This window comes from Gallinula chloropus, assembly GCF_964237585.1.
Source record: "Gallinula chloropus genome assembly, chromosome: 8".
NCBI lineage: Eukaryota > Metazoa > Chordata > Aves > Gruiformes > Rallidae > Gallinula > Gallinula chloropus.
The window spans coordinates 8,610,237-8,682,325 of NC_140093.1; the positions used below are offsets into that span (position 1 = coordinate 8,610,237).

The 72,089-nt window shown below is 40.6% G+C and overlaps 2 protein-coding genes across 3 annotated transcripts; both read right to left on the reverse strand.

Annotated features, from left to right (window-relative positions):
* Nucleotides 1–13,283: 13,283 nt before the first annotated feature.
* On the reverse strand, nucleotides 13,284–21,597 carry LOC311194211 (phospholipid scramblase 1-like; the record flags this gene model as incomplete). Of its 2 annotated transcripts, XM_084267243.1 has the most annotated exons (7): nucleotides 13,284–13,682; nucleotides 14,870–15,031; nucleotides 16,079–16,240; nucleotides 17,035–17,255; nucleotides 18,285–18,327; nucleotides 19,398–19,570; nucleotides 21,569–21,597. In XM_084267243.1, 6 exons carry the CDS (start codon nucleotides 19,524–19,526, stop codon nucleotides 13,623–13,625), a joined length of 777 nt encoding a protein of 258 aa, XP_084123369.1. In that variant the 3' UTR covers nucleotides 13,284–13,622. The 2 variants fall into 2 exon arrangements, with proteins under 2 accessions (XP_084123369.1, XP_084123370.1); XM_084267244.1 differs by lacking the exon at nucleotides 21,569–21,597 and having other exon boundaries at nucleotides 17,035–17,183; nucleotides 19,398–19,454.
* A 21,145-nt stretch (nucleotides 21,598–42,742) lies between these two features.
* On the reverse strand, nucleotides 42,743–54,548 carry LOC311194159 (phospholipid scramblase family member 5-like; the record flags this gene model as incomplete). The annotated part of the gene is made up of 7 exons (XM_084267180.1): nucleotides 42,743–42,781; nucleotides 43,764–43,925; nucleotides 44,952–45,113; nucleotides 46,454–46,674; nucleotides 47,521–47,563; nucleotides 51,907–52,058; nucleotides 54,536–54,548. 7 exons carry the CDS (start codon nucleotides 54,546–54,548, stop codon nucleotides 42,743–42,745), a joined length of 792 nt encoding a protein of 263 aa, XP_084123306.1.
* Between the last annotated feature and the right edge of the window lie 17,541 nt (nucleotides 54,549–72,089).

Genomic DNA, 72,089 nt, shown 5'->3' on the forward strand with positions numbered 1-72,089 from the left:
AAGAAAGCAAGAAAATCTCATGACTGAATCAGCAGGAGACTGCGCTTTCAACCTTAGAAACAAGAGCTAAACACTACCTCTGAGAGGTTTTTTTCCTCAACCTCTCCTCCATCTTGCGTTGCATGTGCACACAGTTTTATTTGGTAGAAAGGGGTTGTAAAGGGGAGTGATGTTCAGATCACTACTGGAAAACTTTCTCTGCAAAGCAGGGTCAGGACTGTTAACTCACACTGATGTACTTATTCGCTTAATTCAGTGATTGGCAGGGTAGGTGTGAGTGCAGAATGGATTCAGACCTTTAACACTAAAATGTTCAGGAGTTACCAAAGCAATAAAAACGTTTTAGGTTTCGGGCTGTGTACTGTGAAAGTGAAATGCATTCAGTGTTGATGCTTCTTCTCAATTGTACTTCTTAGGCCAGTGAGCAAAAGCACACATCCCTTTTTTTGTGGCTGGGAGCTTGACTGTTCTCAGCTTACACGGGAAGGGGCACAGAGAAGGCAAGCTTTGAATAGCAGCATAGTTTTGATAAATGCGATCCACTCTGCATTCAAGGCAACTCACCTATCTGCTGTTTGGGGAATGACTGGAATAAATTGAGAACTTCCAATACATCCTCAAGAGGGCTCTTTTCATGAGATTTGGAAATTTAATTATTTTTTAGCACATCTCTCAGCAGAAGCAGGAATGATGGCTACTTTGCATCTTTGAAATAATTTCTCAGAGACTGCCATTTGTGCTTCCTTAGTTCGAATGCTCAGGAAGATGAAGTCTCTAGCTAAGATAATTCTGATGACTTGTCAAAGTTGGCAAAACCTGACGTTGGCAGTACACCTTGCTCCTGTTGTCTGGGTTTTAGGAGGGCAGTTTTAAAGGTGACCTGGCGGCTTCACTTCCAGATAATCCGAAGCCTGTACTGTTCAAGGCAACATACAGATTGATTCTACATTAGGGAATGTGATGGAATGAAATTCCTTCCTATTTAAAGAAAACTAAACAAACTTACTTTATGCGTCGGAAGAAGGCAGCAACCTCCTCCAGAATACAGAGGAACACCATGAGGAATAAATAGTAGGAGTCCTGGGTGGGTCAGCAGTGCTCCAGCACTGTGAATGGCTGTTCACAGAATCCCAAGCAGAATTAAGAAAGTGGACAAAATTGCACATAGCCTGAGCATCACGTGCTGACAAGCCTGGATCACTGTCTTCAGCTCTTCCCTGTTCCTCAGTCTTTCTTCTCTCCATCAAGAGGGTATGCATAATATATAAACCTGTAGCCTGTCCATAGGGTTTAGAAGAGTAGAAATCTCGATACTCAGGCTAATAGTGTCCTCAGGTGAACTGTGCAGGCAGCCTCTATTCCAGGGTATTTAAAAGAGGAGGGAAACTTGGTAGACACAGGCACACACGCCCAGGATGCTCCCAGTAAACGGCTAGGTAAGCACCATCCTGTTGTCATAGCAAAGAAAAGGGGCAGATATAAGTTGCCTTTCATTGTATCCCCATACCCTTGTAAGGATATTCTTGTCATTGAGGTATTTACACACTAATAATATTCTTTTATGGAGCCAGAGAGAAATAATTAAAACCTTGAAGCCTCTCTCTCTGACTGTGGCAGGCAGCTACCTAGAAAATTATCACTTCTGCAAAACTGTTACTTACAGGAAAATCTTATTAACTGCCTCATTGTGCTTATATTCTGCCAGCTAGAATTCAGAATTCTGCTGAAATAAGGCCTGCAGAGATCACTGTGGCTCAGCTGTAATGCTCTCCACATATAGTGGGGAATATCAATATTATTTACTCTTGTATCCAGGTTCCCAGAGTGAGATTTGTACATCTGATTCAGGAAAAAAAAAATAAAAATTAGTAACCCTATTCTTCTTACTCTGCTTGGAAAGGCTATGTAACTTACATTGAGCCACTAAATTGTCTCTAACCAGACAGAATTGCTACAAACAAAAAATATCCTTTATGCCAATCATTTTCATAGCATTTCCCTTTCATGTGCTCTCAGTTTCAAGATACTATTTATTTACTTTTGCTATCAAAATATGTTGATGCGATGTAGCCAGAGCTGTATTAGTACTGTGTTAGCCTAGTCTCACTGTAAAAGCTCTGCAGGTCCATACGCACTGCATTCTCTGTGTTTCATGACAGGGATATGTGACTATCTTTAGCTCAGTACCCTTTTTTTGTGTATAATCTTTTGTTCTGCCAGCTCTGTGTGGAGATGACTCAACTGTCTTTAAGTCAGTCAGTCTGCTCCAACCTGGAACAGTGCTCAGAAACATCAACACAACTTTCCAGCCCTTTGGTAAACGCATTCAGCCATGAGTGTGGCATTTCCAGTCACGTGGCCTACATCTTTTTTTCAAGAGCCTTCTGAAGCTGTTGGTTCTTGAAATGCAAGAATCAGATCCCAAGACTGTGGATCACTTATTCTGCTCGCATTGCATGGATTTTTACGCTAGCCAGTTGGAGTGTTTGTACATAAACTGAACGCAGATCAAGGGAGTTGTTGGATCAAGGCCGAGGAGGTTAGTTCTATCTAAAGTTCTCAAAATAGTGTCCATGAAAATAATTTTGAAAATGTAATGGATGCAAGAAACTGGGAGCTGCCACAAACATTACTAGTTCCTCATCCCACAACAAAGCTTTTGCTTTTCCCAACTTCCTAAATAGCGCATCCATATTATAAACACCTTGGGAAGTTTTTCGAGATAAAAAGTGTTTAGTGAACATCTTTTCTCAGGCAGGAACATTAAGTAATCCCAGTAGACTATTATTAATTTGATTTTATTACTGCTATCATTTTGGTAAATTTGGTATTGTTTGGCTCCAGAGGAGCGTCAAACACATTGTGCACAGCATAGTAGCGACAGTCTGTAAAAGCCTACCAGGCACCACTGGGCTATCAGGAGACTGAATGAATCTGATGAGGCTATGATTAAATATTTACTGAGCCATCAGGACTCCTCAAATCACTATATAAAGCTCTTGTAAAGTATTAGTATTGCCACAGGCTATTCGTGTTACCCAATTTTAAGGTTCAACCCCTTAGAGATAATAGTGATAACATCTCCAGCTTTCCAATCCAAAGAACAGAAATCACTTGCTCCCAAAACAAAAATATAATCTTTAAATTGGACCATGCTTGAAGTAGCTACCAAAGCCAGAGAGAGCACTATGATGCAATTCCCCCCCAAATAAATGAAGACAAGGAAAAAAAAAATTCCCCTCCACAGAAATTTGAGAAAACTCATACACCACTACAGCCTGGCTTCTGCAAAATCTCAACTACAGCTCCTTTCTTTTCCTGGTACCTCCTGTGTATTTTCCCAAATCAGTGTCAGAAAGGATGAGGATACTTCTTGTTTTAGCGAGAGTAGGCTCCCTGCTTTTCTTATCTTCCTGCTGTTGTTCACAAGCAGCCCAGCTTGCTGTATATCAATATGCATTTGTTCTGTTGAACTATCACAAGTAATTCTCTTGTTCTCAAACATAATTTTAGTGTTTTTTTCCCCCTACGCTCTAGGACTATAATTGAGACAGCTGATGGTGCTGCTGAAAATAAGCTTCCATAAACAAAGGCTGTGCGTTTGAACTCAACGGCACGTAGGCCATCCACACACTTTTTCCACTCTGGCTGTTTCTTCCTTCAGCCAATTGGGGAAGATGTTTTGGCTATGACTCCACTGTAGATTACGCCACATCAGACCAAAAACTGACTGGAGTGAGAAAGCAACTGGTTAAATGTCCATAGTTTTCAGCCAGTGTGCCAAGAGCCTCAGCTGAGAAGCACTCCCTCTCCCTTTCGAAAAGGATCACCGCTCCCAGGCTGACCTTTAAAGCTGAGCGCAGCTTCTAGGAGCCTGGACTCTTCACCTCTCAAAAACGGGGAACTTACTGCAGCACTTAAAATATTACTGGCTGTGTTTGCTTTTCATATAGTGCAGACAGGGGATATTAGGCAGGGATTTGCTTTACAATCACCGTTTATATCATTTACTCTTTCTCTTTTCATCCCAGAGAAAGCCTAACCTTTTTCTCATGGAATTTCTCTTAAGTGACTCACAGAAGTCAACTGTTGCCCAGGCACTTACAGGAAGGATGGATTTACATTTTATGTGCACTTTTAGGAACACTCTTCTGTCACACCATACATCTCAATGACTAAATTAGGTCATTCCTTTGCTTTTTCCCTTTTTGCATTGTAGAGGAAAACAGACATGATTTATCAGTCTGTCATTATGGAGGGGGCGTGATTCTGAGTTCATGCATCCACTTCTAGCTCCACACAAACCTCAGTCTGATTCCCATCATTTTGGGGCTTCATACCAGAGAGCATGACTGGGCAAGAGAAAGGTTTTGATGCTTCGGTGATTAAACATTTGAAAAACACCTAATTTAGATGACAGGTTGATGACAGCAAGGAAGCAGCATCTCTCTGTGATGCGATATCCCATAACCCACTGAAAAATATTTGGCAGTGAACAAAGATTCAGAAAACAGGTACTAGAAAATATGCTTTGTTGCCCCGTGTATGCTGTGTCTGAGATGGCTCATCGTGACAGGTCACTGGGGAACAGCATACATCACTGGCAACAGGACCTACAGCCACCCTGCACCTCTGTCCTCCCTGGCTGCCTTAAGACTGCACCCTATAGCGGTGCTATAGTGAACCCTCTGCCTTCTCCATGGTGACAGAGCAAGCACACACAGCTTTTGAGGAGATACAAATGCTTCTCAGCCTTATGCAATGTGAATGCTTTTCAGCCTTCCACAGATTTTAAACCTATGGAATAAATTTGTAATCTTGCACTAAAATTCATGCAAGAGTTGCATACATAGATTTTTAAATCAAAGAAACATTTTGCACTAGTCAGCTGCTACATCGTTAGCAAGGAACTGATGGGACTTAGAAGAAGCTTAGTTACTGCTCCACAGGCACAGGAATCTCAAATAAATAGGGCACTGTCTAACTGAATCTAATCAAATCATTAGTTTAACTATAATTATTTAGACAATTGCATCATATATGAAAATATCACAGAATGAATGAATTGTAGGAGTTGGAAGGGACCTCCAGAGATCATCAGGTCCAACCCCCCTGCCAAAGCAGGTTCCCCCTAGGACAGGTGACACAGGTAGGTGTCCAGAGAGGTCTTGAATATCTCCAGAGATGGAGACTCCACAACCCACCTGGGCAGCCAGTCCAATTTGAAGCCATTGCCCCTTGTCCTGTCTCCACAGACCATAGAAAAGGCCATTTCCCCGTCTCCCACACTTGAGATATTTATAAACATTAATAAGATCCCCTCTTAAACTTCTTTTCTCAGGGCTGAACAGCCCCAGTTCTTTCAGCCTATCCTCGTAGGGGAGATGTTCCAGTCCTTTAATCATTTTTGTAGCCCTCCACTGGACTCTCTCTAGTACATCCCTGTCTTTTTTATACCAGGGAGCCCAGAACTGGATAGAATACTCCAGGTGGTGCCTGACCAGCACAGAGTAGATAAAAACCTTAAGCACAACACTGCTAGTTTAACAGAGACTTCTTAATTCTACCTGGCTGCTTTTTTCCTTCTCCTAGGAGAAAAAAAAAAGAATAGTTTTTATATTTTAACATGAGAAGAGATACTTGATCAGCTGTTCTGACTAGCATATCACACTGATTGCATTCCTCTTACGTACCCTCATATTACAGCCAAGAACATGAGTTAGATTAAAACATTTTAGTCCTCAGCAGAGTAAACCGTTGACGCCATGCTGACAGCCTGTTAACAGCAACCAGCTATTAGTGGAATTGCTGTGGGAGTTTGTAGGAAGGCATTTGCAAAATCCTTTATCAGTACAGATTTACCTCAGCAGCAAAAAGGACAGACATCATCAGTCGTGGCCTGGGTGGAAATGCCATATTCTTCCTTCTAGCTGAAGAAAAAGTGCTTGAATCAGTATGAATTGCGGGTAGATAGCTCAGGTGGAGTGGAAAGTGATGGTCTCCGGGAAGGAATGAAGCTTCAGGAATTGCAACAGTTTTCCATGTATCTGTAATCAGGGAGGACCAAAGCACATCTCCGAGGAACACACTCATCACGCTCTCTTATCCAGTCACTTCAGGCTGCAGCATGATTATGCTGAGATTTCAAGCCCTGATATTTTTAGCACCATTCTCTTGCCTTCCCCCCCACACACACATTGTTAGCAGATATATTTGTATTTCTAAATGGTCAAGTTCTAATTTTAAATGTACATTAACCGAAAGTCCCCTAATCTGTACCTGGATAGAAGTACTGGGATGGCTGGATATGAGCTGAGATGCAGAGATTTATCAGTGGTGCTAGGTGCCCTCTGGACCAGGCAACTAATTGCCTTTGACTGTGCTGAGCTTTGGCTCAATACAGATTTTGAAGTCAAACATATTTCATAGATGTTTACACCTCATTACATCTTTTTTGAAAGATAAAATCTTGACTAGTGCATATTTCTGTTTGCAAATTTGGCTTAACTTTATCTGATAGTGAAAGCTTTTGCTAAACTCCACCACATAATTACTAAAGTGCAAATCCCCAGGAAAAACAATTTGCTCTAAAGATTTTGCATTTACAGCTTAAGAGGCCTTGATTAGTTTGTGTTTTACTCCGGCACAGTGCTGTAGTAGCTCCTTTAAAGCATATAGAACCACCAACATTTTACAACTTATTTTTCATTACTGTTCTTTAATATCCACTTTGCACAAATATTTCCTTCAGCTAAAGTCACTGCTTAGAAAGTTGAACACTGTAAATGATACATTAGTGTAGTTGATTTATTCAGCATAGATTTTACCTTCCTCTCATGCTCTCTTCACTACCACTGAAATAGTAACTATTTGTTCTTTTCTTTTCCTTTTTTTTTTTCTTTTTTTTTTCCCTATGGAAAAATGCATGCAGCAATGCACAGGTAAGTTCTTGTCCATTTCAATGGCTGGCTTTGATACTTGGTGCATTTTAACATTAGCTCACTACCTCTCACAGCCTTTCAAAAGTTTGTTCAGTGGAAAAAGAGGACAGGGCACAGAGAGTCCTTGTCTGTGTTGAACAACTTTGCTTGTATTTCTTTTCTATCTGGCAACAAGCAGAATATGGACATAAACAGAGTGCCTGCAAGCTCAGCCTCAGCCCACTGAAAGACCTGCATTTTCCAGGAGCCACAAATTCTGCTTCCTAAAAAATGAGAAATTTGCTGACACAATGAAGCAGTGTGCCTTGGATCTGTTGTACAGCCATACTGAGCAGGATAAAAAATAGTTTTGCACAAGTTTTATACCAGTTAAAAAGCAGGACTGGCTGCAGGAGTAAAGGAAGACAGGCTGGAAACATGTAGACGTCTGTCTAATGTACACAACCCTTGCACTATTAAGATTCCTTTTGTTCCAATTTCCTGGGCCAAATGTTGCTCTGTATACGGTATAGCTGAAGAGAGCCACAGTATCACCAGGACACAGAGCCTGAGTTCAAATATCAGCTGGGAGAATTGGGAAAGATCCTAAAACCCCAAAATTTACAGAATGTAAAGACTGTTGTAGCAAGCTCACCAGTGATGAAACACAACAGCCCAGCTGTATAGCAGGGTAGAACGAAATAGAAAGCAGATCGACACAAAGCAAGGCTTGTGCAAGTTCAGATGCTTTGGAGGTTGTGCTGTCCAAATTGTGCCAAAAATATCCCAATGCTCTGGAGGAACTGTACACATAGACAAGAGGGACTGTACTTTGGAGCAGGAACATGCGACCAGGATCTCAATTACAAACCACTGTTGCACTGACATGCTGCTTATACATAATAGCAGCAGAATGTTGCTGTAAGCCATAACGTCAAGGTAGCCCCAAGGTCTTTAGTGACTTTAGGGTCAAACCCTATGACTGAGTCATTTAAATCAGCAGGCTACCTTTGTTTATAATTTTCTTTTTATGAATAGCTGTAATTACAGCCTTCACCACAAACTCCAGTTTCCCCAGTTTAAATAGGTGTTTCCATGCAGCATTTGCCACCCACCATTTGCTGTGGGGGCTCAGAGCCAGCACACAGCATCACCACAGTGCCAACACCACCTCCCAGCTTCGTATGCAGTGCTACAGCAGTGTTGCAGCATTTGACCACTTACCTTTGAAACAGGTCTTTGTCCAGGCTCCTTGCAGTCACGTTTTAGGGTTGCCCAGGAATTTTCCTGTTGTTCACTGTTCTTCACCACTCCCTCTCTGCAGCGCACACAACATAAGAAACAGGCAGCTCCTGGCCAGAAGGCCAGGCCAGCAGTCCCTCTGTCGCACTAGCCCACTCCCCAGTTAATTTTTTGCATGCATCTGTAATCAGGGACCGAGGCTGGTTGTGCAGCAGGGCCAGGGACAGCAGGAGCTGCTGAGGTCCTGGTGTGTACAGCACCTGTGTGGGCTCTCCTCTGCAAGTGCTGCCCATCCTCGTACCACTTTCTGTTTGCTCCTCAGTAAATGGCATTCAGCAAAGGAGAAACATTGACTTCAGCTGCTGCCAGCTGCCCTGGTTCAGTAACTAGGTCAGGTAAAGGTTAAACCAGTCGAAGCATGAGCAGTAAGTGTCAACTAGAAAAACAAAACAAAATAAAAAAACCCCAAACAAAACAAAATAAAAACCCCAAACAAAAAAACACTACCAAAGCCTAGGGGGGAGCCTGGAGCAGATTGCAAGGCCCCCAGTCACAGCTCATCCACCCCTTTCCCTCCCCTCAGTCGCTCCACAGTGCTCAAAGTCATTGCTCCATGTCACTGGGTACTGAGGCAATCTCATGCTGTAAACTAGTCACATTAAACCAGCAATGAAATTAGGCTGTTTGCTTTGGCATACCCTGCTGTGATATATTAATTAACTACATAATGAAAAAAGTTATGTCAGAAATCACAGCCCAATTCGTTTCCCAAGCCTAATACAACTTTAAGGACATTACACACCATTCGTCCAGGGTGTTTTAAAAATCAAGCATGGTTTAACATACTTTCACAAACATTATTTAATTTTCCTAGTGGCACATAATTGCAATTGAAGCTTAAGATTCTGCAGCTTTGGTGGGAAAGGCACATCTAACTTTCCACACATATGTAGGGAATACATAGCTTGGAGATAGTGTAATCTGAAATTCTTCCACTGAGAGAATCAGAATGACCAGCAACACTGCCTGTGAATCTGAGTGAGGTTTTGAGCAGTGAAAACATTAATTCCTGTGCCAACACTGACATCTACTGCCACCCATTGAAAATCAGTGAGACACACTACCTCGCCAATCTCTTTGGGGTTTTTGTTGCAATGCTTTCCTGTATATTTTCTCCTCACTGCTGTACTTTAATAACATAATGTTATCAGGGAGGAAATGCAAATAAACCAAAACCAAGAGATATGTCAAATATTTCTACAGAACAGAGGATAAAGTCTCTCCAGAACAAAATCATCAATGTAAGGAAGTCTCTGAGTGGTGACAGGGAGCTACTAGAGTCCTAGAGAAATCTGATCTGCCGCATAGCATATATAAGTCTATATATATTGTAAAAGCATATATAGAGCCCCAGAGCAGCATGAGAGAGTTGTCCACTACTTGCGTTCTTCCCTCCATCCTGTGAGAGCTGCAGCCTTATTCTTTATTATTCTCTCCCTCTGACTTCTGGTTATTTTCTGTGCAGTTTTTATACCATTTTTACCTCATGTCTTTAAGATTAAATCCATGTGACTGTTTTTTGCTTGAAGTAGTGTCTTCATCTTGTGGAGTAGTGGTTGTTTCCCTTTTATGCAACCTGTATTCCCTGCCCTGGTCTTCAGGGGTTCCCTTATCTGCAATTTCCTCTCATTCCACACGTTCCTTCCTGCATCGTCCTTTTCCCTTTACCATTTATCAATTTCGTAAGTATTTCTGTCACAAAATATTCACATTCCTAGCCACACAATGCCCAGTAGTAGTAAAACACTTAAGGCATGCAATTTCACAATACATTCCCCCTTGAACAAAGATTTTGTTTATTACCCCTAGCATTTCCAATGAGATTACCTGCAGTAAATGAGCGAAGTTCAATCCAGGAAAACCAGTTGTTTGTGCTTCCTTGACTCACCTTTTACTATGCAGTCCTGGCTCCCCCATCAGCTTTTTCAGCTTTGGTCAATGTTATTCTCATTAGTAAAACCAAGAGGAGGTATGTGAGGGATGTAAGGGCTGTCCTTGAGTCTACAAAAAGACCTAGAAAGGCTTTTTTCTAGACTTTTCCAATATGATTTAAATGTTTTCAGGTGCCCAAGTGTCATCCAATATGCCTTAAAACAATGCTGCTCCTCTTCTCCAATTAGTAAAATTATTCTCCCTCCTCAATTAGCAAAAATTGCTTAAGACTTGTGAAGTAAATTAGCTTTTGTTTTACACTTATAATTTTGCTTCCTGGAAACTGGAATTAACTACACTTTTCTACTGAGAAACATGGTATAAAGTATGCCATTCTGTGCCATGTAGACCATAGGATTTTGTTAAGTGACTCCATCTCCTGTACAGCTGGAGATGAAAAACTTAGAGGGATGATGCAGATGGCAAGGTCATTAGGAGAACTAGAGAAATCCATCTGCAAACCTCACTCTGTAAAGGTTTATGTAACAGCTCTATCTAACTGAGATTGTATTGAATAACAGACAGCATGATGAAAGTCTTCTAATGCTTTCCAAAGCCTGGATTTATGGATGGGAGATAAATCATTATATTGCTTATAGTCTGATGGATGAAGAGTGGAGAGTTCTAGAGTCTGGTGATTTATTAAATATGGATGCTGCTATGGGTTCTTTCAAAATGAAGACAGACAGCTCAAAGAATGATTTATTCTGCATACTGCACAATCAGTTTCAGAAATGAGCATGGGAATACTGCTGTCTGCAGGACGTCTTTAATATTTTAAGAAATAAGCATTTTTCAATTAAGTTTCACTAGGAAAAAATGAAAGAGATTATAAAGGTGGTAAGCTATTGTTTGACTAAGTAAACATTTACCCCTTGATAGCCCTACTTAGGAATGCTTATGCAACATTTTTACTTTCATGAGAGACGATGAACCATTTCACAAGAGACAAGTTTATGGGCTGTGTAATCAGTGGTCGGAGATATCCAGTTCACCAGCTGATGGGAAGATCCTCTAGGTCAACACACTCTCTGTCCTTACATGATTTGATGTTGTGGAACTTCTTTCCCATTCTTACCACTGTTTTGGCAAATTTAAGAGGTTCAACTTGAACTTATTACTTCTTAATGAGATTCACATATTCATTCCCTTGGGAATTATTTACTAATTCTTATTTACTAACATGTGGTGGAGGAATAAGCTGTAGCAATTTGACCCCTAGACTCAGGCAGCACAAAATCACAGAACCTAAATTACAACAATACAACTTACATAACTTCACTGATTGGTTTTACTGTACTTGAGAAACCTGTTTGTAAGCAAATATATCTTTGCTTTGATTACAATTTACTGAATTGCTACTGCTTGAAAATGTAGTTCTGCTTAAGATACAAGAGTTACAACATTTTTTTCCTACACATCTTGATACCAAACTGATCATTCTTAACCTCTGGCATTCTCACATTCTCCTTTTACTGCTCTAGAGAGATGTATGTGAAGTCTTCTATCTAATTTTTTATGCAAGGTTGTTGGAACATTAATGCTTCCAGGACTTATGGTGAATATCCAAGCACAACATTTGAACATAAAATTTTGGATGACTTGGAGGAATGAAACTAAAGTCTCCTGATTATGTCCCATAAGCCCGAGGTCCTAATACCTTACTTGAATTAGCATTCACTCCCCAGTTTATTGTCAAGGGAGAAATTCATGATGCAACATGTTTTTTAGCACAGCAAAGGCTCTTTTGCCTACTTGCAAAATATTATTCCATCCATTCTTCAAACAGACCTCAGTCTAATGCAAAAGGTAAATTAACATTCTAGGGAGGACCTGCCAAGGAATTAAACAGGTGTTTTCAAATACCTCAAAAAAAAAATGTTTACTGGATATTTGAATAACTCTGCTGTCTGTTGAAAGTGCAGCTACTGAATGTGCTTGAGGCTGGGATTGCAGTGCTATAGGCAGAACTGGAACTGTGTGTTACCCCTTGCAGGAAAAATAATACTGATGGGCTTTCCCACATAAATCTCTGTGGGATGGGTCTGTTCCTGGTGTGTTTACTTTGGTTTCTATACATTTAGGTTCTATTCCTAATTGAGGTAATCAGAAATGTTTATCACATTTTAGGAAGACTGAATTTCCAGTATCTCTGATAGCTGGTCAATAAAGCACAAAGCATTTTCAAAATAACAGTAACTTTGTTCCTGAAGAGTAATGCTGACCAAACAAAATCTACCTCCTACAATCCCTATTATTAAAGGCACCATATTCCGGGAATTCTGCCTTTAGCAGCAGAAGCTAACTTTAACAAGGCATAATATACAATTTTGAAGACCTTCAGAACTGTGAAGATTTTTGTCATGCATTTGCACAGTTAGAACATCTGTGGGAGTCCAGGTAGACAGCGGCAATGGCACTCCTCCTCTGCTTTTGGACTGGCCAGGAGCATTCAATAAATTGAAAATACTGAAGAAAAGGGATCTGTAGCAGAATTTGAATACAACCAAAAATATCAGCAAGGACCTCTCCCCACAGCTGGATCCCAACAACCACTATATGCAGTTATAGTTGCGGTGTAGTTGGTTATCCCAACTATATGCACATGCGTGTGTAAAGCTGGGGTAAGAAACTGCAAGTTTACCCACTGCTTGCACATTTAAATAAGGCTATAAATGTCAAGAAATAGGCCTGCCATTTCTTGCATCTGCTTTAGAACTGGAATTGTTCTGTTTATTATTCCTACAGACATACTTACAATTTGTGACAACGATGGACTGCATGAAGGGTACAGGACTGGAGTCACTGAAAAGTACTAGTTTTTCCTTGCCTGAGGAAAAAGCATACTTATGCACAAAGCAATTACTAATAGATTATTAAACAGAAGCAAACCACAGGCATTCGTATTTCCTGTCACCTCTAAACTTCTATTGGTGAAAAACAAACCTTAAGTTTCAAAACAACCCAATTATGAAACTAAGTGACAGTAAGAGTCGTATTTGACAGCACATTTATCACTAGATTAATACAATTTTACAATGATATCTGATAGGCCTGTTCACTTAAGATTACTTTGTTTTGAACATATTTGTTAGGTAAGAAGTTGAAAACACACAAGAAGATCAGGACCTCTTTTATTTGGCTCACTCTTAATATTGAGTATAGAAGTAGTTGCATTTTTTAAGAATTAAAACTACAAGTACTTATTTACAATTCCATATTTTTGTGAAAAAGTTTGTTATATATTTAGAGAAATTACAGTATTGATTTGTACAAAGGGTTGTTATTAGGATACTAGAAATCATTTCATCAGATTACCAAAAAACAAAGGACGATAAAGCTTTTCATTTATAGAAATATAACTGCAAGCACAATATGTACACTGCTCATTCTTACTGGAGTTCTGCAATCCACTGGGAAGTTGGGAGGTTTATGCTCTTCTTCCTTCTAGGTAAAAAGTTCTAGATTTCATTGCCAAATGCCTGTTCGCTGATGATTATCACCAACAAATTCAAAAAACATGAAGTCCTAAGAAGGAAACAAAAAGCAAACAAAACAAATTCTTCTTAAATGTGGCTATTTGTTCAGAGATCTCCTGGTTGTTTTGCATGGTATGCAAAGCACCTTCCTCTCAGAAACCTCAAATGATGAGAAGAAGGTGGGGATACCTCTCTGCAGCTCCCCATTCCCTGAGGGTTTCAGAATAGGACACCCACAGAGAGAAAGAGGTGGTGAAAGACCTACACAAAAACTTTAAATTGTGATTAGACAAAGCTATATCTAATCATAGTTAGGATACCTGCCCTGGCTTTGTTTGACCTGACTCAGTCGCTTCAATTTTCCCTGAAACTGGAGTCCATCATAATTCTCACTATCTTCAGTTTACATCGGGGGGCCACGCTTTCTGCATCTGGAGTCCTGGGTTGTTCACACTCACCAACACTGCACATTGAACACGCAAATCTAAAGGACAACCTGGGTCATGCACAGACTGTTAGAGGCTGGTGAGAACTTTCCAAACTCAGGGTGCTCCACATGCTCCTTCCCTCTCCCTGCACAGCAGCAGTACACTTTTTGAAATGGTACCTGATGCCAAATTGCACAGGTGTTTGACGTGTGTCACACACCATTTTCAGAGCATGAAGTGAGCTGTGCTGCAGAATTTGACACAACAAAGACAGAGTGGAACTAAAAGCACCATATTACGTGAGAGGTGTTTTGCCTCGACAGAAGTCCCTCCCATAGGAAATTATTCCTCTGAGAGCATTTAAACCTGCTCAGCTCAGTGCTTCTCCTATTTCCCCAAAGGAGAGCTGGGAGGAACAGACTGCAGCTCTCATTTGTCCTGTTCACCAGCTCAGCAGGCTGCTCTGGCTTTGGATGGGTCTCTTGGCTGCTGCTGATCTGCACTTTTCTGGTCTCATCATCCACATAAACATGCTTCCTCTGCTAATGAGCCTGTAAGGAGTGGGTTTCTTGGTCCCATCACATATGAAGTTCTGCTTAAATACAGCTAGCACTTCATGTAGTCTGGCATAAGCTTATTATCCAAAATAATTCTTTTTTGCCCTCTGTGGTTAGTTTTATGCACAGGAATTTCACAACAAACTGTCGCCCACTTGAAGGAGCTCAGAGCAAATCCTTCACCAGTGCAATCTGAATGTGGGGATGAAGAAGTCAGTTCATATTCAAGTATTAGTGAGTGACAGACTTACGATAAGGAAGCAAGCACCAATCATGACAGCTTTCATTTTTACATCAAGGTCCATTGGGAACGTGATTCCAAAGTTATCTGTGTCTGTAAAGGCTTCTTTCAAAAACCCAGTCCACTGCTTAGAAATCCTTCCAACAGCAGACGTCTCATCCACAGACTTCACCTAATTTAATATAAAATTAAGAAAAAAAAAATCAAATCTGTCATTCATAATATTCCCAAATCCTTCCCATGACTGGCCCATTTGAAAGCTTCAGGTTGTGTTATCTGAATTAACGCATTCATTGAATGCAACTGTTTGTATCAAAAGGCAAGCCTGACTATCAGAAAGTCAGTCTTAAGTAGCACAGCCGTGAACTTAATTCTAAACCTGACTACAGAGTTCAATGCTTTAATGGTGCTGGAAGGCAGCGACCTCACGCGCGCACACACTCTCTGCTGGAGGTGTTGTCTTTTAGCCAAGAGAGTGAATTACTTTCTCCTGACATGTATCAGGAACTGCTCAAGTGAAAATTAAACAAATTACATTCTTCTGCTCCAAAGCAAAGATTAGCCCTTTGTCAACATTATGTTTCCTAAAGTTAGATCCAGCCTTCTGGGTCGTGTGAAAGGCCAGGCCCCAAAATAAAATGATACAGAGTTTGACTTAGCAACGATTCACAACATTTTAAATATTGAATGGCAGACTAGCGTATCTACTACCTAAGGTATATGAAAATAATGATGCATTAATCACTTTGATTTTTAAGTGAAAATTGTAAACCTTCAATCATTCAAAACTATACTTTAGGTCTAAATTATCTTGATTTACTTGGTCATTGAATGATTATTAAATGAGTGGCTGTAGGAAGACATTTTAATAAGTACCCAACACAACCGAGGATAATGTTTTTTGTTAAGGCCTAACAGAATAGATTCAGAAGTATTCTGCTGCTAAATATTTCAGGGAAGATATTTACATGCAAGCACAGGGAATCGGTCTCAGTGATCACTGATGAGTGGCTTTAGGACATCATTTCTGGAAGTTTGTCCTATTTATCTAGAGTAATCTAGATATCTAGAGAAGCGAGTTAATTATACTAGCATTTAAAGATTGCATACTAATCCTTAATATATACTACAGTGCAGTTGACAATAAGTCAAGCAAGAAACTACAATCAAACTGCTACCTGAAAGAACATACATACAAATAAAGTTTAGCATTGCATACCTCAAAGTTAATGTCCTCACAGCAGCTGCAAACAATACATGGTCCAACAATTTTCAGTATATCCATTCTTCTCTCATTCTGAATTGTAAACTTTGGCAGTAAGGGATGCCAGTTCTGGACAACATAACCAACTGGTGTTCCTGGAGGCGCCTGAACTTCCAACTTCACAGGAAAAAGAAAATCCCCAAATGAACGTTCATGCTCTGGTATTCTAGTAAAATAAACCCCACACTAGCACACAAATGAAATACAACTTGTTCATGCTTTCCACTGCACGAAGCTGCACAGGGTTTTCTGTGAATGTTTTCAGAAAACTGCACACAAACTGCAGACCTCAGGTGTCTTCACTGAAAACAGTCAGATACTCCCAAAGCTGTGGAGCACACAAGCTGTGCATCTATGTCATAAAGATCAAAGTCTAGTGAAAGGAAGGCTGTGAGCATCCTGACAGCATTCAGTGAAGACATCGTAGGATGCAGCTACTACAAACCCCTCAGTAAGAGCTACGAGTAGGTTTAGATTTGAGGTCTCAGAAAATCACTACATAATTACTTTAATATTTAAAAAAAAACTTATCATTTCATTTCCTGAATTTCACAGTGAAGTGAGAACTGTTGCTGTTACTGCACAAAAGCTTTTGCCTAACTTATACACTGCAAGTCCATCTCCAGTGCAGATTTCTGCACTAGCCACACGTTCCCTGACATGCTATTGAATCCCATTTTCGTTACTATCATCAGTAGTGGATAGAGTGAATCTAAGTTTTGTACCACACTTGCTTCTTCCCAGACCAAGGATGCCACGCACAAACCCCACAGATCTCTCTCCCCACAACTTACAAGCAAAATCTGACTCATTTCACCTCGTCTCCTGATTCAGGACAACCCCATCTGTAAACTGTACAGGTGGACCATGTCCTACATGAAGGAAGAAGGTGGTGAGAAGGAGAAACTCACCTCCTGTAAGCAGCAGGGAAAGCAGCACGAGGAACAGCGGAGGGGTCTCTGCAGAGTTATCACCTCATGGCCCAAGTTGTCTATAATCCGGAGGGTGAAGGGTCGTGATGGCCCACAGAAGTTCCTGGTACAGCAGTCAGTGTCCTCTACTGCAAAGTACACCCTTTGCCCCAGAGTATTCTTAATTTCATATTTGTTGTTTGTTTCAAAGCCACTTAAAACTGAAAAATAGGAACAGAATTGCTACATTTCTGAGGTGTGTGTGATCAGAAAACTCACCATGCTGACTCTAAAGCTAAGGTCTGGGAAGGCTCAAAGTGTGTCAGAGGCAGCCACTGGCAAAGGGAAGTGATGGGGAAGGACCCTCGAGCACAGCAGCCTAACAGAGACCTTCAGACAGAAGCCACCATGAAGATGGCAACACAGAAAGAGGAGAGAGATGTCCATCAGTTCCCTCCCACCAGACAGACACACACTTCACAGCAAGCACTACAATTATAAATAACACAACATGGATGAGTCCCAGGGAATGGCTGAAGGGATGAAAATTTAAGAAGCTTGTGAATTTGGAGACAAAGCAAGAAAAGGGCTCTAGAGGGCACAGATACCTTCAGAATGAGAATGCCACAAGAAAAGCCTCACAGTCAGGATTGACAGCAGCGCAAATAGAAAACAAGACCCAGGACAGGAATTCTGATTAATTTATCTAGCAAATGAAAGTACTCTTTGAAGCTGTATGGAAAGAAAATGCAGCACTGGGTGTCAGCTGAGATAGATAATCCATTTAATTTCTTCTATTTGAAAGACACAGATAACATGACTTTGATATCCTTAAAGTGAATGGAATGAGTGGAACAGAAGGAAAGCCGTTCGATTCACTGAAACAGCAGCACTGCCTGGAAACAAGACTGGAGCCACATTCCAGTCTGTGGAATCAGAGTAAGGGAGGACAGAGATGATGATCTTTATGCAGGAAAGGAATGCTCTGAATGAGTAACATGGGAAATGTGTGGATTTGGCTATCACTAGCTATCAAGATTATCTGTTAAAGCATGGAACCTGCTTTAAATCCTTTGCCCTCCATTTTCTCCTTCTCCACAACTTCTGCAGAAATTGAGACAGATAATAGAGGCAGGAAAGAGAAAGGGGTGATCCACCCTAAATATGTAGCATCAAAAAAAGGCAAAATTTTACCATTCTTGGGATTATTAGGTTTAAACATTTCTCTGTTATAAATACTTTTCACTTACTCTCAAGAAGTTCAATTTGCTGATGAATTAATATCTGGTCAATCTGTTCACGGTTAAAAAATTGAACAGAACAAACAGTTAACAAGTTGTAACTAAGAGAAATCAAGTTTTAAGAAGCATTGCTGTTTCATTTCAGAATGCACATTTATGGATCAATATGTTGTCTGGAGGTAAATCATTTACCACTAAAAGCTGTGGAAGCAGCCCACATCCCCCCAGTCCTCTGTCAGTTTAGCAGAAGAGGGATTCAGAGCACTAGAGGTGATGGCAGAAGCTGTACACAGGCTGGTCTGGTTACGAGCACGCAGAACAAACCTTCTGGTGCTCCTTTCTGGACTCAGGGTAGCTCAGCTACAGAGCCAGACAGTGCCTCTGACACCACATACCCCAGATGCCTACCTCAGGAGTCTGTACAAACAAAAGCAGGAAACTGAGAAATTGTAGAGCAGAAGCTCACCTACTTCTCAGACCTGAGTGAAACTCAGGAAAAACCAGCCTCTCCTCAGGGGTGTGTTTTTCCTCCCTTTTTTCTTTTTTTAAAGAGCAATTTGCAAAACTGGTAACAGTGTATCTATGTTAAGCCTTGGTATTTGCTCACAGCAATGAGATGAACTGTACTTTTACAGTACAAGGACATACTCTGTTATGTGGAAACAATTCTTATTTTGCTATTAGAATTCTCTATGTGTGAAGTCTGACTAGCACCTCTCCTAACAAATTATGAAGAGGTGTGAAGAAATCATCATGGAGAAAATTAAGCACCTCTAATGTGCTACAGTTGCCCATATTAAATATATTTATTATATACACCTTCTTAAACCACAATCCACCTCCCAGACAGCAGCCTCAGAAATGGAAATGATGTATGATAGCCCCACATCCCTAGTCCTTTAGCATCTCACTTGGTAGGACAGTACTCCATGAAGTGCTGCAGCCATAACAGGCACCTTCATGCTCAAACATGCATCAATCGCATAGCAAAAAGCTTCACTTAACAGCCCAAAAGCTGCAACCCACACGGCTGCAACAAAGCCAGATGTATTTTTTAGCTTTTTCATGAATGCAGGCTGCTCCTCAGCCTGTTCTAGGGAGAAGGAGGAAGGGTGCAGGTACCTGTGTGAGGTATTCCAGTCCAGGAGGGCAGTTGGGAAGAGGAGGAGGGACAGGCATCCAGATTGTCCCCTCCTTCACGATGGGTTGGTTCTGGATGGGAGGAACAGCAAATCCAGCTGGGACTGCCATGGGCTGCCCCGGGAAGCCGTAACTCCCCGCACCTGTGACACCTGCTGTGGTAGAAGACATGCAGCTGTGAAACTAAGATGTTGGAAAAGAATTGTACAACAGATCTTCAAAAGATTAATCTATTTGCTATTTTGAGCCATGGAGATCCTTATACCTATGATGTATTTCAGTTACAAATACAGCTTTTGTGAAGGAAGTCACACTGGACTGGGATGCTATTCTCCCTCCAGACAAGGCCAAACAAAATAAATAAATGCATCATTCTTAAATACAGCAGAAATTGTACTGATATAAAAGATAGGCAGTTCAAAAATTAGAAATAAAAGTTATTTCTAAGCAGAGAACATGGAATACCTTAAAATACATGAAAATTATTGGCATTTACAAGTTGTCAGTTGAGGAAATGAGGAATTTTATGACAAAATTTTCCTGAAATAAATTCTACTTATGTGGTAAGAAATGTCCTTTCAGCAAAGTTCAGCTGCAGTTTTCAAACCAGATGAGTGCGATTTTAAAACTGCAGTATCCCATTTGTTTCATGGATCCCCTTTCAAAACTCAGGAAATCCACACTTCCTGCATGGAGGAGGTGCCTAGTAAAGGAGGAAACCTCCCCACATTTTCTGAATGCCAAGTAAGTCTCATCCAATAAACACTTGATAGGAAACACAAGCTCTCCTGAAGCACTGCAGGGTCCATATGCTCAGCACCCCACCAGATGGCACACAGGGCATCACCTTGGTGCTCAGGGCCCAACCCACACCCCAGGCTCTGCACAGGGCCCTGCCTTGCCAGAGTACTGTTTCACAGCAGTGTGGTTTTTGCTGGAGAGACGCTTTATGTGACCTTGTAGCTGAAACCGCTGAAGTTGCTATTGGAAGTTACAGAACAAGAGCTGTGCTTTTTCCACTGTTTGATACTTCCCTAGTAAGCAGACAGGTTTTCAACCTGATGCAGAGGAATTTTATATCATACTCAGAAACAAGCACAAAGCAGAAGCCACAAAGAGTCTTTCTGGAGACTTGCACAAAGACAAATAGTTTGAGATACTGACCTGTAGACTTATTATTAGTGCAAACCAGCTCAGCACCAATGTTTCACACTACATTGCAAAACACAGACTGCACCTTGTGAAAGACCACACTGTGGCTGTAAGTGGGATGGTATCTTGGGTGATGCAAACAGCTGTGGCTTAAACCTCATAGATGGCAGGAGGAATACAACATCACTTTTGTGTTTGAGCACAGGATTTGCACTCAAACTGTCGGCTGCTGTTGTGTTGAAGTGTGTGCACACACAATTATTCAAGATGAAAAACACTCCCTGACCTTCCTCATACAGGTGGCCCATGGCCATTCCTTGCTGAAGGACCTCAGATTGCCTTGCCACGAGATGCACAAGCTTTAAATGACAACCAGCATAGTAACTCAGGCCAAACTTTTTGTATTTTATCTCTAACCTGCGCTTTGAACCTGATTGCCAGATATTCGTTCACAGCCAGCACATGAGGAGCTATGTGCGAGTGCTGCATTTTGAATGTGGAACAGAAAACAAAAAAGGGCAAATGAGTGAAAGTATAAATTATAACCACACACAAAGTACAGCCACAGAGTAGGGAACAGAAACAGAATACAGGGGCCAGCAGAGCTGCAAGAGGAAAACAATTCTTTCTTCAGTTCTGGATTGCTGGAGAAACATACAGTGAAATACTGAAATAACATGTTAATTAAAAAAAAAATCTGATCATCAGCAAGAAGCTGCCACACATTAATTGCTTTGCATTAATAACACCTCCCTGACAAATTCCCCAGTGTCTACGGAGAAACATCCAATATTTTTAACTCCTACCACTGTTGGTACTGCTCAGCACAGACTAACCCACAGCACTAAGAAGAAAAGATGACTTTTAGCAAAACAGAATTTAACAGAAAGTCTACAGAATTAACAGCAGCAAAGTCAATCAGAGATGGTTGCTCTGTGAAACCTCCTAGTCCCCATGTTTATTTCCTGATAGTGCAGCAGATCTGCAGCCAAGCAACCTACCTTGATAAGTCCCAGGTGCATACTGAGGGTAGCCATGGGGGACTTCGTTTCCTGGTCCGTAGTTAACAGTGGAAAATCCAGGAGCTGATGCAGGTGTATGTGCTGGAAGAATGGAACACACTATCTGAGTATTGCTTGTTTTCCCCTACCCGAGGATGAAAGACCTCCAACATTGCCTCCTCTTTCAGAGTAGACACATAACAAGATTAAGCAGCTGTTTTCTGTACAGCAAAAGCTGTGTAACAAGCTCGTGTTTATGCACAGTATCTATTATATTAAACACCAGTATAACTTAAAGGAGTTCTGATCCCTAGAGTGTAGAAAAAGGCAGGCATTGCACATGATGTTTTGAAGCTGTCATGAAACCATTTAGCTTGGGAGGGACCTCTTGAGATCACTTGGTCCAACCCCTGATCAAGCAGGCTAGTTCCTCTCTGGACCAGATGTGCCTTTGGTTCCATTCATTTATATTGAGAAGGAGGCTTTAATTCAAAAAATTGCAGGGGAACTGACAGCCTGCCCTCCTGTTCAAAATTAGTAATAAGCCATTCTCCACTGTATAAAACATTTTCTTCCAATTCCTTCAAGTTAGGGCTCTATTAATGTCTTAACGGGAGACTCGGAGGGTTATGGATTTAAAAACATCTACCAAGTTCAGTCTGTAAGCAGAAACAACTTGAATTTCAAGATCAATTTTTTGTTTTATTTAACTTTGGAAATAAACATCTGAAAATGTAAGCTATATGTTTTGTAAATGATGTAATTTGAAAACATAAATCATTTATACTGAAAATATTCATACTTATTTCATAACATTAGAAGGTAAACAAACAGCTAAGCTAATATATTGCTTGAACACATCAGAAGGATCCACATGATCTCTGCTATTAACAAAAGATGACATCTTTTTATATTTTACTCACCTTGCATTGCCGTGGATCTGCTTTTAATTGCTCTGCAAAACAACATTTTCATTTCATGGGGTTTTTAATACACACAAGAGTTATTCAGAGTTCTCTCTTATTGACAAAAAATACTTGCCTGTCTCAACTGCATGAGATAGTGGAATTATAAATACAAGCTAAAATAACTAAACAGCTCAGCTGCCTCCTGGGCTATGTCTCCAACACAACTTAAGTCTCAATGATCTGCATACATGCCCGAAATCATTCTCAACTCAGATGAAAACATCAGGATGTACAGTTACCTCACTGCAGTGCAGAAGTCCACTGTGCAGCTATTCAGAAGCATCGTGCAATTCATATGAACAAACGATTGAAGTAATTTCAGAGAGACCAGTTTAATGTATTGATGTTGGCTGAAAAACCTGCTTAGGTAAATCCCAGAGCAGCTGTGACACCATCCTACCACCGATTCAGTTCTTTATGCTATTCCCCTTCTGAGGTGGTACTACTAAAATACCACATGTGCAACTTTTGTCTCCACATGATAATAAAGGATGGGCTTGCACAGGCAAGTGGGCTTCCATAGCAGAATATTGAGTAAAAGAGCAACTACTCATCTTTGTCCTTTAACTCTTCCAAGGTTGCCAAAAGAAGTTAAAAAATAGCAGAAAGAACATTTACTGATGCCAGCGTCAACTTTGAGGCATATTCCTTTGAGGCTGTGGTGTAATAAGAGAGGCAAGACAGTGGCAGCAGCTTCTATTAAAGACAGAGGTCCAAATAGCCAGGAGATTCATAAGTAGAAGGATAAAAACAGAGCAACTCATTTTTATAGGATCAAATGCTTGAAAAAAAATAGATCTAGGTATTCTTTAAAAAGAGTGAAATTAAGTTAAACAAGTATATTTTGTCTGTTATGGTTCTTCCAACTAGTTCAGTTCAATGAAGAGGGTCGTTCGAAGCTGGGATTAAATTGAAACTGAAAGCAGTTTCCATTCCCAGAGTAAGAAGTTGCAAGAGGATATTTTGGGATCACATGAAATACAGCTCATTTCCCAACTCATACAAAACATCCTCTTTGTTTAATAAATTGATCTTAAAGTGTTTATAATTTTTCTTCTACTTTACTAACATCAGTAACAAAATCACCACCCAGTTTTAGGTACTTTACTTGGATTCCAGTCAGCATATCAATACAGGTTTTAAAAAAAGTAATAAGAACCAGTTTAAAATTATAAATCTAATTTAAAAGACATTTGAACTATATACATTAAACCTTGTTCTCACAGTTGACAATATTGAGTGACAAGTTTATTATTTGACTATATAAAAATATGCTGACAAAACTACTGGCCTGTAGGAATAACTAAAATTAAATAATAAAAAATAAAAACATTTAAACTAGCAAAAGAACAGTTTATGCTCTAGGACATGCCAGCTACATAAACTTCAAGGATATACTGAGAATTACAACTGAATTCTTTAGTAAAGGGAGAATAGAGACAGACTCGTATGATTTATTTAAAAGAAAGACTTTATAGTAGCCCAGAATCTTTTTTCTCCCTACAACCACACATATATGTCACTGTGCCATCTAGGATTTAGAAAATGTTGATATGCTTTATAGCTAGAAAAGCAACAAAGATTTTACAAAGTTCAAGTTCCATTTCATCAAGTATGATACTAAAGAGAATAGCTAAGATTATTTCTTTTATCAAAAAATGTCTCTTTTCTTCTATTACTTTTTATCTAGGCTTTTTCTACCATCCCCAATTCAATCACCAAGATTAACACATTGTCAGTCATGCCCTGCTTTTCATCTGAATAAAGATTGTGAATAACAAAATTCTTAAGCACTAAAGGAACAAGGAACAAAAACTTGCTTTTGAGGACCTTTATATTGCACAACATATTGTCCAGACATGCTGCTACTTGTGGGAACCTCAATCGAGAAACAGCAGGAATGGGAAGACCAGTAACCTAGAAATGTGTTGGTTCCAGCTGCCTGATTTACACAAAGCAAGGATTTGAAGCCTAAATATTCATTTCCATTTAATAAAATGTGGCTTTACATGCTACTAGGTGTTACTAGTTCTAGTAACAGTTTTAAAATAAATCTAGGGAACAATCACCAAAACATTACTTACTTAGCAGGGAAAAGCAAAGATGTTTGTATTTAGCTCCCACCAATGCAAGAGGAAGAATGCTGTTGTGTTGACACGGAGTTAAAATTCCACAGCACTAATGAAAAGAAGGAAAAAAAAAAAAGTAACATGCATCAGCAAGTAGAAGTCCATTACTGAATTAATTTTGGTTCAACAAAAACAGTGGCTGCATGTATCCCTTGTGCTGCTCTGGCCACATGCTGCAATCTAAATTGAGCATAAATTGTACTGGAACTGGCCATGGTGGTCCAGAATCAGCAGCTGTGTATCTTCCTGTATATCTTATAAAACACTTTACAAGAACCTAGAAATCTGATCTAAATATTAATTTAGTCTGGCTTCAAGCAGAAGAATGGACCAAAGGACCTCCAAAGGTTATCCTTTCCAACCTAAATTATGCCAGGATTATAAGGGTCCTTCACATTTTATTACATTACCTGAGGTATTTGCTGATCAAACATTGCCCAAAATCCCCCAGCTGGAGTGCAGAAGGACAAAAAGAGGGTGAGGACCAGGCTCTGGCTCCCAGCACCCCTCCGCCTCACTGGAACTATTTTGGGTTGGGGCTGTGCGAGGGAGCCTCTGCCAGGAAAAGCCAGGGAGATTTGCCCTTTCCTGACAGATTTCCCACAGTACCTCATAGCTCTGTGTCCACTGTCCCAAAGGGAGTTAGATGATATATAAATAAATACCTTTTCTTCTTGGAGGAAGAGACATATTTCGGTTCTGCTTTACAGAAGAGAAAGTGGAAGCAATTTTGCCGACAGAAAGAAGCACAGAACCAGGAACACTTCACAGAAAGCAGATGACTGGTTTACAAAATAAGATTCTGAGCTTCCTCTACCGCAGCACTGAGAGTGTGTGAGAGGAAGGTTCTGCCAGCTGCACCAGCTTGAACTCAGCACAGCCGCTGCACCAGTGAGAGAAGCGAAAGACAAAAGAACCGCTCTCACACACCAAATGGTCCTAAAGCTGCCAAGAGGGGCTGTTCAGCTGTGGGTTTGCAAGCTGACAACAGACCCCCACACCTCTTTGGCTGTACTGCTCAGGAAAGAAAGGAACCCCTCCTCATACCCTGCACTATCTAGAACCCGTATCGCTGTGCTTCCATAGGAGTTCCCAGACTTTTTCCATTGGCTCTCAGACATAACAGTCAATTGCTGTGATAGCCTAAATCCCCTCACCCAGCAGCAGCACACCCCACCTGATCCTCCCTTCATCTTCACCTTCTCAAATCGTTATTCACATCGGTACATACGCAGGCACAGTGCTTTTCTCTTTCCAGGAGTTTTGAGCCTGGGCTTTTAAGGACAGCCAAAAATTTATGGAAAGGAAATCAAGGAACTAGTGATTCCAAAGGAAGTCAGAACAAAACCATTCTAGTCGAAAGACCAGTAAGGAACTAACATCCCTAGATTGTTCCTTTCTAAGGAACGGCAGACTGTCCGTGTTTCTTTTCAGTCACTTTCTTATTTTCAGAACTGCATTAGGTGGCTATATCTCCCTTATCCTGATGCACGTCAGTAGATATGCTGCAACTGATCTAGAGAGGTCTTAATTCAGTTAGCTACAGAGCTTCTGGTTTTTATCAGAAAAACAGTATACTAGAATGACAATCAGTTTCATTTCTTATACAGCTCACTAAAATACTGCCAAGAACACAAGCACCCAAGCACAAACACCATACATGATGCCATTTAAATACCAAGCCAGGCCATTTCCAACAAGGCTTGTGATTCAAAAACCAGACTTTGAATGCCAAATAGCTGTGAGGCATGCATTAGTTCACCCTAGCTAGCTTTGTGGCACTTCTTGTCATCTCCACATCATATTAAGACTAACCAGCCTCTGGATTTTAACCTTGACTGCCAGAGAAATGGAGCACTTAAAAAATAATCTAGTTGATCTATTAAATAGGTTATTTTCTGCTAAAGCTAACAAAATAACCTTCAGAGAAGAAATGAAATGACATATAAGGTGACATAAAACTCTTCTGTTCTGACACAGCAAGGTGCCCCTCTGCTTACACAGACACGTCTCCTGAAATCCATCCCAACACCTGAGACACAAAACTACAGATCACATCCTGTACATCCAGTCTCACCAAGTGGAGGCCACATCCCTAATGCTGCCCCACATCACTGATGGGTGACAGGACCACCAGTGCCTGAGCCCTGCCCACTGCTGCCAGCTCTCTGGAGCAGGGCTCTGCCAGGGCAGCCATGGCAGCAAGATCTTGCGTTTAAGCCTTTGCAAGCGAGTTATTTCGCCAAAGAGAGACATTTTTCCAAGTTAAAGCACAATCCCCAACTGGAAAACACAGCCCTTCTCATCGTTAAGCTTCCCTGTGGGAAAAGGAACCAGAAGACACCTAGAAGGACCACCCAGAAGAAATCGTGTACGGTAAACACACTTGTATTCACAGCGAAAAAATACCCTCTCCCAGACCCGAGAAGCCGCTCCGCGGCGTCCCGCATCGAACCGCGCTTCCAGCTGCTCCGGCTCCGCTCCGCAGCGCCCGTCCCCGTCCCTTCCCGTCCCGGCGGTCGCGGAAAGTCCAGCGCTGGGGGCGGGAGCGGCCGGAACCCGGCTGTCTCCAGGCAGCGAAGGGCGGGGAGCGGCCAGAAGCGTACCGGGAAGCGCGGGGTGGGAGGTTGCCGCTCCCACGGGCGCGCTGGGAGCCCCCCACCCTCACTGCAGGAGCGGGCCGGGAAAGAGACTTCCAGGAGGGGTGCTGAAACTCTGTCGTGTAAAAGCAGCCGGAGTTCAGGACCCAGAGAGTGACTCTAAAACAAAAGCTCATCCAAGTTCCTGTTAAATAAGGTTTGGTGTAAATTTATTTAAAAAACCCCAACCAAACATGCACTTGCTCCATCTCAAGGTGCCCCTCCTGTTAGTGGATCCTGTAAAACTAAGACAGCAAAGTGTTAAATTCTTCACTTTCCGCTCAACTTTTGAAGCGAGCAGCTACTTTATTAGGAGCTGTTTTATTTACTTACATGCTGCACATCCCCAGTATTTTCAGGTTAAAGATGATCAAACGACACAGTTAACATCAATGTTCACAGATAAACCGTGAATGTAGTAAACTGAACTGCCTGGTTTTATGAGGGTTCTTGTAGATTTACACAATGCTTTTTAATGATCAACAGAAAATGCTCCAGGGTTATAAAGAAACTGGTCTAACACCTTGCAGAGCGTTGGCTTGAGAACACATTTCCTTAAACGTCACTGTTAAGGTTCATGTGGAATCCCTGCATGCAAATATGTAGTCGATTTTTTTTTTACTGTAATGCATTTACATATTAAAGAATTTTTAATCTTTAGATTCTATAAAATCAACTGCCTTCTGGAATTTTTCTATCACATTACAGTGAATAACAAAGTATTTTCCTAAGTTTTAAAATCTCCTGCTAGTTTTTTCAAAGTTTTTGGCTCCCAGATCATTGAATAAATGTGATAAAGTGAGCTTTAAAATGCTCAGAAGATTTATCTACACAAAATTCAAGCACTATGATAAATGTTTAAATTGTGACATGAAGCATACAGAGCTTTTCCAGTAATTATACTTCTAGCAAGACACAGATTTGTATCCATAGGATACCTGGGCACATACCTACATACAGGTTATAACCCCAAGTTATATGTCCACCTTGAAAGGAAAATAAATTCTATCTGCAACAATTTTACCTTGTTTATAAGGCACCACCTCAGGAGAAAAAAATATATTAATGTGGAATCCATAGTAGCAGGAACAAGAACAAACACACAGAGAATTGTTTGGGAAAGTAAGTATGTGGAGCAATTGCAGTATTGGTGAACTAACCTTCTGCATCCTTCGGTGTATGTTCAGATCGTCCATGCTGGAGCTACTGGTGTCCATGTATGTCTCTGCAAAGCAAACTGTACTTAACCTAAAAGAGACGAATCTGATCATGGCAGTTTGGGCATGTGTGAATTCCAAGACCGGGAATTAAATTTGAATCCTTAATAAAAAAAACAGAAATGAGTAAGTGCAGGTCACTTTCTAGCTTTGCACACTCTGTAGCCTTCCTCATCTAACCCCCAAAATAAGACGTTGTCCTGGTTTCAGTCAGGATGGAGTTTCATTTGTAGCAGCAGATGGAACGTGTTTGAGAGTTACAATGAAAGCAGTGCTGATAACACCCTGATGTTTTTAGTTGCTGTCAGACAGTCAAGGACTTTCTCAGTTCTTCATATTTCTCTATTAATGAGAAAGGAGGGGCGAAGCCAGGACAGGTGACCCAAACGGGCCAAAGAGAGTATTCCATGCCAATTACGTCATGCTCAGTATAAAGGGGGTCTGATGGGCAGCTCCAGAACTGGGGGGCGGCTCCAGGACGCACGGGTTTTGGGGGACGGTCGGGTTCTGGGACGGCTCTGGGTGGCATGGCCTGAGCTGTGGGTTCGGTGAGGAACTGCATTGTGCATCAACAGTTTCATATATTTTTGCTCTAAAGTCCTGTTGGCATTGTTATATTTTATCTTTCTGCTATTCTAGTAAACTATCCTTATCCCAACCCACGGGCTTTTGGTTTCTTGGTTTTGGGGTTGTTATTTGCCCCTTCCTTTTCCCTTCCCTTGCCCCTCACCCCCACACACACTTCTCCCCCTCCTCTTTTCCTTTAAAGAGCAGGCAGCTGCGTGGATCTCGGCTCTCAGCCGGGGTAAAACCACAACAGATGTCCATTTCAATATTCAACTTACCATAAACAAAAAAGTCTATTATTCTACTCATCACTGAATTTCACCTAGACACCAGACATGACAAGGATCTGGGGATTTTATTTAGCTAGTTTCCTCAGGTACCTAAGAACCTAAGCTAAAGCTGACTAGCATTTTTCCACACATCTGCATTGAGTCCACTAAGAGGATTAATACCAGACACCAAGAAATACGTTTTCAACATTTTTTAAGAAATAGGTATAGGATTATTTTGACATGGTTGGAAATTAGAAATAAATGGTAGCATTAGATACTACCTCTCATTCTTAACAGGAATGAAACAGCTCTGTTCAGCTCAGTTCAGACTTACACCTAGAAATTTAAATTCTCTTTCCCAGCAAACACAACTTTTTTGACACAGGAATGAATGTTTTTTTCTTACATGAGGATATCTTCATCTTATCAAAGAGAACAGAGATAGCAGCATCTCTCCCTCTTCCTTTCAGGCATTTATCTGTAGGAAAAAAACTACTCACCTACAGTGGCAGAAAAAATGATGCCATGATTCACATAATACAAAGTAAATTATAAGTCTTTGCCATATCAAATAATACTCCACTTCTTTTCTTATCCAACTAGGATCACTGGTGTTATGACTGGCAGTCAGTGCTTTTCTGTCAGATCAGTGGTTTGAAAGGCTCAGTACCTTTTGATTTTCTCCAGTGAGATTTGATCAGTGCTGCAGGAACTTAAACATTTGGAAAAGAAGTTGGAATTCCTTCAAGAGAAGTGAGAAAAAGACTATGCTCCTAGTAATTTATTCTCTGGGTTTAGTGTGTTTAACTGAAAAGGTTTTTTGCCTGTACATGTAATCCCACAGAAGATGCAAAGTCACTTCTCCAGCATTTTTGGCCTGAAAAGCAAACCCAGAAGAGCAAGCAACCCTGGAAGCTGTAGAGGAAGATTAGCTGTGAGCAGTTGTTGCTCTCTTAAATACAGAAAAGACAGAGAATGTGAAGTTTGAGGTGTAATATTCATCAACCAAGGAGGGGGTACATTTCTTATCTACCATGTCCCATCCCTGACTTGGGCACAGCTCTGAAAGGCTGGACTTGCTCAAACTGCATATGCAGAGGAATGGAAAAGGTACTGACCAGGTCCAGGTCCTTCATAGTCTGACCTAAAACTGAGGGCCAGCCCAGCAGTACTTGGACATCTGCAGTGTAAAATACCCCATCCCTCCACAGGGAGTCTGGTGCAGGGACGAGGCAGGATGGAGTAAATTCAAGTCTGGGGGTGATGGGGATAAGTTTTGGCCAATGGTAGATCCCAACTGTACCAAAGGTTGCAACATTGGCTGCTCCACACTGTGCAAGTTTTGCAGGCAAAGACATCACAATTTACAGTCACACAAAACGCACTTTTAAGTGATAGGCCCTCAATTATTCACAGTTTAGGAATCTTACTTGTAATCAATAAGCTCTCTTCCTTGTTGCAATTTCACCACTTGTTGTATCCAAAGTAGTAGTGGTATTGAAAGCAGACAGGCAAGTAATGAAACGTTCCAATAGGGAAAGTCTACATTTTGATAAAACATGACAAGTCTAATATCAGACCACCATCACTGTGTCAAAGAAATAATAAAAGGCAGTTTAAATCCAAACATTTTTAAAAGTAGATAAATTACTATAATTATTATTTCTTTGATGTGGAACTAGGGCAAATGGATTCCATTGTGCTAACAGCTGACAGGCATCCAGCATCTCCCCCATCCCAGTGTGTATCTCTTGGTTCAGCAATTAGGCATTCACTAAGATAATAAAAAAATGTATTCATGAAACCAGAAGAGAAAGCTAACAAATTATCTCTGTATTAAAGATTTGTAACTGTGGTAACAGGACTGTTAGCTTGTTTTATTTCATTTAACAACATCAAGTCACTCATCAAGCCTGTAGTCTAACAAATGAGTTTTAGGTTCTGTTTTGAGAGGGAGACTGGACAAAATTGACCTTAGCTTTGTAATATCTTCATTGATTCAGCATCCAGATAGTAGGATAGTACAGTTCAGAGTTCAAAGCCCTACAAAGCAAAAGTCCTTATATTTTTATGAATACTGAGCAGGGTCTGCTCAAGCTGTCACTAACAACTGCAGTAATAATTATAAAAGGAAAAGCAATTCCCACAGCAAATTGTCAGCCGTCATCATCAGTCTTTCCTCAAAATACCTGCGCGCAAGGGGAAAACAACAGGTAAACAGCCATATAAAAAATACAACATATTTAATTTTGCTACTAAATGTTTTTGTGCCAAACCAGTTTCATTCTTAGACTGAGAAGGAGGCTAAAAGCTTTACTGCTGCCAGTCATACGTGTTTTTGAATGTCAGCACTGTAGATGAAGCAGCATAAGCTGCTTTAGAGTTGGAAACCAGGATATAGGGAGGAAAAACCCAACTTGACATAAAGAAAAGGGTCATTACAGTTTACAGCATTTAGGATTAACCGTGACACCAAGAGTTTAAAATGCAGCTTGTATAAATCCTGTTTTCTACTAAAGGGATACTGATACTGCAAATAGATGTTTATACGCAAAATTTTCCAAGGCATGATTTTCTTTTTTAATATATATAAAAAGCATAATTAATACCAGCTTAATTAATACAATACACCAGGAAAGCCAACTTAGACCAAATCCCATCCTGCACACATGCATCCCATCCTGAATACATGCAGCATCACGTGTCAAAGTTGTCACTGTGGATTTCCAGGCAGCTTAGAGTTATTTGTGTTTGGGTTGGGGTTTAGCAGCGTGATTATATTTTGGCAAAGCCAAGGTCTTTACTTTAAGCAGTGTTGCTGGCAACATGAGAACATACAGCAGCAATGAAGTGTTTGTAGTCCTTGAATGCTGTCCTCCCTCCAGTACGTTTCCTGGACAAGAGAGGAATGTGCGTGGGTGGGATTCAGTGGCCTGTAGAGCTGACGTTACTGCACTGCTACAAAGCTGGAATCACATAAAGTGGTTATGTTAGGACACCTGGGGTCTTGAATCCGCATCCCCACTTTTGAAAGGTACATGAAATAAAAAAGCCAGTAAGAAGCTGCCCATTGCCATGGTGAGGAGTTGTTCCCTGCCCTCCCTTCACGCATCCTCCAGAGCCCCCGTGCTCCCACCTTGCTTCTGTCCTTGCATAGCAAAGAATATCCAACAGCACCCAGGCCTGTATCTGCTTTCATTTACAATATTTAGTCTTTTGGATACCAGCATCCATTTTGAATTCACTGCTATGAAAAAATAATGCCTTTTAAGTCGACTTGTCTGGATTAGGCAGCCTAGGCTTGTCAGGGAGCAGTTGATAAAGGAGAAGCTGTAAATGGGGTTGTTTCTGATTTTGCTGCAATATACACTGGCACTCGCTTCTTTTATCAACCTGAGGAGGAATAGTGCAATACCTGAACACGTAATCAGGCTTAGAACAGAATGTTATTAAAACCAATAAAGTCCGAGTTAGTGCATTTCGTAACAGGGTTATCTGATGAAAACGTACTGGGGACATTGAGGATTTCATTAATTAAGAAGATAATTAAGCAGTTGTAAAGGCAGAAGGGCCACTATATCTGCAAGAGTTTATGGGGTGAATTTATAGGTCAATTAAGAACAAGAATTGAGGAAATTCAGCACCTGGCACTGCTTCTAACAGAGAGCTCTGGGACTGGGGGAGATTTGGAAGCTGGGGAGGAGAAACATAGGAAAAGAACACACAGGAAAGATTTACATGAGACATAAACCCTATTCACTATTAAGACCTAGTCGCCAGTGTCAGGTACAGTAAAGTCTTATCTCATACCAATTACCTGGGACATGGAGTAAAAGAAGGAATTTCTCATCAAAGCAGTGACCTCACGCTCAGGCCAGGACCCTTCCTCAGAAATCCTGAGCACAGCTTTCAAGAGATTCACATTTAGTCCTGTTATTTCTTAAACCAAGTTTGTCAGATCTGTTACTCACAGCCCAGGAGATATTTCTCCCTGGTTGCCAGATCATGTGGTACTGTAAATTGTGTTTGTCCTCCAATCCTTGATTCAATTGTTTAATGTAATTGAGCTGCTGGTTGTTACTGATTGAGGAGATGCCCTCTCCTTTCCCCTTAATCGCATCTCACTGCTGGAGAGGTAAAAGCAGGATACAACCACCCTGCCTGCACAAGGACAGGTCCTGGTGGGACCTCCTGTCCAGAGACTGCAGCTTCTCTTCCAGCTGCAGCAGGTTTGCAGTGTGCTGCTGGAGGACACTGCACCAGCAGAGACACGTGCCAGGAGCCAGCCCTGCAGAGACATATCTGTGCCTCCTGCATTGCTGCTGGAGGAGGCTTAGTGTGCCTCAGTGCCTTGACCTTGGGAAATGGCCACTCTCTTCTACTGGAAACAGGAGGTCCAGCCCCTGGACTTGAAGCTTCTGCAAGTTGAATGGGATGAGTTGGCCTACAGATCTATGCAGGTAGGCTCTGCAGGGTTCAGGAACTAATATGCTCCCCTAGGCAGATCTTCATCATTGAGGTAAAAGCCTTTTTCACACAGGTATTCAAAATTGTTCTCTTTCAATAATCTTTCGCAGAATTTCAAAGCATGTGATTTCTGCCTAAGGGGATCTATATTACCATTAATCAGTATTTTCTACAATTTTAGAACTAAAACATTTTATGCCTTTCACCAGTTATTTCCTCTGAGTTAATGATATAAAATACTTGTTGGTAGAACTTTGTACGATTACTCTGAACTCATCTGACACAAGGCCTTCATGACCTGATCTAAAGGATAACCTTTATTTCATTGGTTTCTGAATGAAGTCCTGTGGTTTTAATGCTTTGCTGTAGCATCAGAACTCAAAACCCTTCTACATCAACCAAGACTGCAGTTAAGATGATGTTGCTTTATAAACAACAGACTGAACAAAGTTATTTAACAAAATTTAATTTCCAGTGGGAGAAGAGTCTGATCTCTTTTGCACAGCCTGGTTTTGTTGATTGCTGGGGTTTTTTTCTCCTTTACTTTAGCTGCTGCGATATATCTCCTTCAGGAAAGGCTTGTAGTTCAATTTTTTACATTTAAATGATACAGAGTACAAGTTCACTGAGAAAGCTAACACATACTTGTAGTAATAAATATATCTGATAACAAGCATATCAATGCTGCCTGATGCATTGTGCCTCTCTGCAGGATTCTCTTAAAAGATTTTTCCTTCTTAATCATCTTCTATCAGTGATATCCCTGAAGTACAAGATAACAGAGCATTATAGCTTGAACAGATCAGCAGTGATTAGATAACGATGACTTTACCAAGTGGATATTTATTAATACAGATCCATCATACTTTATTCACTGAGCACACATTTGTGAAAAGCTGGTTAGACTTCATAGCTAGTTGAAAGCATTAATTTACTTTTGATAGAAGTATTTTGTTCTCCTTGTGTCCTCCTCCCCCTGCTCATTTTGTTCCTATGACACCCTCGCTCTGTACTCCAGCTCAGGTTACCCTGTGGTCTTGCAGGGATTTATTTTAGGCTTTTCTTCTTCCCAAGCTCCTCAGTCACTCACCCCTTCCCTGACGTCATGGCCAATGGCTTTACACAGGGTGGTGGCTCTTAACACTGTGTTCCCTGAGACGTGTCAAACCCAGCACTGCCCAGAGAGGACTGAGCAAAAGACAAAATGTCTCAATTCATTCGGTGAAACTGCTTATACAAACAGGTTAGTCTGAAGTAAAGTCACACATGCGCACTGGCTTTTGTTTCCCCTGGTCATAAAACCACACCTCTCTGTGACAAAAGTCTCTTGTGTGCTGGTGCACACATGGGAGTCATATCGATATAGCCATATCCATATAGTGGAGGATATGTGGACATAGCCATATGTTCATATAGTCATATCTATATAGCCAGTGGAGGAGATAAGGTTTCCTGTTGAAAAAAAAAACCCAAACAAAAGACAAAAATTCAAGACAAAAAGCTTAATCCCACTGACTCCAACCACTGCAGCTCAAAGCAAAGCCAGTTTCGCTTGCAGGACTTTTTGTGGATCATGTACACACTGTTTGTTTAGGTGTCACATTTACTGGTGTGTTTGCTGCCAGCACATCAATTGGTGTTCCTCTGCCCTCACTGAACAAAGCCTTGCCCAAAGACACACCCTGTGTTTACACAGGCATTTCTCTCTACAGTCCTCCCAAGGCCAAGCTTTTGTGCCTCTTGTCCTTACCTTACTGCCTTGAAGCTTTCACCTTGTTTCCTCATGCACAGCTTGCAGATATTCAGCAGAAGAGGAGGAAAACACACCCAGTCAGACTTCCTTCAGCAGCAAGCACGGTACCGTGTTTTTAACAAGAGGAGTACTAGTCTGGCATCAGACCCATGAATGCTAGTGAAGTGTCCAGTAGATGAAGGACATCAATAACGATGGCATCTTGCAGATCATCAAAAGGAACAAAATCTCTGCATTTTCTATTAGGCTCCATGAGGAAAGGAAAGGAATAACGCTGTGGGATGTATTGACTTCGTTGGGACAGCAGCCACAGCACAGTGTCTAGAAGAATGAAATACATTGAATACCACTAATTCTTGTCACAGTTCCACTTTTCTAGGAGTTTGTATTAGATGCTACCATCTCATATCAAGCCCTTGACAGTCTGCAGCAATAAAGATAAAATGTTCCTGATAGGGAACAATCTAATTAATTTATCTACTAACAACCTGCTTGTCCTGGCTTGCACTAAATGTTCTGGTTATATCTGAGCTGTAGCATTTTTCAGAGCACTGGGGTGATGCTGCTTTTGTGTAGTTGGCTTGGTTAAATTAGTGTTTCAGAACCAAATATTTATCAAATCAGAACTGTTCCAAACTTGAAGGAGTTTAAAATGCACATCTTGTTATTGATTTAAATACTGGATTTTTTTTAAAATTACCTTGAATCACAAACAGTAATGATTTGTCTAACCGTAGCCTTATTTTTCAAGGGAAACTTAGAGTTCCAGGTGTGGTGTTGGTGCCCTGATGTTTGGCAGTGCTAAAGGATACAGAGAGCATTACTTGTGTCTCTTATTAATTCCCAGGTTCTTTGAGCCTTAATCTAAAGTTACATGAAACTAGAAATAAGAGAGAAGCTAAATTAAATCAATAATTAAAAATCCTCTTTTTCACTCCCATCCTATGCACTTAGCAAACTATCCTATAAAATAGCCAAAATATGTTTCCTCTACTTGTAAGATGAATAGGATGTTTCTTTTTCTATATAAAACAGTATTTTCACACTTTGTGTTCTTCATAAAACCCAGAGGCAATAAAAAAAACACTCAAAACTCTCAGTTGAATTCTAGAAAAGCAAAAAGCATAGAAGATATTTCCAGTAGCAAACCTTACTTTGATCCCAGGCTGCATTTCTTACTTTGGTGTTGGGTATTATTATTAGAGACAGCTGCCCAGAATGCTTCCTGATGGCAAGACGTAATTCTTCATGAGTCTGTAATAAGACAGATAGAATAATAGCCGTCATTACCTTATCCAAAAGTTCCCTAGGTTTCTGCAAGCAATCCAAGGCAAAGACTTACAAAGGAATATTGAACTTTGATTCAAGCACTGTGACGTTTTCTTTCTCTAAATGTGCTCATCTGAAACAACATAAAAAAGTGTCCATGGTCATTTCCTGGTAGAAACAAGTATTTCTGGAGACAGTAGTGACTGTCAACACTAGCTTGTACGGTATTGCTGTAGTATTTCAAAGGTTTTTTTAATACCAAATATCAGTAATATAAATAGAACACTTACCTGATGTTGTTGGCACAGAGCAGAAAAGTCCCTCAGATTAATATTTTAAAGTGGAAAAGCACATCAAGCTGATGAGCCCTGTTGAAATGACCTACAGGAAGAACTTTCCTGCAATACTCACCCAGTTGAAGAATAAAAACATACTATGCCTAGCCAATGGAAGCTAAAGACAGAAAACATGTGGTGTGTGTTTCTCCATTTTCCAGCCTCTTGTATGCAAAGTGCAACTTTCCTTGCAGGCAATGGAGAGGATGCCCCTGTCCTGGGATGGTCACTATGCAGCACAGCTCTCACTGAGCCATGTGGCTCTCGGTTCCCTCCATTATACTTTTTGATTTTATTGCATACTAAACCTAATCTACCAACATGTACCATAAAGTACTTGGACTTTATATAAAACCACAGAGTTAACAAGGTCACTCAGGTGAGCTGGCAGTTTCCTCCCAATTACGATCTTGTCTGATAACCCAGGGGTTCTCATCAACATATATTATTACCTTGTTATTTGAAGATCAAACCTATGAAGTGCCAGGTTCTTCAGAAATGAGAGAACACAAAGTGTTCACTTACCTTGAAGCATCTGATCAGTCTCCATGCCTATGTGCTTGCCAGTATCCAGATTTTAGGAGCTATTCTTTATCTGAGCCCATGTAATATGTAGTACATGGTCTGTGAAAACACTGAATATGGCTCTACACAAGATTGTCTAACATATTTATTCCCCTTGAAAGAGGATATTAAATGAAGGAGATAGATTTTTAGTCCACACAATAAAGTAAACTTATTTCAAAACTGAGACTGACAAACCAGCCGTGTAAGTGCCCTGCCAGCTGCAGGGCTTCACAGCTGACCCCAGGACTCCACACTGGAAACACAGTTCATCAACACAAACTTCACTGCATTCAATATTCAGCAAGACCTGAGGTTCACTGGATTGAAGAGTCCTGTGAAAAGTATGTCTGCTGGGTGTTGAGGCAGACGAGGGCAGGACCGATTCCTGCAGCAGTGCTGTAATTATTGTGTTTGTATTCTTTTGCTAGAAGAAAATGAAAGGAGGAACAGGGATGAGAAGTCTCTGGAATGTTTTGCACAGAGGAGACTGGAGAATAAGACCAAGTTGTGAATTGAGATGAATTTTCAATGGCAATCTAGGAGATCCACAACAATGTGAGGTCATCTGCAGGTCTCCTTTGCACAGTGACAGGAATTCATTGTCCTTTGGGAATGTGTTGGGGGGGGGGGGGGGCAAGTCACTGGGCACACATTAGTCTGTCCTTCTGACCTTTCTTTTATGAAAGGTTACTGGGTTTTGTAAGTGTACTACTCACACACACAGAAAGAAATCAGAAAGTTGTATCCAGCCTGAGGCATCTCATACAAAAAATTAGATATTACTCTTTTAAAAATTGTTTTGTTGATGTAATAACAATGGAGTAATAAAATGCTGACAAATCATGAATAAACTGTCATCTAAAGACAGGTGCTAATAGAGTGCTTCTATAATGATTTGGCATTAAGGAAGCTATTCCCAAGAGGGACAGACTTCAGAAAAACATCTAGGATTCCAGAAAAAAAAAAAGCAAAAAAACACCAAGTCTCCTTTCACAGGAGGTGAAAGTTCCCTAAGGAACTAAAGTCTTTTTTGTCCCTTAAGGAGCCATTTGTAGCAAAGAAAAAAGCACATTTAAAAGACTGAAGGTGATCTTTGAATTAAACTAGCATTTATCATTCTAACATAGAACATACCATTCCAATTGAAAACAATACACCTAAGAAAATAGGTACTACCCAGACATCTCCATTTGAAAATGTGTATTATGGATCTTTTCTAGGTGTGTCCAAAAACAACTCAACTGAGACAAAAGAGATTTTTTTTCAATGTGAACATCAAAGTCTACAAACAGAAGTACTTTTGCATCCACCAAATTATCAGAGGCCAAAAGATCTCAGGACTTACAGAGATACTGTGTTGCCACTCTCTTAGAAAAAGTGTTTGAGTTTCCATGGGCAAACTAGCTCCTTCCAACATAGCAGTATCTTCTGGGTTTATGGCACTAGAGGAGGTTTCCATCCCTCTGTCCCAGGACAGACCGTAGTGGTGGATCATGAAGACATGACATGAAAGCAAAGATATTTTACCCATAAAAACCTTCCACATTTCTAGACACCCCACCATAAAGCAATCTTTAGTCGCAGCACTTTCTGGCAAAGTTGGTGAATCTCCTTGTGCTGGGGCTTCTCCTCTGTCCACCTGTGGAAGCTGGAGAAATGCTCCAGGTGCAAAATATGGGTCTTGGGCTGCCCAGGAGAGCTCACTTTATAGAAGACTGGATTCTCCTGATGCAACTACCAGACCCCACAAACTATCAAGCACCAACAATTCAGCTGTAAGTTGTGGGCAATAAAGATAGCCTAGATTCGTGTGACAGAAGTTTAATAATATTAGACAAATAAAGTAGAAGTTAAGTGTAGAAATCAATTAGAGGTTAAAGGTGTGTGGATCTTTAATCAACACTCTCAGTACAACTTATGATCTGTTGAAAGCTAAATACTGTAATAATGAACTGTTGCTGCCATCTACTGAACACAAGAATTATGTGCCACACAGCTTTGTGATTTGGCTGGTTATCAAGTGTGAAACTATCAGCTTGGCTGGTTTAAGTAAAATTCCTGTTTCTTTAGAACAGTCACGTTTCTTTCCAGGCGATGCTCAGGACATGAATCTGCTTTAGAGAATACCTGTACCCCTTTGGCAAATACTGAATTCTCCTTGTGGGAAATACTGAATTCTCCTTTGGAAAGCCACTCCCATCCTGTGGCAGAGACGTGATTTGTAAAGATCACATATAGCTCCCGTAATGGGAAACACATCCCTGTTAATAACAAAGAGCTACTAGCTAGAGCTGCAGGCTTTTAAAGTCTTACATGTTCTTAAATGTTCTCTTTTCTTTAATAATATCAGGCACAACTCCATCATCTTTGCTGAGAATAAATACCTGCCCTCACACAGCAGCTGCAGTTTAGAAGGAGCTTCCAGCTGAACAAGTGCTGGCATTAGCACTGAATTTCGACCAGGATGTTGAATGGTGGGACCAAGGCCAAACAAGCTGCTGAGAAAGTTCTAGCCAGCAAGAGCTACTCCAGCACTTTGTTTTATCCACGGACTGAACCAGGTCATCTGTGTCCCAGAAGCTGCTGCTGGGTACAAACAGAGGCATTCAAATGTATCTTATGCACATAGATGCAAGTATGACACTTAAAAAGTCATACTAACACACTATAAAGCAAAGTTGCTAAGTGCAAGAAATCCAGTTATATCGTCTGACTGCAGTATATATATATATGTAAAAATATATAACTTACCTACATGAATACTCATAGCCAAATTCAGGCCTGTGAGTAAGACAGACCCTATTTTGCATGGACTTCAGTGGTGGTTGGACATTTGCTCCAAAGATGTCTTTGGCTTGTTAGGGGCCATGAGTAGGCTGGGAAATGCAGAGGAAGAGTGGCAGATAGCAGGGACCTGCTGATCTCACCAGGCACTGCGTTCAGATACACACAACTCAACAGCAATGTTAGGGTGTGGATTTGCACAAGACTGTTGGCTACAGCAACAGTCACTTCTGTCCAAGATGGCAAAGGGACGTAAAGAGAGGTAAATTAAGGTAAGAATCTGTCTCTCTTTCTCAGTCTGCGTTAGGGTAAGTCAGGAGTGAAAGGACTGAATTTAACAGTGTGACATCAACGCGAAACCAGCGAGAGAAGCAAATGGGCATCAGTTCTCTGCAGTCTTCTGCACAGCTACACATCGCCACATGAGGGAGCGTCCTGCCCGCGAAGCTCCGCGGCGCACAGGGTGCTTCCTTCTGGGAAGGGGCCGGCTCCCCCTGCGCTCCCCTCTTCGGTTGATTGCACTGCCAGGAGTCACAGCAAGAGCCCGCAACCAAATGGTTAACAGATAATGATGATTGTCAGAGCTTGTTAACCACAATTATTTTCAAGGCATATGTAAATCTGTATAAATACCTAAGTGTGGTATATAATCTCAAACATACTGTTTAAATCTATAAGCATTCCTGCATTAATTTCACTATGGGAACATTAGTTGCAACTTCCTGACTTCACTGTGTTTGAATTCATATCCATGAACATTAATTTAAAATTAGTCTAAATATTTGTTGAGAATTAATCATCTGATAAATTTAGCTCTTTTTCATTTTTATGAATTATTCATTATCTCCTTTCCTTTCCGTTGATGTGTTGGTTATTTGCAAGAATTGAATTACTAGCTCATGCTAACAAAAAGCCAAGCATTCGCAGTGATTTGTAAAATATTCCCCTTAGAATACTGACCAATGACTGTTAACAGCATTCGTTTTTACCACCCGTATTACATGGTATTGGTTTGCTTCTTGAGTACAAATATTTTGCAACAATGACAAAATCTGTTTATATATCACTTATGTATCATGGATGTTCCTACAAAGGAAGCTTGTATTAGTAAAAGCCTGTTGGTGGGGATGTTTGGGAACAGCACGATGAGGTGTGACTGCAGGAACGCACAGCTCTGTACAAATGCTCTCTGAAATAGAAGCAGCTCCTATTGCACAGTCCTATTATAGAAAATACCTGAGCTTGCCAAAGGAAGAGAATAATTCTGTTCTGGGCTGGCCTCAGGCAAGGCTGAATGAAAAGTCATCAACCACCAGATATTAGTAAGAAGAACAAATCTTTTAGGGAAAGTCTTGAGTGGAGAGGAGCAAGAATCCCTAACGCTAGAGAGTTTACATGTGAAAAGATTCATGCACCTCTAGCACACACAGAGCCACCTCTCAAACCTTATGGCCTGTATTCAGTAAAAGCAGCAGAAGACCAGCTTTTCTGAACTGAGCTTCCTTTCACAAGTCTAGTACTGGAAGCTTAATTTCTGGCTGCCACTCATTAAACAAATCCTTGCCATAAAATTAATTGACCAACAAGCATCACTTTTCTGCTTTCAGCTCAAACTGATAAAATCTTGAACTTCCCATCGGGTGAGGTCTTTGTATTTGTTACTTTCAATCCCAGTTTGTTACTATTAATTAAATAGCAAATCAGAAAATTACTTATAAACTAACGAAAAAGCAAAAAACCCATAAGACACCCTCATGTGGTTAGTAACTGGTACCAGCACTTGCAAAATATCAAAGGCTTCTCTAAACACAGACTTTCATCAGTGATGCTGCAAGCCTTCGTGTAATCTTTCATGATCTCCTAAGCAGGAACATCAAAAGGGAAAGAAAAGAATAGCAGTGTTCCAAAGCAACAGTGCTCTGTGTGAAGAGTATGTTTTTAGTTACAACACACATGAAATGTAAGTGGGAAATTATTATTTACATGAGACATATTTTAATAAACATCATCATTAGCTCCCTTTTCCTATAAGGAACAAGGACTTGTGCAGTTCAAAATCATGTCCAAAGCTCACGGGATTTCTGCAAGAAAATGAAAAAGAATTAGAAAGTATCTAATGTATAAGTCTTCAAAGCACCAAGATCAATTTATTTTCGTTTTTACTTACTGAAACACATTCTGCATATTTTATTGTTTCTGTCATCTCGTTATAATCCATCCAAAGAGTTTTCAAAGAACATTAAGTCCTACAAATAAACAAACTGTGAATGGTAAAGAAGGTACAAAAATGCAACAATTACTATCAGAAGTATTACTTGTATGCTTCTTTTGCCTTTTTTTTCATAAAAAGATTAATCTATCATTTTCTGTTTATTCTGCTACAGAGCAACAGGAGTTTTGGGGGAAAACAATCCAAAAATATTAAGTGTCACGAGTGTTACATTTCTAACCTAATAAAAGCAAAATATCTGAATCCTTACTACTTTAAAGCAAACACTTTCCAGTGAATATTTTTAATAGTTCTGTCCCTTTTGTGTTCTCTTTGCTGATGTAGGAATCACAGATTAATTTGAAACCGTAGCATGCTGTATTAACACATTAGTGTTGGCAAGAGAGGTACACAGCAAATCTGATTTTGTAATTCTAGAAAACATGCCTCTTAACTTCATCCTTATGCCTAACAGCGAGTGTTCCCCTTTCACGTAATTCTTACGATTTGCCTTCACAGGGGAAATGTTTGTAAGGAAATTTCATGTGACCCAAAGGTCCTACATGCAACATTTGACAGAACTACTGAAGTCACCAGTTGAAATTTTTCTCCTTCATACACCTGTTCAAACACAACAAATAAGGGGTTTTGAGGGAGTCTGGTAGGTTTGGTACATATGGTGATATGTATGCCCAGAGAAGCTGTGGCTGCCCCCTCCCTGGCAGTATTCAAGGCCAGATCAGATGGGCCTTTTGCAACCAGGGCAAGGGATTGGGACTTAGATGGGCTTTGAGGTCCCTTCGAACCCAAACCTGTTTACAATGCTGTATTTGAACCTGCCATGCAAGATATGGAATCACAGGTGGATTACTATTTAAAGTTTAACAACAGAAAACTTTAGCAACCCAAAGATGTTTCACCGCACTTATGCCTTAGTAGGATCACAGCTGACAGCAAAGGCCCCTTTGGGTTCAGTCTGTTCACCTCTACAGGTCTACCTGTTGGGCTTGCATACTTACAATGAGGAAACAAGCACCGATCATTACTGCCTTGATTCTCACATCAAGATCTACAGGGACCTGGATCCCAAAGTTGGCTGTGTTGGTAAAGACATTGTTTACAAATCCAGACCAGTACTTGGAAATTTTGCCAATCGTTGACATCTCATTGAGAGCTTTTACCTGCACAAATTACAAACAGGAACACACCTAAATGTAAATAAATCAAGTACACCCTGATTGTATCTCCACAGAATTAATGACTATGCCCTGACACACAGTGTGCTATAGTTGTCAGGTGGTTCTTTTATTCTTATCATTGAGATGCTCTATTAGTGTCAGATTTGCCTTTAGGAGTGTCACACAAGAAAGGGTTTGAGTTTGAAAATATCAGCATCCTTAGAGCTGACAGAAAAGTGGAGGAAAGCAATTGTGAAAGTTTATACCACTTTTTCTATTCTTTCAGAATTAATTTTTTTCCTGTCCTGTAATTCTGATGTACTCTGAGTCACAGCAGTACCATTGTTGTGGACCACTGTCCCCTACAACTGTCAGAAATGTTCTCAATTACGCAGTCAGCTGCAAGTTTCTCACAGTATACTGAAATTTCAGACAGTAGCCACTGAAGCCTTCTGATCAAGCTAACATGGTGATCAATGCAGAGGCTATTTTATGATTCCTTACCTAAGTCACAGTGCTTTTTTCCCCATCAGAAACCTCAATCAAGTGTTCCTGTGGGCATCTCCCATTCTTGCTCTCATCCCTTAACTATCTCAGTGGCTCCGCAGAATTATTTTTCACCTGATGAATGTTGTCAAATGGATGTAGACCTATTGGACAGTTATCCTGCCTATGGTTCTCAGTCTGAAAATAATGAAAGTAGTGGATTCAATGTCACAGGCTTCAAGGGACTAGGAGTCAGGTACCACTGAATGCAGGTGGTATGAAACCCTGAGCTGAAATCAATGGCTGCACAGTCATGGACAGCCAAGGGCAAGGACTCCGCTCAGCAACATGTTTATTTCTAGAAAACAGCTGTAAGAATCTGAGCATGGAAGTCAGCAACACCAATGCACATTGCTGTACTTCTGTTCCAGAATTGTAGCCACGTGCATAATATTTTTAAGGGTAGAATAACAGGATTTTTGAGTAAGAAATTTATTCAAAGTAGTAGAAATTTAAAATTCTTAACACTCATCAGAAACATACCTCAAACTCAACATCTTCAAAACAGCCACAAGTTGCATATGGACCAATTATTTTTAGTACATCTTCTTTGCTTTCATTCTGTATAGTAAACTTAGGCAGAAAAGGGTCCCAGTTCTGTACCACGTACCCAACTATTGTACCTGGTGGGGACTGAACTTCTAACTAGCAAAAAAAACCAAAACAAAACAAATTATAAATTAATTTTATATTAATTTTTCCATAATATAGTATTATTTATATAATGACAAGATATTTAATTATTGAATATAACAACATATAATTTTACCAAACTACGAACTGAATATCACAAGGCTGTGTAATGGTGTTTTTAAATATAGTGAACAATATGAAGCTCAAAAGCTGCACCAGAAGCTAACATCTTACATATAAGATTTGATAAAACCTTATACCATGAAAAGGCTTTTTTATTATAGTCAGTCAGTATCCCATAAGCTTTTCTATAAAGTTAGCTATGCTACCAAAGAATTAGGTCTTTTTAAATCATGATAGAGAACTGAGAAACAGGTAGATAAGTTAACCCAGAAAATATTTTCATCAAACAAGAAAGATGTCTGAATACAGGGGAGTCAAAATAAAGATAAAGGATTGGGTGTAGAGCAGTTGATGTCCATATGTAGTACTAACAGACATTAGTATGCATCAGGGCAAACAGTGGTTTATGGTGTCACCTAACTGGGGAGACATCTGTATCAGCAGATACAGAGGGTTTATTTGGGATGTCACTAGACTAAGGTCCTATGAAAGGTAGGAGCCAAACTGGGAATACAACTTGTAAAGTGGCCTTGTTTTTTAATAGTTACTTCTAAACAAAGGTCTCCATGCAGTCCACCAAGCTAAGAGGTGAGTGTCAATTCCTTAGAAACCTAGAATTGTTTAGATTGGAAAATACCATTAAGATCGTCAAGTCCAACCATTAACTTAGCACTGCTAAGCTCACCACTGAATCACGTCCCTAAGTACATCATCTACAACATCTTTTAAATGCCTCCAGGAATGGGGACTCAACCACTTCCCTGGGCACCCTGTTTCAGTGTTTGATAACCCTTTGTGAAGAAATTTTCCTAATATCCATTCTAAACTTCCCCTGGCACAACTCAAAGATGTTTCCTCTTGTCCTATTGCATGTTACTTACAAGAAGAGACCGGGCTACAACATCCTTTCAGGTAGGTATATGGAGAGCACTAAGATCTCCCCTCAGCCCCCTCCACGCTAAACAATCCCGGTTCCCTCAGCCCATCCTCCTCAGATTTGCGCTCTAGACCCTTCCCCAGCTTCATGTTTTCTCTTTATATGCACTCCAGCACCTCAATGTCTTTTGTAATGAGGCGCCCAAAACTGAACACCAAGGCGTGGCCTCACCAGTGCCAAGTACAGGGGGACAACCACTTCCAACCATCCTTGCAGAGATTGCACGAGGCTTTGTAAATGCTGTGCACTTACAGTGAGGTGCTCGGACAAAAGGCACTTCAGATTCACTCACCTCTTGAAGAAAGCAGGGGAACCAGCAGCTGTTGCACCTCAAGGGTCTATTCACAGTAATTACTTCTCGGCCTGTGTTATCAGCAATCCTTATGGTGAAAGACCGTATAGGTGAACACAAGTTACGATCAAAGCAACCATTTTCTTCCACTGCAAAGTAAACTCTTTGTCCCAAATGGTTTTTTATCTCATATTTGCTGGAGGTCTCTGTGCCGAGTATGGCTAATAAAGCAAGACAAGTTGTATGTTACTTTAGTATAATGTTAGAGTTAGCCAAGACTCACCAAATTCAGTTTTGCATACAAGTTTACAGTTAGAGTTTTCTCTGTAGTCCACAGGCTAAACATCTATGGAACAGACTGCTTAAAATTTTGTTTTGAAACAATGACACAGAGAAAATGTACAATTACAAAGAAAAAATAGTGACAAGCAAGTATCTTGAAGCAACTTTATAAGATTTTGATTTGCTGTACACTGAAATATGTATCACAAAACAGAATTCAGATCCTGAGTTTTGGTGTAGGCTTTTTCTCACCTTATCATCTATGAAAATTAACAACGTGAGGCTGCCCCACTCCAGTGACAAAACTTTTACTCAACAAGATGTCCAAGCAGCAGGCCAAAATGATTTTGAATTAGAGAAATAAAATATAATTAATCTGCAGAACTTGTTCAGTATTTGAAATTCTGACAAACTATGTGAATACAAGCTATTATGCTTCATTTTGTATCTTCTGACCTTCCTTTATTTGCTTTGTCACTAATAACATATTAATTATTGTTCAAGACAATATTTTCCATGGATTAGAAAGGTGTTTACATCTTAATAACTTTGAGATAGAGGTATCTGAGGGAGAGACTTTAGGATTGGTGTAGAGGTTACTCACCATAATCTTTCTTCATTGTTTTGCTTCAGAACAGGCATAAAGACAGTGAGTTTTCACCACAGTAACACCATGTTAACGGCCTGATGCAAGGCCAGCAAGAGGCTTCAGCAAGGTGTGGGCAAGGTTTGGAAGCCTTTTGGAAACATCTGTGTACTGGGACTGTTAAAAAGCAACACCATACCTTCAAGAAGCTCCACCTGTTGATGAATAATTATCCGGTCCAGCTGTTTAAAAAAAAATAAACAAGATAGTGAATGTTGGAAAGCTCTAAGGTTGCCATTCTTGTCCATTCTTGTTGCTCATCTCCCTGTTATAATTTCTTTCCTTCCAGAGGTGCACAAGCTGGGTGCCCTAGATGTATCTCAAGTCACACTTCAGACATGTTTCTGAAACAATGACCAAAGAGCATGACATTGGGTGCCTGTGGTCAGGTGATTCACCCACACAGTTGAAGACAATTGATCTTCACTGGGAGAATGAGGAAGCCAACAGCAACAGAAAGATGTATGTGAAACACAGGACCCACTTCTCACCATTGTGCTTCCCTGCTGGGTCTTGTCCCTTACCCCAAAGCTTAGGTTAGTGCTGGGTCCCATGGCAGCCGCAGGAAGGAACAAGGTTGGGCTCGAGCTCATAACATGCTGCAGCCACATCCCCCAGGGCCCCACTGGAGCAGCCCAGCAGGGCTATAGCGTGATGCCAACAACAGCACACATGAGGTTTAACGCTCTGATTTCAAGCACTGGGAGTTCTGTACCCTAAATCTGGCAAACGGTCGCGCCAGGGTGCCAGCACAGGCAAAACAACAGCTCCCTGAGCAACCATCCGCTAGCTGAAACAGTCGTCTTCTGTGTTTGTAACCAGCTCACAGGAGGAAAACTGTTTGGCATGATAGCCAGCTTTTCTGTGCTTATCGTCCCTCTGACATTACTCTTTTTTAGAGAACAGTCATTAGTATTATAAAACCAGCAAGACTTAATTTCAGCCTACCTTTCAGTTTTATGTAACTTTTTATGCCTGCTTTATGTGATAGCTTAGGCTTTGCTAATTTCTCTTCCTTAAATTCCTGATGGGCAAATGCTTGGCACAGGTTTTTGCCATTACTCTCAGCTGCAGACAGAAAGCACACAACGACCTTCTGAGACCAGCACGTCACAGCTCTCCAGCATCGGTATATTTTACAACTGATAAATCTTGCCTGGTACATATTCAAACTGTTGCAGCCATTTGTCAAGTCTAGTCATCTCCTGCAGCTAGTTCAGGCTGCAAATAAAAGCTGGTAAAAGAGAAACTTGTTTATCCCTTTCATTAATCTCTGAAATGTGCATGCCAGTAATTGAAATAATAAAAAACATTTGGAATTAAAATTTTTTCTCCCAAGAATCTTTGCTGTTGGTAGTTTAGGTTTCATGAGAGATGTGAGCTCTTGGAGCTCATGGGAAGTGTTCTGCTGTTGAAAAAGAGAATATACAAGTGAAAGATGTCAGGACTATTTTAATATTTCGGCATTGATTTTAATATTGATTTATTTGTCCCACATAGACTTTCACAGGGAAAAGAAAATTAATGAGGCTGAGCAGTGAAAAGCTTTTGTGATTTTGGTCTGTGTACTGGTTTGCTGTGTACAATGTATAACCAATGTTGAGACACAGTGTTGATATCGCTTGTTCGGCTTGTTTGTTTTACCATTCACTGGTTTCTGCAAAGCAGCTATTCCAATGCATCTTTTATAGGGGCACTTGTGGATTAAGGGAATTCTGCACTTGCATCTGAAAGCATCTAAGACCCTTTGGTTTGCAAGCGTCTTAGTCCTCTTGAGCTCACATGTGCTAAAATTCCTTCCACACAGCTAATTCTCAGTATTCAGTTTTGTGGGTGCTAAAATTACACCTGGTCAATCTAACCAAGTATAAACTAAGCATTTTACGAAATTGGTCCAGACTGAATGGTGGCACAAAATGCTGTTGAGCGACTTGAAAGGTACTTCAAGGTCTCATCTGTCTATAGGGGCAAAGGTTCCCTCAGGTTTTGTGACGGGCACTGGCCCATTCCTCAAACTGTGTGAGCTGGAAGATACTAATGAGAGTTGGGTAACTTGTTTTGTAGGAAATTGTTTAAGGAGTGCCTCTTGTGTGATAACAATAGAAAGCAAGTTATCAATTTTCTGAGGCAGTGGCAGTTTAGTGCCCTGCTCTGGTGCATCTTCAATAGCCAAGCTACTCTCTCCTCAGCCTGAATGACTCCAGGCATGTGCTTGCAGAGTGAAACATCGACATCTGGCCTCAATGTACATGACTGATATTTTCTTTTCTTCTCATCCAGCACAATAAGTTCTGTCCTTGAGTTGATGTTTAGAATAAGACTGCAGGGGTCTTGGAGACTCACTAAATCTGAATCCTTGTTTCAGTCAAAAATCTCACAGTCTTATGAAGAAATATATTCAGCTTTCTCAAATCTATCCAGCTATCTTCCCTGCTCCTGCTGGAGATAATCCCAGGACCTCATTTCTATTTTTTTTTTAATCCTGCATTTATTCTGTACAATCTTTCTTCTGATAATATCATTCTATAAATTAAATACCTCTCCCACGGGTTGTTTACTCTTCTAAGGGTAAGAGCTGTCACAGTTCCCTCTCTGGTAGCATTTTGTTAGTCTAGAGATGAAAGACTTGGTTTAAAGCAGGTTCTCCATTCCCTATGTCCTTGTCATAGCACCTGTCTGTGCCTATTTCAGTTTTGACCCACCTTTCCCCAATACACACTCAGCCTGAAGGGTACACAGTATCTTTCCAATGGCATAAAAAAAATCCCAATTCTGCTAGAAACATAATTCATTTGAGAATTTCATTACATGAAAATCTTAGTCCATCTGGATAAACCCCATGGGATCACCCTGGCAGCTGTGAATCCCACATCCATTCTGCAGACAGCCCTCCCCCTGCTCAGTGAATCTCCTCTCTGCTGCAACTGGTCCTGTATGAGCTCGTTTCATTAGTCACACAGACATGACGGCTTCAGCATCATACACCACAATGTTCTGCAACATGTGAGAACTCTAGCTGTGGGTATATGTCAATAACCAGCACTGCACATGTGCCTTCCACTTTCCAGACTGCAGAGAAAATTGAAAATAATGAATGAAGACTTCACCAGACACGTGGTTAGTGGGCAGAGAACAAGCATGAATGAAGTCTTGAGTCCAACTTACAGATCTGACAGCCACTTGCTTTTTTGTCTTTATGGCAGATGTAAAGCTTCTATAAAATGGAGTAACACAATTTGCTCGCCCACGTTGTATGGGTAAATCTGAGGTATAATTCATGTTCGTACAGAAGACCAAATATGTTACCTGCCAAGTATTTACTATCACAATCACTTTTAGATTAAAAAATGCAGCTCCTGGAGTCTGCAAGCAAACGCTCATATAACTGACAACACATATCATTTGTGCATGGGCACCGTGAAATGAAAGTCGTAACTCCACACATATCATTGTTTCTATTGTTTCTGAAGGGTCTCCCAGCTTCATTAGCTTCAAAGACAAACCGCATTCAACTTCTGACTCTGTAAAAAGCCACCAGAAATGTCTATCTAAACTACAGACCCCGAGTGAAATGAATATCTCCCATCACCACCAAAACACAAACAGCAGAAGTGTACATCTCAGAATCACAGCCTGGCTAGACTGGAGACCTGATCCTGGCCCTGTCCACTCAGGGAGTACATACATAATGCAGAGGAGCAGAATGCAGCCAGATGTGAGACAAAAACTAAGAGTCAGCACCGAAGTGGTGTCTGTGAGTGACTGTCCCAGTAAAATAAAAAGAAGGAAGGGATGAAACTTCCGCAGACCATCACTGGTCTGAGCTCCAGGAGCTGAGAGATTTCACAGAGCAAGATGGACAGCTGCACGTTCGGCAGTAGGACGTGTCCACTTCCACCTCTGGGCATTTCCTTCTCCTGGGCACTAGCACTTTCCTGCCCCATGACCCACACAGAATGGGTGTGGGTTTGTAGCCACCTAGGTTTATGGTCATAAAGTTGTCTCCTTGGGAGCTTGCCTCCCCAGGTCATTACCTATAACCTGCAGAGCAGTGTCCTTGGCAGAAGGGGTTTGTTGAGAAGACCTTCATGTTCCTCAAAGACTGGGTTATAAGTAGGTGACAATTCCTTCACACACTGCCTGCTGCAGTCTTTTTGAAGCCAGATGGAGTTTTATGGCCACTTCCCTGAGGGTGAGCTCTTAAGGAGCTGGAAGGAAACTGGGGATAATGAAAGGGTTAATACTATGACCTAGAAAGAATCCTAGAGGGAAAAAAAACCATGGTTTTGGTGAAGGGAGAGCTGCACGCACATCAAATGGATTTCTAGAAGAATGAATGGCAGCAATGAAGAAAGGACTTGTCATTCCTATGCTCCTTATTTCAGAGTAATATCGAAGAACAAAAAAGCCTCCCTATCTCCACTTACCACTCCCCCAAGAAGACCACCCCCAACAACCCCCATCACCCCCAGGCATCAAAGAAGTCCACAAGGCAAACCAAGCAATTCTAATAAAGATTCAAGACCTGGTTCAGGTACTCCAAACCAGGTGGCAAGTTAGGAGTATGTGATGCTTGCTTCCAGAGACCTGCCGGTTCAACAGGTTTATTCTGTTCAGAAAGGTCAGAAGAACCAGGGAGGTAATCCTTAAAGACTGGGTTGGTTTGTCCCTGAGATTCTGCAGGAAAAGAAGAAAAAAAATTCAGAAGCAAACCGGGCCAAACACCATCTAGCTGCTTGGATCAAAACTGGAACCATGTCACGTTCTGCCTATGACTGTATCAGCGCTTCAGGTCAGATCAGGAGCATGGCTCTGGAATGAATCTCCCAAGTGTCCTACACTCCAGTTCACTTTGTAAAGTAGTCTTAGTGTATGCAAAGTGGAATCACTTGTAGATGAAGCTAAACCAGATGAAGTCTTGGAAGGGGCATGATCCACTGCAACAGCTTGTGAGTGGTCTGTGTGAACAACATGAGCTGGTCTGCGCTGACACGCAGGTGGGTCCTCAGTGCCTGCTACTCAGCCCTGTGCCCCAGTGTGCTCATGTACCCTGAGATGCTGAGGGCTTGCTTCTAGCAAGGTGCTTTCCAGCATCTGGAGGGCATGCATATTGCCTCTTAATTAGAGATAACATTTCCAGAGATCTCAGATTCCCCGAGCTGGATGTTACAACCCTGGTATCAAAGCCCACACAACCTCTTGCAGGGTACTGTTCATTATTATCTTAATGAAAAGACCATATGTCATTAAGCTGTGCTTTCTGGTTTGCTATTGCAAACACGTCCTTTAGGTTACCCTGGCTAGTGCTGTGAAGGTGACAAGTATTTACTGTTACAGCCACCTGTACGCACGCAGCCCTTCATATGCAGAGCCACCATCCCACAGTGCAGTGATCACCTCAGCCACTTGATTCTCTACAAACTCCTCCTGGTCTTACTATGAGCATCTTTCCACAGCCCTCAGTAACACTGCCTCTGCCAGAGCAAGAAGGAGCAAGCTGAAGCTCTCTGCATATGAGTGACTCGCATTAATCTGAGCCCCTGTACTTCAGCAGCAAAACAGTCCCCAAACTTTTATCTCATGTGCGACAATACTCAGGCACGATGGGGTTTGAGGTCCAAAAGGAATTTTGGCTCTAAGTCTGAAGATTTCTTTCACTGTTTTGGGTTTAAATGAGATACTTTAGCATTATTTGAGCTCACTGCGGCTGATTCATCATTTAATCATATTTTGATCTTAATTTGTCTTTGCAGCCCCTGCTTTCTTTCAAAGTCTGAGACCACAGGAAGAAATAACCCCTTTGAATTTGTAGCTGGCTTTTAAAAATGTATAACTGGGTAATAAATATTTTATATACTCTTCTGCATCATTTTACCTCACAGGGTTCTGTTACTGCTGTACTTTCGTTGTTACACGAAAAGCCATGAAGTGGCCGAGTATTAGTGTTATTCTCAAATAAAGAGGGAAAAAAAGCAACAAATTGCAGTTCTACCTGTCAAAATTTAAGCTATACAAAAATCAAACAGTAAATACATTAAATATTAATGGCAATCCAAGCTACTCTGACACTTTGTCTATTTTTGTGGATGCTTCCCATTTCATTTACTGTATGGAAAAACTTTAAAGTTGCCATAAGATACAGCGAGCTTTCTGTACAAATACAAATTGCAGACTTACTTGTTCCTAAAAGAAGCATATTATCAAGTTCCTTCATTATGAAGCACATTACTGTTTGCTGCTTCTGTTAACTATACATTAAAAGTACAAAACCAGATCTCTCTCATATGGCTAAATATAGACAAAATTGTTTAAAGCATGTTGCAATAGTACAACAAAGCTGTAAAAACTGCCTGTGGCTGTATACCTTTTAGTGCCTTAAATACAGAATGGTTTGAGTATTTTGGGGGGCAAAGAGGGCTAAATGCTTGGCAAACATAAATTGACATAGCTGAAATTCCCTGGACCAACATCTGCCCCTGTATATCATAACAGGGTGACCTCTGTGGAGGTGCATTAATGTTAAGGAAAAAAAACAGATTTGCATCCTCCTACTTAGTGTAAGTATTTTAAAGTATGGAGAAAATTAATTTAGAAGGTTGGTTATATCAGCATGCTGCAGTGTAACCCTGAGTCACCGACCTGCTGCTGCTGCTTGAAGACAATACATGACAAAAATGAACCCAGATAAGAATAATATGATTAAATTCTGTTATTCTTTGAATATTTATTTTCTTTAAGTGATTATCAAGACTGGCCAGTTTTGAAAGGGAAAAACATCTGTTGATTTGGTATTTTTGAAGTGTAATAGGAAAGAAGTGTGCAAAATAGTGATACCCTTGGCTCAGTACCTGCCCTTCCCACGCACCCTGTACCGACATGTTCAAACAGAGACAAAAACACTAAATTTTCTGATTGAATGCAGATGCTAACATTGTGTAACACATTTTATTCAAATAACATTCTAGTATAGATTTTAGTCTCCTTAGGAGCCTCTTGAATGCTGAAAAATTAAAGGAAGACAAAACAACTGTGCTTTGGCTGACGTGGTTTTAGCCTGAAACTCTCATTTCATCAGACTGCTGATTGCTGGAAATGTACAAGACTGTAGTTTTCTGTAAACATGATCTAAAAATACCGGCTATAGACGCACTTACCTTGAGAGGCCATGAAGCTTCCTGAGTTACTTCTTCAAAGGAAGCCAGGTTAAAAGAAAAGGCTTTTCTTGTTGCAGCGAAGGAAAAAAGAGCACAGCATGCACAAAACTTCAGAAGGTGTCTGTCTACTTCATATCAGCTTACAAAGAACTGGAGGAAATGTATTGCCTTTCTCATGTTCCAGAACACTGCATTTTATGTCGATGGACAACAGGGGGAGATGATGCTAACAAACAAGGAAAATATTATTCATTTCAAGTTGTTTGCACCAATGGAAAGAAGGAAATGTGGCTTGTGAATACAAAGAGACAAAACTTCAATGTACCTACTGGCTAACTGAACGCATTAGACCTAAAACTCTGCTTTATAATGTATGTATGTATTCTGAGACTACGTGAATTGTATCTTTATAATTCAATATTTATGTTTCTGTTTCTTCAGGGTACCCAGTAAAGACAGAGGAGCTAATTACCTGCACTTCCCTACAGCTGGCCCCCAGTCAACATTTTCCACACACAGAGCAGGAAAAGCTACCTTGGATTCTCACTGTATTGCATCCACGTAGCATCAGCCACCCCTACAAGGAATGTCATGCCTGTACCCAGAACCAGAAAATGACCATTTACCACCACACCACACCCCACCCCTATACACACTGCACACCCCTATGAAGAGGTCTGCTGATCCATTTGAGGTGTTTATACTGGATTTAGAGAATTAAAACAGATTGGCTGTGCCTCACTCCAGACGAGCACTGTCCATGCCAAACCGCAACGCATGTAATCACCCGCATTGCAAGGTGACTACAAGGAAAGGAGTCAAAAGAGGATGAGTAACCCTGACTTACCAGTTCATATTTCTGCCTCAAGTGCCCAAGTCACCATGGAGATCATCACGCACATGCGATCTGCAGACAGATACTATCTTTGGCTGCAAAAATGGCAGAGCCTACGTGCAGAGCCCAAGGGAGCAGAGCGAGGTGATGGGGAACATCTTCTGTTCTCTCTGCTGCTGGAGGTCCCACTGATTTGAAACAGTCTGTGGACAATGACCAGGCAGTTTTATAACCAGAATTTACAGTTCAGGAAGATGCTGATGAGGATCTCTGAAAGACTAATACAGAAAATCCCAATGAAGATAGGCAAAAAAAAAAAGTATATGGAAGCTGATTTGTACAAACTCTATTAGTTCATGCAAAGGTCACAGATCTACTTATGGAACATGTGAAAATTTGGCTATGCAAACCTTCTCAAGAACTAGTCATCACCCGATTGAGAAGTCCCTGGGTGCGGTGGCAGTGCAGCCTGACCCAGCAGTCAGTCCCTGCTGTGCTCACCCCTGGAAACAGCATGTGAAAGGATAAGGCAGACACAGACAAAATCATTGGTCCCAAAAAAAACAGACACTAGAGAAATCCTTCTGGACTGGGAAGAAGTTTGACACCACTGAAAATAAAGATTAAAAATGACTAAAAGTTTTTGCTTCCTTTCTCCCCGTCAAAGCAGCACTTAGTTGAAGCAGGGGATCTAACCTGGAGAGCAGGCACAAAGCCTAAACAAAGAAGAAAAAAGGAAAGGGAATAAATATCGTAAATCTAGCTTTGAAAATGACAGATAAAAACTCAGATGAGTTGTAACATATTACCTTTAAAATGAATAAAGACTTACTTTAGTTCCCAGAGAACAAAACAAACAACAAAAAAAATTCCAAATAATTCTGTCAATGCATAAAGGAAGTGTAGCATGGTAAGAAAAATGTGCATTAAAATAGGCAACACACAAATACCCAGAAAGGCGTTTCAACTTTTATAAAAAGCATTTGTGAGAAGTCCAAGTAGCTCACTTGCTGGCCTGGAAGGACATATGGACTGTGGTGGCACAGGCAGGTCCACCCGTCTGCAGGAGCCAGGTTTCATTAACCTGCCACTCATGAAATAAACACTTCCCTGAAGCAGCTCTGCCCCAAAGCACTAATTTTCTGGTGTTATTTACAAAATTGCAGTCAATAGGTAATAGATATAAAACTTGGTTTGAAGAACATTTTATGTTTTTCCATTTCTTTCACAATTTTCCATATCTTTTAAAATGTCCCCTTTTACCCTGTGCTTATTGCTTTATTCTGAAGCAATAATCTTAGCAGATTTTAGATCAATAGGATTTGTAAGCAATTGTCTTGCATCGCCAGAGGTCTTCACAACTAAAACTCTGTATTTAACAGTATCTTTAATCTGAATACTTGGTTTGTTTATTCTTTTATTTTTAAATAAGCACTAATATATTGGCCAAAACCTTCTCCAGCCATGATTAAACGCAGTCTCACTAAAGACTTCAGGAGCAGAAAACATAACCATATTTGTTCAGGCACAAATGCAGCCATCCTTTGGTGCTATTTAGAAACACACAGGGAAAAACTGCTCAAGAAATCAGGAGAAACAGCAAAGAACTGTGTACAGCTGTTTCTGGACAACTGCTAAGGACTTTAGGAAGCAGAGTGACAGCACACAGAGGGATTCTACCAAGACACCAAGCGCACTGCCTTTGTCCCTTACTGAAGGGGGATCACCACCTACTTTTATCATTAGGACTCTGAGCCTGCTCCCTTCCTCTGTATGAATGTGCTGAACAAACTAGTACAAATAAAATAAGAGGAAAAAAAAACCAACCCAAAAATACCTTAGTACCTTAGTGTGTGTATGTGTATTCCCTCTACCTGTAGAATGTACTCATTCCATGATGTAAAGCTGGTAAAAAGTGATGGGCTCATCCTCAGTAGAAGCAAGTTAGCATAGATCCATTAAAGTCAATGAGACAAATGAAATCAGGACAAGCAGTGCTTTGCTGAAGGAGTTTATATGTATAAAATCTTGGTTTTTTCGTTTAAGTAGTCACATTCAATCTTTTCTATAACTATACTGCGTCTCCAAAAGCACAGGGATCCATCCCTGCTAAGCTGACATGTAAACATCATTGTAGTTAATAGTTAATCCACAAACTAATGCAGCCCATAGGAAGCCTATCATGGACTAAGGCATCATTCTCCCAGACAGCACAGACCCAAAACACAAGTTTTCTTCCAGAAAGGTGCTGCTTTTCTGGAGCTTAATCTTCCATTTTCTACAGGCACCACAGTCAGCGTATGGCAACAGTATCAAAAAAACTATTTTTACTAGTGGTCAGAGGCATCAAGAGATAAACAGGACACAGCAACAACATTCAAACTATTCAGAAACACTGTTCGATTTCTTGTCCTGATCCCTGCTGCTCAGAAAACTACCCTAAAACTTGGTGTGGGATATTTGCCCTTGTTCACAGAAGGGAAAAGACAACACTGCCCTTTCCTCACTACCATCTCCACCAGGTAAGCAGGAACTGCCTCCCCCCTTATCCCCACCATCCAGACAAGTTCATAGGAGAGCTTAGCTCCTCCCCACCTGACTGAGGTCCAAGCAGCCAGGGATGCACCGTGCCATCCAGCAGTCAGGTTAAGGCAAGCATACAGGCAACTATGCAATGCTCCTGAAACCTCACCAAGCAATGCCTGTGCTTCCTTGCTGCTAAACAAGGTGATCACTAATACTCATTTTCATTTTATATTTCCTCTCTTCATAACATCACTTGTCACCAGCACTAAAATACATTGCTATTGCCATTTTTAATAAGAAATTATACAGCCTTCCTCCCTTTGCTGGACTTGCCTTTAGTGCAAGGAGAAATGCTGAGCACAAGTGTATCAGACTGTCACCCTGTTAAATAAGAAGCTCTGAGTTACAGATTTTTTTCCCCAGTTTTGCTTCCTACATTGGGGGAAAGAAAAGAAGAAAAAAAAAAAACCCAAAGAAAAATCAATTTCTTAAATCAGCCACCGTCTAATGCAAATCTCACCTTGAACTTTGGTTTGTGAGGCGTCTTGCTGCGGCTCGTGTCTACAGTAACTCCTCCCCTCCGAAGAGGTCTGCAATCATGTTGAATTACTGCAGCCTGTGCCTTGGCATCGGCAGCGCTGACCGGCTGCCTCGCCGGTCAATTGCCTGTGCTGACAGCACACGCATCACACACGGCGCTGCGGAACCGGCTGCTCTCATTTGCCTGCTGATGGCAGGTTTACCACAGCTAGCCCGCAAGGTGACTACTGTACCTTAATTAGTAGAAAAATACAACCTTTAATCTGCTCTTTATTTTGCATTTAACTGAACCGGGGGAAATGGGATCAAAATAGCAATCATAACATAAGAAGTCTTTCAGGCACCAACATTCAGAAGTGGTACGTGGGTGCTGGATACGTATCAGAAATCTTAACACTACCCCCAGCAAGTATTGATGTGGGTCAGAGCCTAAATGCAGATGTCAGCAAAATACAGCAATCAACTGGAAATTAGTAAAGCAGCTTCCATTCCCCACTCTGGCACAGTAGATGGAGAAGACTTTGTGGGGTGAGGTCAGTTGGTTTTTCAGGGAGTAGCTGTTTGGTTTTGTTGGGCTGATTTTTTGGTTGTGGGTTTTGTTGGGATTTTTGTTTTGTTGGTTTTTTATGTTGTTTTTTTTTTAATTACATGTAAAATTTTGTTCTTGTGAAAATACAGCACATTTGTATTCAGGAACAGCTGCATGAAATTGTTACTCCTGAATACAGAATTTGACCCCAGACTCAAATACTGCAATTTGAAGCATATTAAATAGGTTTTAGGATAAAAACAGAGGAAGTGTGACCATGAAAATGTTGATTTATATCAGCAAAGCAGTGTGGTTTAAGCAAACTATGGCCAGAAAGAAACAGCATACAGGAGCTGACTGTGTCTTGCACCAAACCTTTGTTTTGATCATGAAGACATTTCAAAACTGGTGTCTCACCTTTGAGTGAATTTTCCCAGATTAATAAACATTCTGAAGCAAATTTTTTAATCTATCCTGAAGCTACTCTGCTCCAAGTAAACATCCTTTAATATTCATTAAATGTGTCAGAAATAATAGCTTTATAGCTTTATGGCAAGAGCACTCTGGAGGTACATAAAAAGTTCACTGCTTTAACTGTGTATTGGAAATGATGTTTTATGCCACTTTAATGCTCACTTTAGTAAACAGTACTGTGTTTAATCTATCTTGAGATAATTAAGTGAATTTTACCTGATTTTACTTTGGTTTGAAACCATTTGCCAAGTTCACATGAAACTCACAAACCATCTCAACTTCTTTTTGCCTACTGAACACAAACTCAACAGTAAGAAAACTGCATCTTGCCCTTCATTATGTGTAGCCAAGTCCCTCTGAACACTTTTTAGGCCAAAAGCAACCATAGGCATTACTTGTGATCTGCTGTAGAAAAAAACCGGTCTCATACTTACCTCCCCTTTTCCATTTCTCTATACTGTGAAACATAAATTGGAAGAAAGTATACTGTAAAATCAGAAAACATAGAGTGTATTTTAGGTGCTTTTCCTTTTGTAAAAATGACTTAAATTGAAACCAACATTTGCATGGACTGTTGCATTGACAGCCCGAGCTCCTGCCAAGGCACAGGTGTAACCTGGACAACTTTAGCTACGTCCTTATTAGGCAACAGCACAGTGCAACGGCAGCAGACTTGTGGAAAGAAGAGACAGACACTGAGGACTCCCCCATGCTCAGTGGGTGTAGGTTTTGCTTCAGTTCCTGTGTGGCTCTTCGGTCTAGCACTGTTGGTGGCTCTTGGTGTGCTCCTGGACCATGTCTTTCAATTTGGTCCCATCCAACAGGAATCAGCCTGCACACTTTAGGACTGCTCCAAAACTACACTCAAGAATGGCAAGTGGGGACGACTATGTGATTCCCTTACAAAACTGTAAGAACTAAATGAGTGACATGGACATACTGAGCTGATAACAGTTACTCACAGTCAGATGACACCTTCCATCCTCAAAAGACATCTCATTAAGGAGAAATAAACTTTCAGCAGTCATTGCAATGTCTGCCAGATGGTTGACAGCTAGTTTCACCACTGGAAAACATTGGGGTGACTGATAAATATATGGGTTGGCTCTTGGTTCAACTGCAATGCTTATTGCCAGGGTTGGAGCAACTGCAGTTCTTGTCCCTCAGGTTGATCTCTGTGTGATATTTTTAAATAGTTCGTTAATCCTAAACAAGATCTGAACCACATTCAGGAGACCTAACAATAGGAACATGCCAGTCTGAACATCCCAGAGATGTTCAAGGTTCTCAAGCGCTACTGGAACTTGCCTATGTGAAGGTGAAGGTGTCTTCCCTGTGTATTGTTTTTTCCAAGATGTAAAAAGCATAATTACTAATAGCTTCTAACAGATGGCCCCTGAGGTACAGAGATGAAACTGACACCATTGCTCCACTCACCACCCATCGCTGCTGAGTCTAGATATCAGATTGGTCTGATGATCAATGGTTTTTATCATACCATAAGCCAGTAATACACAGCACAGCAGAGTAATAACCTTAATCCAACACCCAGAAGTGACAAACCACACATAAACCCTGATGAACAGTATATACAATTAGTAAGGAGTTACATGACAACTCTGAGAATAAATAAAACAACACTGTCACCAGCAGACCAGTAACAAGTAAACGGATAACACAAATGCTTCCAACAAATTTGCTTTAACATACCTCGGTCAAATCTGTCGTTATCTCACTCCTTCATGCCCCATATTGGACACCAAAATGGACTGTTGTGGTTTAGCTTGGTCAATAAGGACCACACAAGTGCTTGCTCACTCCTACACTGCAAGTGGATGGGGAGGGGAATGAAAAATAAACACTATCATGAGTTGAGATAAAGACCATTTAATAGGATAGCAAAGGAAATTAATAATAACAATGATTAATAATAATAAAGTGATGCACAAATGCAATTGCTCACTACTTGTGGAAACTCCCCATCCATGCCCAGTCTGTTTCTGATCAGCAATCGCACCTCCCAGCTAGGTTCCCCAGTTACATACAGAGCGTGATGTCATATGGCAGGGAATATCCCTCTGGCCAGTCTGGGCCAGCTCTCCTGGCTGTGTGCTCCCAGGTTCTGATGCACCTGGCAGGGCGTGGGAAGCTGAAGAGTCCTTGACTTAGTGCAGACACTACAACTACCCAGCAACAACTGAAACCATCACTGCATTCCCAACAGTATTCTCCTACTAAATCCACAACACAGCACTACACCAGCTTCTAGAAAGGAAATTAACTCTATCCCAGCTAAAAGGGAAGACCAATATTGCTAAGTTACTCTAGTACGCTGTTGCAGTGACGGTTTACAAGTTAATTCCTAACAATGCAGATAAAGTGGTGAAATTCTATGCATATTTAGAGCATGAGGTGAAAACATTCCTGACACTCCTAATAGGGCTACAGATATTCCAAGATTATCAACTGATTTCTTTCATACTTTGGAAAGTCACCATTCAATATTCTAATTCTGTATTCAAACTAAATAAAACATTTTTCACTTTTTGAGGGAAGAAAAAAAAAAGAGAGAAATGGATAAGACATCCACAAGATTTAATGACATAATGGTAACTCTATTATAACATCAAAATTAATTTCAGTTTCCCCGAGGTATCTTATTTTAATTAACAAATCCATGATCCTGCTCTATTAATTAGCATACTGAAAGAATAATAAGTTTCAGATGAGCTTAATTCTAATAAAGCTTTTTATCCCCTAAAAAAAAATAAATAAAAGGAATTAAGGATCTCAATCCAATTTGTTCTCTACATCTAGTAGCAATGTTAGGAAATTCTACCCAATAGTACAACACAACTATCAGTTATTTCTTTTAATTTAAAAATGTTTTGGTTTTGTACTTACTGCATTTCAGACTTTCTACCTATCAAAGGGATGCCAGTGGCTCACTAAGAAAGTAATTCTTCCAGAATACTGGGTAATTTTACTTTCCATGTTATTTCCCACTATTAAAACCGATCACCAACGAGAATAATACATGGTGGTTTTTCACTTCTCATCCGCTGCTGATTTTCCCACAAACCCACAAACAGCAGTTACCCATTAGCATCCCAAGTGGGTCAAACAAAATTCTAGGGGTGTATCTGGGACACCAAGCTGCACAGCAGGTGATTTGTGCCTCAGTTTACCTGGAATGAGGTCACTGAGTGGTCAAATCACACCTTTCTATAGACATTCTAATTCACTAATCTGCTCAAAGCAGCTCTGGAAAACTGGTTTGTTTTTTTTTTTTCCCCACACAAGTTTGTTTTATGTTCCTCTCTCCTTATATCACAGTTCACTAGCTGGCAAAAAAACCCCCCATAGAATCATAGAACATCCTGAGCTGGAAGGGGCCCATAAGGATCATCGAGACACAGCAAGGTTTTCCATTTGTCTTTCCCAAAAGCAATAAATTTGTACTTTAGATTTCTCAAAGCACTTTGCATATTTCCTGTTACATGAAGTAAAAGGAGAGAAGAAAATATTAGCAAACTGCCAGAGGCTTTGCTTAGAAAAAAAAAAAAACTAAGGAGAAAACAGTATAGATGAGAATGTATTGATGCTCACAGTTTCAGAACTACTTGTCCTGTAAAAAACAGTCTTTGACGTAGCACCACCTGTAAAACAAAGGGCAAAAGAGGACATTATGAAGTTATGTGTGCACAACTTTTCCAATTAGTATATCCTGACAGCATTTTGCTTATATATTTCAAACTATCAGATTGAATATTTTCAATGCTTTACCAAAGAACAAAAGGCAACAGGGGGAAAATAGCATTAATAATAACATGAAGAAAGAGTTGAGCAATGCTAAGACTACAGAGTATAACCAAAAATGCATCCGAGCTTCATTGATACTTCTGCCAGCTCTGTTGCTGCACTGACACACACACTCCCCACTCCCTTCCAGCAGTTGTGAAGCAGGGAACTATAGGCATTGCTCTATGCCCATAAGAAGATGCTCCGATGGTTAAAGTTGGTCCTCTCTTGCCACGTCAGCTCCTTTGTGCTTGACCTGGGCTGCTGTATATCCCCTAAGATCCTTAAGTGACAACCTGGTATTACACTGCCTCTGATGTGTGCAGGAAGATAAGCAATATTGTCACCGGAAATACTAGGAGTATAGAGACTTCATTATCACAGCCAACAACTTCTCCCAAAAATATCAGAAGACCTTAGCTATGTTTGCTTTTCTTTTGCTTTTGCTTTTTCTTTTCAATTCCTTTCTGTCTCCATACGGTCCACTGAGGAAGCCTAATTTGCAGGTCCTTCTCATATCCATGTTTTTTTCCTCAGACATCTAATACCAATGTGTTTATCTTCAACTCTTTGTGTCCCAGGCACATTAGAGGAAGATGATATTTCTCAGCAAAACAATGAATACACTATCACCTTATCATTTGGCTTTTCTAAAGGCTTTGTAATGAGCTTGGTAGTTTACTCTGAAGAAACACCACTGTTACTAGAAACAAAGATTTTCCTCAAAAAAGGCAGGGCAATCCTTTCAGGGTTTCATTGCTCTAATAAATTATCTTCTCAAAACATCTTTAATCTGCAAGAGTAAGACCACAGAGCATCCTTATTTCTTGCTTTATGTTTTGGACATAACATCTCAGAATTTATATTTTGGCTATAGTGGCGATTGGCACAGATGGAACCATTCATTTTCAAAAAAACTAAAACTAAAGTCTAATATTTCCTTAATGGGAGTAATAAATTAATGCTTACTAAGAGACTAAACAGCATCTTAATTAACCCGTGCTTGCCAGCTCTCATACTTGCTGCATATCAGGTAGAAGTACAGAAGTCCACATTCCAGATTTGTTTAAAAGAATAATAAGTTAAAAGAAGATTTCCCCCCTGCTAAACACACATTTTCTTGTGGTAATTAAACTGATTTACTCTAATACAGTTTAAATACAGTAGAGAGAGGAAGAGTTAGTATACAAAAAAAAAAAAAAAAACCAAAAACCAGAAAATGTAATTAATTATAACAGTAAGAAATGAGAATAGTCAAATATTGGATGAAATTCTGCATTTACTCCAGCATAATAGTTTATTCTGGTGATGGGTATATGAATGTGGCCTCTTCTATTTTTTTTTTTTAATACAAAGAATTATACATTTTACAGACTCCAGCATTTGGTTAATGGTTACTAAATCTGGCATTCACAGAGACATCAGGAACGACGGTATTTATTTGCAATTTTATTTCCCTCATAGTGAAACATGGAATCCATACAGCTGTACAATGAAGATGATTAGAATTGCTAGAAATGAAGGCCTCCTGGGAAAAAAAAATATCAATAGCATAGTTTAACTACATGAACCATAATTGCATTATTAGCTCTGCTGTGCACTACCACAGGAAAGCTAATGACATGATTCTGAAGAAGCTTTATAGATTATGGAAAACTATATAACCTCTTGCGCTCCCATTGACAACACAACTCATTTGAGATCCCTGCCATTGTGGGAGGGAAAACTGCCTCATTTTTCACAAACCTTGTGAATATGTCTTTTCATGGATTTTAAATATTAACTGCAGAGATGCCTATGGACCAGTAGCTGGAATAACAACTAACCATTTGTTTGACCTTAGCTGTGGCAAATTCAGTAGGGAATTGTGTTCTCTGTCCCAGTCCAACAAATAAATGGCTGCTGCAGAAGGAGCTAGGAAAAGGAAAAAGAGGTGCTCCACACTCCAGACACATGCCAGCTCTATCAGAGAGGTAGCAGGAGGATTACTGTCATAAACTGTCAGTGAAATGAAACGCCTGGGTTTTCTTTTCAGACAGTACTTACTGCTAAATCAATCTACCAACAGTTTACTAGCGGGATTCCAGCTTAAAAGCAGAAGACCTAATTTTGGTTACATTCTGACAACACACAATAATTACTCCCAGTGAGTCACTCACGCTTTGTCGCAGCATTTTCTCCTCCCAACCAATCTCCAGGTTACAAGGACGAAAATACATGAAAACCTGAAACAGAATAAATGTGTAATCAAGATTATTAAGTCTTTCCACACAAAATGATCCAAGACACAACCCTAAAGCACTGGGCCTGGGAGACACCACATCTCCTCCATCACATTACATATAGCCAACCTGCTCGAACAACCAACTCACACACATTTGCTCTTTGGTCTCTCGGTGACCTGTAGCAGCCAATACACATTTTTTCTTATTTATGTGTGTGCTCACAGGCACCTGATTGCTGCCAGTTCACCATGACACAAGGATCAGGGACATCTTTTTTCACATGAATGTTTAAAAGTGAATTTGTGGGCTCCATGGGGACTGAAAGAGAGCTGACTTCGGGGTGTTTCCCCATTCACAGCTCAAATAGGGGTGTAATTAGTTTCATTTAGGTCTTGGATTGCTTCACCACACTGAGCAAGCCTCGGAGGTATTGCCTCTGCAGGTCCACCACTGGGCAGCCCGGATGGTCAGCTCCTTTGGACCACAGCGCCTGTGATGGGGCAGGTTAGCTGACTCTCCTGGGTACTGTGGTACTTCTGCCCTCCTGGACACCATGAGACCATAAAGGAACAGAGAGCACAAGAGGAAAGACTCACCTTTCAGCAAGGTGTGGGGAAGCAAGGTTAGGAAAAAGAAAAAAAACCCAACACAAAACCCCAAACAACTTCTGAACAGAAAAAGGGCAAAATTTACCAGCAAAAGCTCCCACCATTATTTACGTGTTATCTTCTGTGTAACTTACCACTGAGACTGACCTACCAATACATCATGTCCACGCCCACTGGAAAGGGTTCTCTGTCCAAAGGAAGCACTAACTCCCTAAAGAAATCCTGCCACAAGGGAATTCCCAAATGATCGCACGGTTGCAATATACACAAAATACAGCAGACAAGTGTCTTATTTGCAAAGATCACTGGAAAACAACGTTGTACAAACGCCTGGAGCTTTTTAACTGGGTCCTGACGAAATGTGCATGTTTCTAGGTTTATAGTTTCTACTGTCAAATTCTGCTGGGTTTACTTATGCGTGGTAAAATGTTGCCATCAAGCGGCCATTTATTTAATTACAGAGCACCCTCTCCCCCTCTGGGGCAGGCTGCCTGCCTCTCTCAGGTGATGACTGCCTGCATGAAACTGTCTGCGATGTAAATGCGTTCACTCTGCTGCAACCGGTTATGAATTTACATTGCTCAAAAACATTTGTGATCCCAATTTCTTTGAATCTCCAAAAAAAAAAGAGGAGAATTAGAGCATCTAGATTAGCAGCATCTGACCTTGTTATTAAGAAAAGCCAGCCAGATTTTTCCTCTCTGTTTGAGTGGCATAACATGTAATTCTAATTCTGCTAAGTACATAGGGAAGCATTCCTCTCTCTGCTATTGCACATATTCCCTTACAAACCATAGGGGGCATTATGTTACCATGGTTTGTTCTTCTAATTTATCAATTTAGAATGATACTCTGTTATTGCCATATTCATCCAGCTCTCAAAAGCCCTGTACTTACATCAACTCAAGAAATAGATGTGGAAAGCTATGTTCTATATTTTTCTGCTCTTTCAGAAGTTCTTTTCAAGACATCCAAAGTGCAGGACATGCATACTTTCTTCTTATCCACAACTTAATTTAGATTCATTTACGTACTCTGAAATGTGCAGATTAATATGTAAAGTGCCAAAAATCTGTTATTAAGTGAATGTACAAAGAAAGCAAGGGACTGGCCTGTGGGAAGAGATGAGAAAGGCAATCTAACTTTAGAGCCCTGGGCTCTGCACAACAGCGAGGGAATATTCTCATGCTGACTTGAAAAGAAATGCAGCCACAGGGGTAATAGGAGAGCACAGGATGGCTCTGGTCCAGCTCTGGTCCACCTGTGCCTTCGTATAGCCCATCAGACACATGCAGGAGAATCTGCAATAGCCAATTACTTTGGCTTTGCTACCAGGTCCCAGCCAGTGTCCCGGTTCCCTACGATGCTGTGTGTAGATACCCACCTCACAGACAAACGAAGCCCCAGGGACTGACGGTGGGGTTGTGCCCCGGGTGCCACTACACAGGAGCCTTCGGCCACAGCTACACACGTTTGCACAACTGCAGTGAGTTCAAGCATCGTTATCCCTGCTCCCCTCTTATATGGCTGCGCAACTGCCAACACGAGGACAGGGCTGTAAAATGGTGGTTTCCCTAAACCTTGTCTCAGTCAGCACTCCCGCGTATAGCGCAGCTCACAGCTGGGTGCCGGGTGGCTGCAGAGGGAGGGCTAACGTGCTAATCGTTACAGCTGCTTCCAAAGCCCAATTTAATAATCTTTGCATGCTTTCTGCAGAAAGAAGGTTTAAGGATCTTGTAAACAGCAGAATTAAGGGCAATTTCAAAACCGGCTCCTGATTTTTGTTTATGGGAATTATCTTTAAGGCAGTGAGAAGGAAGTCTCTCAAACGTACGATTCACTGGGATTTAGCCCAAATTTAGATTAAAAAGCAGGTACTAATTAGCAACCTTGGTGCTGAATCTAAACTTATTTTAAATTTTAGTCTAACAGGAGAAGTTTAATTGAAGAACAAGCTCATTTTATGTAACTTACTTTCCTTAGGTTAAAGGAAAGTCTTGATGATGAGATCCAATGCCCTGTATGGCACCAAGATATCTTCACAGTTTTCTGCTCAAATAAAGACTTGTAGAAACAAAATACAGGAGAAATGGACTGAATCAGATTGTAAAACAGCAGCTGAGGCATGGGTCCTGTGGAGGGTGGGACAGGATAGGACACAGACAGATGACACAGGAATGGACTATCAACCATTTTTTGTTAACAATCTTTAGGAAAATTCAAGCTTTTAGCATTCATAAACTCCCTGTTAATTATAGACTGACATGCCAAGGAGAAAAAAGACAACTATAATGAGAAAGGTAAAAATATTTTGTAGCAAATTATGCTTCTCTGAACAACTTCAAGAACAAACTAACCATTCTGGTTACGCCAGTTGAGAACTGTACTCGATTTATTACTTTTGAAAGAGTTGGGTTTGCTTCATACCATCCAGCTTCTCTCACATTCCTTTTAGTACAAAAATCCCTGAAATGCATGAAGGATACACTGATACTTTTTGGTCTATCTCCCATGACACCCTTCAGCCACCAAATGCTTGTAAGAAGCTTCTGCTAAAGAAAATAAAGCCAGCTGCATCTTTCTAACTGCCAACACTGCCCTGATCTCTCTAATAAAGGTAAGATACAACTGCTTACTGATTTTAATCCCCATGGTCTTTACTATCTCACAATACAGACATGTAATACAGTACCAAAAATGCAGTAGAAGACAACCTCTGGTAAAGGAGGAATGCCAGCTCCAGGAGCCACAGAAAGTGCTGGCTGTATTGCACAGAGACTCAAGTGAGAGAGAAGGGGAGAGAGGAAGGAAGAGAATGCCACACTCTTGACACCTACAAAAATATTATCAAGAAAAAGAAAGAGATGGGGCCACCTAATTGTATAATATTAGAAGAATACTTGCATAATTACAGAGCTACAGTGACAGCTGCTTACAATGTCCACTATCACATGCTGCAGGTGGTAATCTATCCATAGGTTTCCCATTCATCTGAATGGAAAACGGTGGTGGGGGGGGTGGCCTCTTGACATCCCACATAATGGCAGACAGTCTAAGCAGCTACCATGGTCTAGGTCCCTATTTTGATTTGAGGGAAAGGACATGGACTCACCTATTGCTAAGTGACAATTTTAGGGCTGTATTCTTTATTGTTGGGGATGGCATGGGACAAAGAGAAGGTGAGTAGGGAACTCAAAGTTCCTAGGACTGTTTATTACAGACCTGATTTCTAGAAATTTCCACTAAGATTTATTCCCTATTGAGTGTGTTTTATAGGAGATGGCAAAGGAGAGCCGTGCCATTTAAAATTCAGGACTCTCAAATACCAGCAAGTGTGAAGACAACTGTTGGTAGTTTGAAATAATAATAAATACCTATAAAAGCCTTCTTTGTTATTTTATTTATACCTCAATTATGTCACTTCTAAAAACACAGTTTGGAAAGAAGGGCATATCTCAGTGCATATCCTTTCACCTCCTTCATGCATATGAGTATACAAAATTCACCTCAGGGTCAGAAATCAAATGGTTATTACGGCTTCAGAAGGAACATCACACATGCAGTGCTCTGTGGTGTCTCACAATACAGTCTCTTCATCTCTCCAGTTACCATCCACTCTTTATTAATAAGCAGCGAGCTCAAAACAGAGCAAAGCTTTAATCCTATACTTCTTTTGAGCAGAACGGTGTGCTATCCTCACTTGCTTATAGCCTTCTCTTGGTGGTATCCACATACCATATTCTTACAGTGGTATTTGCTTCAGGTTTATTTCTGTTTAAGAGTACAAGATTTCATGTTTTCCATAGTGTATTTTAATAACTTGTTGAGGAATGTGATCACAGACTTATTGCCTTGGTCTTACCACACTTGGTGAGGTGCCAGAGCTTCCAGCAATAACAAAAGCCAGTTGCAGCCATGTCTATTATTCTTGATGCCGTTAGGAAAAACTGGCAGACTCACTTTGTCACTTTTGCAGCTGGGTGGCATTTATGAGGTGTGTTTCATGTTCTCACAGCACTAACTTGCATCACAGAAAAGCACAAAACTATCATTTTAATTGGAGTAATCATAGGTATCATTCTTGCCACTGTATATTACATTAAGTTAATGAACTTTGGGAGATACACTTGAACACATCATCGCGATCAGCCCAATTCATTATAAACTGTATGGCTCATTTACATGGGTTCCTAGTTTATTTTACTGGGGATGGGGAATATGAATCCTCTTCAATCAGCTCAACTTTTTTTTCTTCCACACGCAAATTATTACTTCTGAGAGACAGGGTGAAGAGACAGAGGAAACAAAACAACTATAAAAAGAATATATACGTACTCTAAACTGATGCTGTATTCCAGCTTGGACTGCTAAATACAAAGGAAGTAAAGGAAGCATAAAATAAGGTTTTGAAAAGCTGAATTTCTTTTTTAATCCTTTTACTTGCATATTTGTCATGGGGAGGGTAGGGAAGCTTTTTCTGCCATCCATCAGTAATCTCCCCTCTGAACTGTTCTCTCCAGCAGACCATATGCAGGACAGATCGCACCATGCAAGCTTTGGGTTCTCCATTTCCCCTTAAAGACCAGACTGATTTAAGAAGAAAATAATCACAGCTAGTTAAAATTACCTCGAATGAAACATCTCAATAAAACCCAAGCCCACTACACAAGAGTCACTCTTCCCTACAGCTTTGTCAGAACGATCCTTTCCAATAGCTGACTAGGGAACACTCTCATCTATAATCCCTTTGCATTTTACTTACTGTGCCACACATATGACATAGTATTTCTGAAGCAGAACACATTTGTGCATTTTTATGTAACCTGTCTGACATCACCATTACTAGACACCTCTCTGGAGCTCTGTGAGGTCATTTCAGAGAAAGAAGCAATGCTCTTACTCTCTGCCGCTTTCCCCTGGAGTTGTCAATCAGGTATATTTTCTTCATACTTCATACATTTATATGAAGCCAGAAATTAGTAAAGATTTTTCAGCTTTCATAATTTCTATAAATGCTCATTAAATATAGAAAACAAAACTGCATTGTAGCTCACAGCTCCAAGGGGAATTTTTTTTAGCAGAGCAATTCATGGGAAGCATATACCTACCAAGTATGAAAGCCTCAGATGAATTCAAGGGCTCACTCATCAATCAGCAAGCCTGACTCAAGTCCAAGCAGCTGTAGCCACCGTGCCCACGCACTGCATCCTGATAACTTTGTCTGTGAAGATGATGAGTAAAACGTACAGGTCATGATGATGACACTCATCTCCTAACTAGCTCACGTGTTAAGTTGACAACTGTAAATCAGCCAATGAATCATTTTGTTCCCAAAATTAAGAATTATTTTTTCTAGTTTTGTCAACTCTCCCACAAACATTAAAGAACTTACTCACTTTTTTTTTTTTAACCTAAAAATGCAAGCAAGAAAAGTAAAGGGTGTTGTGAATTGCCTATGCCTGTGTTATAACTCTTTCTCCTCAGTAGCCATTAATACATGAAAGAATGGACAATTGTAATTGAAAGCATCAAAATTCCCATTATGGAATAACATCCTCCTGTTCAAAGGATGAACAGAACCTGCAAAACACAGAAGCATTAAATGACCTTTAGCTCTTACTCCAACTCCCAACTTGTATGAAAGCTGAAAAATTTGTCATGTAATAGGGAAAAAAATCCCCTCTGGGGAGGAAAGGAGTGCAGCCTTGGGGAAGAGCACGTTCCCACACCTGTGCAGGTGGTGTTTCAGTGCATCCCAGGATGACATGCCACGCAAAGCATGCCTTACAGCGGCACTATTGTACTATGACCAGAAGTATCATTAGGATCACTTGTTAATAGTGGAACTAGAGCACCCTTTTAAGTATCCTGAACTTGAAATCTTATTTTCCCACTAATTATTTCTGATACACCATTTGCCTGGATATCCAAGTGCTGGATTAAGTCTGTTTTCTCTTTCCAAGAAACTGCTTACACCATGACTGTAGGTTTTTGTAATCATCTAGCAAAAAGTGGG